Raw genomic sequence first — 71,951 nt, 5'->3', positions numbered from 1 at the left:
GCACTATAATATCCACTCAAGTAGTATACCTCCGGGTAACATGACCCGTGATACAGTAAACATGAATAATGAAATAGAGAATATTGACTTCTTTTTCGTTCAATTAGACTACACCTACTGAAAATATTGGCAAGTTTGAATTAATAAATCATATTTCTCTTCCCTTCCCTTTCCTACGTTCTTGACTCATTTTCATGAATAATTTTCAACTCCTTTTCTATTCAGTTGGTCTTGTTTCTTCAGTCATTTTTCGCTTATTAGGATCATTTAAAGACATATTCCCTATAAAAAAAGTCAATCCGTTTTTCATATTCCATCTTTTTCCGTAAAAGGCTCATATTCCCGGAATTAATAACCTTATATCGCGGAATTTATCGAATTATTTACATTTCCGTGAATGGATCCGTGAAAGGCTCATTTTACGGAGTTTTTACAGAAATAACGGATAAAATATTTTATAGGGATTATATATGTCCAGGATTCTTTCTACTGAAATATATCTTTCTCTTCATTTAAAATGCCCTTTCTAAAAAAACGATTGGCTCATCAGAAACAAAAAAGTTTTATTTATTTTTTTTTTAAAAAAAAACACAAAGAAATAACCTATTGTATAATGTTGCTTTTTGTTTCCATTTATTAAAACACTGTTCCTTTGAATAACTCCATTGGTGAACATCCACTTAGAGGCACCATTCCAGAGTTCTATTTTTACATCTTTTTATTACAACCTAAACAAAAAAAAATTTGATTACGAAAAATAGCTCAACTGTTAACACTACAAAAGGAGGTATATAATCAATAAAGGAAATGCAGGGGTTAATAGGATGACGTAGTTGGTGGAATTACATGGGTTAACTATCAAATCGTCTAGTGCATAACAATAGAATGTCCTTCCGTCTCGCTACGCTCCGAACAATAATAGACATCTGTCCGCTTCGTCATTCCAAGAGCATCGTTTTCCGAAGTTAAATTTCGTGATTTACCACTTTCACCCCATGACATTCGTTTGGGCCTGTAAAAATATTCTTCCGATAAATGATCATTTTTCTAGTTTTTATTCCAAAAAAAACTCGGACATGTGAACAATTTTCCAAAAAGAATTTTTATAGGGATTTGCCTTGAGCTCTTGCATACGTTCATCAGTTAATCCTAATGAAAAAAAGAAAATCATTATTACTCAATTGGATGATCATCGGCTCTCGGCTCGTTATACTTTATTAACTACGAATTCGGATCTCTATTTCTGATATTATTTTACCTTAACCTTTGGACTGAATACGGCAATAAAAGATCAATACTGAGTTTAAACAATTGTATAATAACCTTGGCGAACATTATAATCAAAATAATTCGTTTCTTGCGAAGGACGAAAGGACATTAACAAATCCTATTATTCAACATATTAATTTGTTTAAACTTTTTGAAGATGGCAATAAAAAAAAATAATAATGAAACCTTTTTAATAGATCATTGTTTGTGATATTAAGGGGATAAGGAAGTTTTCTAATATAATTAAATAAGCACGACGATTAATACTTATCAATCTTATTTATAAGAAAATTAAGTATAAACTATTATGTATATAACCTTGTTCAGCATTATCACTGTTGTGGAGATCGAATATAATTATAATTTTAAGAGATCACAACATTAGTAAAGTCGGCAATATTAATTTCCTATCACTATATTAAAACGGCAATAAAAAGCCGATAATTGTTAAAAGATACGTGAAAACCGGAATCTCTAAATAAGGTTAACTTTTTTATAACCTTAATGAGCATCGCCGTATTATTGTAATTCTGTAATTACTCGCTGATAAAAAATCATTCATATAATAACCTTTGGAAGCAGGAATTGTGGTTGTGGGTTACTAATAATTATAATTGAAAAATATCGATTTTATTTAGTATCCAATATACAATCGGAGATTTAACAGTTTAAAGCAATTTAAAACATCGTAAGAATTATCAATTACAAAATTAAATCAAATTTAGTTTGCAATTGGTGATTTTATTCGATGATAATATCTTTTGCTTTTTGGAAACTGTAAATGTTGAAAAAAATTCATTGTTATAATAACATTGATAACCTCCTTGTCTAAGTTCTAATAATGAACCGACTATTATAGTTAAAAAACAACAAGTTTTATTTAGTACCGATTGAAAGTCGAGATTTAAGCGATTCAAGCAATTTATGGCGTATTAAAAAATTATCAATTACTGAAATGAATTCAAGTTTGTAATTGATAATTTTGAATAACAACAGCATTGTTTCAGCTTTTTAAAAACTGCAACAATATTAAAGCTGAAAAAAAGTAATTAATAACCTTGATAATCTCCAGTTGTCCAAGATCTAGTAGTGGATCGGTGACTATTATATTAAAAAAAAAACAATTTTAATGAAATTTCAATCGCGATTCAGCAATTTTACGGTGTAAAATTATCAATATAAAGTGAAATTTGTTACTTTAATGTAATTGGTAATCTCACGCGATGATAATATTTCTCAATTTTTTGAAAATGTTTTTTATTTAGCATTCACTCATATTCAAACTTAAAATAATCGATTATACTCGACGTAAAACAACCTTGATTATGATGTGAGTAATCCGATACGGATTGAAAGGTAGGTTGAGCGTTTAATAATAAAAAATTAATGAGTATTATGAGGGAAAATTGCTTTAATTGTTTCATCCATTGCGCTATATAAAATTGAGTAAGAAACTTTGTTGAGCAATAACCAATCATTGATCAATGCAGATCTTTCATTAATCCAGATAAACACAACTTACTTGTTTGGCATCATATGATAAGAGGCGTTAAAAAATCATTTACGTATAAATCATTACGTATATTCTAATGAAAAAAAAATTAATTGATCTTTGATCTTGATAAATTTATTTATTTGATTCTGAATTGATTTTTGATGGGGCAGATTGTCCCACTTTTAATCCAAATTTGCGTTATATATAGTCATATATAGAAATTATGCGTCTTTATAAAACAATATAAGCATTAATAATTTTATATTGATTATGAAATCTGTTTACACTCTGTTTAGACAGAATGTAGCACAAAGATTCCTAGATAAAAAAAAACCGCGGAAATTCCCGTAATTTTAATGATTGAATATATTTTCGAGGTTGAAATTACTCCAATATTCCATTGCAAACACCATAGATCTACGTGGTTTATATTAATATCGTTATATATCATGGTTTATATTACTATCGTTTGATAGTTTCATTAAAAAATACGTGCAACATGTAAAAAAAATTAGAGTTTTGCTGATCTTTTTTTGTACCATACTTAAATCCAATCAACTTACCTGTTTTATCTAAGTGCTAATTAATCTCGCAAGTATCACTTATAATTTGAATCACATAATATTTAATAATCACGGATGAAAAGACATGTAGTGCTTCGCAAGAGTCGACTCGACTCGGATCATATTCCGCAAAATAATGTGATCACGGACAGAAGGTGTCCACATTTTTTGGTATGGCTTCGTCCGCATCAAGCAAATGTAGAAGTCCCGATAAACTCGACTTTTGCGGAGCACTACATACTTCCATTTTCATCCGCAAAAGAAACACGAAATAATAGTGTTTTCAGCTCAGTGCACAATCGTTAGGATAATAATAAGTAGCTGAAGTATCCAATTGGCAATTGACAAGTAAGTCAATATATAGTAGAAAAATTAATATTGAGGTAAATTCTTTAACACATTATTTTGTGATTTGAATTGCAGGTGATACTTACGAGATTAATTAACACTTAGTTAAATAAGGTAAGTTGACTGGATTTAAGTAAGGTACAAAATGATCGGCAAAACTCTAATTTTTTACACGTTGCACGTATTTTTTATATTTTTTATGATAATCGTTGATAATAATAGTACAGGGATTCTTAGATTGAAAGATGTAAACAAGTTTCATAATCATTATTGATTATTTAATACTTATATTGTTTTTAAAAGACGTTCAATTTCTATTTTTGTAATATATATGACTGAATTGGTTTTAGATTGTCCCACTTTTAATCCAAATTTTACCAATATCCAATTAATTTTTTTTTTCGTGAGAAATATCATAATGATTGTATAACGCCTTTTATCAAATGTGATGGCAACAAACAGTTGTGTTCATCTGTATTGGATTAACGAAAGATCTGCTATATAAATATTCGCTCAAAAAATTAAACATGCAATATTTAAACAACCAAATTCATTCTCGTATAGCGAATAATAAAAGGGAAACAAAAGTTTTCTTACTCAATTTTATATAGCGCAATGGATGAAACAATTGAAACAATTTTCTCTTCGAATAATTATACTAATGATTTTAATCAAGGTATTTTCATCTTCAAAATATTTAAGAAATATTAATAAAACCACGAATGCTAAATATCAGTCATTAATTTTTTAGAATTAAACGCCCACTTACAATTTCAATCTTTATTGGATTATTCTCATCATAATCAAGGTTGTTTTACATCGAGTATAATCGATTATTTTAAATTACTTAAATCAAACACACGTCTACATTTGAGTAAATGCTAAATAAAATCTTTTTTTTTTTATAATAATAGCAATACACTCACTTTCCCAACTTGAATTTGATCATCCAGATCATCCTACTCTAAATGAGTATTGTCACAGCCAAGGTAAAAAAAATTTTTCTCGACCCTAATATCATTTCAAAAATTGTACCCCATGAAATTACTAATTACAATAAATAAAGCGAACTTCATTTTGTATTGACAATTTTACGCCGTTGCTGTATTGCTTTAAATTATAAGTAAAAATCGTTATTTTTTTAATTATAATAGTAATAGACCCACTCCTCGAACTTGAGCAAGGAGACTATCAAGGTTATTATTTTTTTCCACCTTAATATTATTGCAGATTTCAAAAAAGCGAAACAATATTATCATTGTTTAAAATTATCAGTTACCATAATCAAACTTAAAATTATTTCTGTAATTGATAATTTTTTAATATCGATGTTATAAATTACTTAAATCACTTAAATCTCTGTTATCAATCGGTACTAAATAAAAATTTTTTTTTTTAATTAAATCTGATAATCACTGATCCACTACTAGAACTTGGACAAGAAGATTATTATCAAGGTTATTATAACAATGAATTTTTTTTTCAAAAGTAATATTGTTGCAGTTTTCAAAAAAGCAAAAAATACCATCATTGATTAAAATTGCCAATTACATATTAAATTTAATTTGATTTAGTAATTGATAATTCTTACGATGTTATAGATTGCTCAAACTGCTTAAATTTCCGATTGTCTATTGTATACTAATAAATCATCATTTTTCAATTATAATTAATGGTAAATCCACTACCACAATCTCAATTAGACGATGTCTCTAATGGTAATAATTTTTTACCAACGATTAAAAATCACCAGAATTACAATGATAATACTAATTCGCGATTAATTGCACTGTCGATATGTTCCTTCATATTTCTGGTATTAACCTTTTTCATCGATATTTGTCACAAAAAGTACGTTATACTTACGATGATGCTCATCAAGATAAAAAAGGTTAGCCTTATTTAGAGATTTCCGTTTCTCACGTATCTTTCGGCTTTTTTATTGCCGCTTTAATAAAGGAATATTGTTAATATTGCCGATTTTATTAACACTGTAATCTCTTAAAATAAAATATTAGATTCGAACGATATACTTTCAATGTCACAGACGACGGTCAATCAAAAAGGTTTTCATTATTACCTTTTTTTTACTTTTATTGCATTATCAAAAAGTTTATCCTACACAAATTAAGATATTTAATATTTATGCTGCCTGAAATCATATTAATCTCTTTTTTTGTAATAGGATTATCGGTCGATGTCCTTCCGCAAGAAGCGAGTTATTTAGATTATAATGTTGATAATCCCAATCAAGGTATTATAAACTTTATATTGACCGTTCATTTCCTTATTCAACCAAAATAAGTTAAAGGGTGAAATAACTAGTACAGAGAATAGGAGATCTGAATTCGTAGATAATTAAGCTGTCAACATAATATAACGAGAGTCGATAATCGTACAATTGAGCTATTAAAATTGAGTAATGATAATGATTTTCCTTTTTTCATTAGGATTAACCGAATCTTCTGAATATGTAGCACGAAAGCTATCTTGGAGCAGTTCAACACTTGTGTGCGAAAGCCCAAGACAAATGACCTTTTCGAGTGAAAGTCCAACACTTGTGTGCGAAAGCCCAATGCAAACGTCCTTTTCGAGTGATAGTCCAACATTTGTGTGCGAAAGCCCAAGACAAATGTCCTTTTCGAGTGAAAGTCCAACATTTGTGTGCGAAAGCCCAAGACAAATGTCCTTTTCGAGTGAAAGTCCAACATTTGTGTGCGAAAGCCCAAGACAAATGTCCTTTTCGAGTGAAAGTCCACTAAAAAAATCACGAAAATTATCTTCGGGAAAAAACACACGATGCTTTTGGAGTGACGAAGCGGTCGAATGTTTATTATTATATTTAGAAGATAATATTGATAAAATCGAAAAATTGGGTGACCCTCATAGTGGTGTAAAATTAGAACTCTGGAATGGTGCCTCTGAGTTGATGCTCGCCGAAAAACATAGTTATTCATGGGAACAATGTTGCATTAAGTGGAAGAACATTAAGCGACAGTACATGGTAAGTTATTTCTTTGTTTTCATTATTTTTAAAAAAAAGGAAATATAAAAATGAAACTTTTTGATTTCTGATGAGCCAATCGTTTATCTAGAACGGTATTTTAGATAAAGAGAAAGATCCATTTCAATATACGTTAGTAGGGAAAATCCTTGGACATACAGTATAAAATTTGTCTTTAAATGGTCTTAATAAGCGAAAAATGAAGAAACAAGATCAATAGAAAAGGAGTTGCGAAAATGAGTCAAGAACGTTAAAAGGAAAGATAATTTACTAATTCAAACTTGCCAATATTTTTAGTAGTTGTAGTATAGTTGAACGAAAAAAAAATCAAAATTTTTATTTATTTTCTATTTCATTATTACCTTATATCAGTATTTCACGGGCCATAGTACCTCAATCTCGTTTATACCCGGGGTATATTACATGGTTAGATACTATACTGTACATAGGGGTACTATGACCCGGTAATTGTAAAAAAAAATTTGTATTTAATTTTTTAATAAAAAAAAAAATTCTCATTATGTAGAAAGGATATATTTATATCAATTTTTTTTTCTTTTTGAAAGAACCTCGTATTCAATTGTATTGTTGCCAAAAAAAGATATAGAGATATAGATCTTACGGAACATGTACTCCGAAAATGGCAATAAAATAATCAATACAAAATAATTTTGCACACATTTTGCCGCTTTGCTACAATTAAAACAATTAACATTATGATGTAGCCAAATTAGGCAAATTTTTCTTTCATAATAAAGGAAATAATCAAATTTATCGACATTAAGCCAAGATTTTCTGATGAACTACTATAAATAAATCTCTGTACGATACAGTCGATACACTGTATTAATAATTCAATAAATTCATATTTTAGTAACCACGGCATTAGAGATAATAAGGGAACCAATATATACTTTGTATTAGAAACATTTATCAATTATTATTTAACTAAACATCGAATTCTATTTTTTTTTTTTCATCACCATTAAATAATATTAATTAAATTGATATTTGGGGTCGGAAATAGTTCTAAGATGATCATTTAAATTCTGTTGTGTTTGATATACTTGTAAAGATAAACACAGAAATAAAGCGCAGAGCGGAAATTGTAGTACGTTGTTACTGATTTACTAATTACAACTCATTCAATGAGGTCAATATTTAAATTTGAAAAGATTGTCATGAAATTATCCGACCTTGCTTAGATTTTGCCGATGTAGTAAATTCATGTACAGTACGGTGATGTACCGTTGGGACATAAAATTATGAAAATCGAAATTTTGAATTTCCAAATTTCCTGTTTTTCAAATTTAAATTACCAAATGAGAAATCTGCGATTCTCAAATATTTTTTAATAAAAATCGCCTTTTTAAAAAACATTTCTTACGATGTTGGGACTAAAAATGACAAATTTGAAAATGAAATTTTGGTAATTTTAGGTCTCAACGGTACATTATGTTCAGCCTGCGTAAATAGTAGATCATGGTAATTTTGTCAATAAGAAATAGTATTGAAGCTCTTAGTACGTCATTACTTCTCACAACATATGGCAAAAAAGACCGAAATATGTTGAAAAGCTTATAAATCTGGTCGCATATACTACAACAGCCAGGATTTTAGAAAAAAAATTATGTGGAAAACACATAGGTAACATAGCGTTTGTTGAATTCTCGGGTGCTGGCAAAATGCGTACATAAATGAGAAGTTATTACAAAGCGCAAACCATGAAAATACGAGAAGAATAAGAATGCATATCCATTCCAATAAAGTCTCTTCGGAATAAGAATTTTACATGAGTTTATAAAAATACAAAAAATACATATGGGGAATAAGTAAAAAAATATATTACGGGGGAAACGACACAAACTAAAGGTGCAGGAAACAAGGTTGTAAGCCAATAAAAAGAAAGATAGTGACGAATCCAACTCTTTAGCAGTGACTTTTACTTGAACGTTTAAAATGACCATATCAATACTATCAACGAAAAACTTATAAATTATATATATAATTGTGAGAAAGCTAGCGGCTAAAGAGTGACACTGACCTTTAACACTGTCCGACGAAAATTAAAGCAGAAGTGAACAATCTTTTTATATTCCAAGTACGAATGATCAAATTTAATAATAATAACATTATTGATCGCCCTTTAGAAATTCAAGGCATAACTACATGTATCAAATGGGATGGTGTTTATGGATTACTGCAAGGTTAAAAAAGCGAATATAATTGGAATAATAGAAAAAAAAACTAACAAAAAACAACGACAATACATAAGGAAGATTTAATTCTATAGTTTAGATTAGGGATGGCAATGGTTACGGTCATAACCGGTCATGACCGGTTAATAACCGTGACCGATATCGGTCGGTCAAAGGCTCTGACCGACCGTTTAACCGACCGGTTTTGACCGACCGTTTGACCGACCGTTTAACCGACCGTTTAACCGATCGTTAACCGACCATTTAACCAACCCTATTCATTAAACACTTTTTTTATGAGCTGAATCAATAAAAAAAAGTTGTATAATGCTTTTGTTAGCGGATTTAATCAAAAAAAAAACTTTTTAACGTTTTTTCTTAATTAAATTCACTAAAAAAAACGGTTAAACGGTCGGTTAAACGGTCGGTCAAACGGTCGGTTAAACGGTCAGAAAAACGGTCAGCAAAAACGGTCGGTCGGTCAAAGACCCATAACCGGTTATGACCGACCGATAACCGACCGTGACCGACCGTTGCCATCCCTAGTTTAGATCACACAGATCCATGTAACAATTGTAACATGGCCGAAAGTCTCATAAATTACCATAAACTCGTAGAATAACGAAAAACATAAGATAAGAGAAAACAAATTACTTAAAGAAATGAGAAAACCGTACGATGTTTCAAGCACAAGATCCAGTGTACACTCAATTACTCATGATACAAAAAGTGGTACACACGATCTACAAGAACACAATGAAATTTGGACATTTTACATATGACATTAACCAGCAACGTACCAAGTGAAAAATACAAGAACGCGTTTAAGTAACTATTATCATTATAAAATATTGCACTTGAAATTACTGAATATTTGTATTGAAAAAATTTCGTGATTTTATTTTCAGAAAATCATAGAGTAATTGCTGGAAAAGATAAAATTGACGACAGTTAGTTAGGAATTGAAATACAGTAAGCTTTAATAGACAGCAGATCCTTTAGGTCGATTAAGTGTATTATGTCAGCGGTTGCCTGCCCGCTGTTGATGATGCTGATGTTGATGATGCTGATGTTGATGACTTGATGCTGCTGATGCTGGTGCAACTGCTGTTGCTGATGGTGTGGCATCTGATAAGCTGCATACAACTCATTCAATTGTGACACGCTAAATAAAATGTTATGTTGGCAAAACAATTCACACAAAGCAAAAATTACGCAATTCTCCGAAGAAACTACTATTATTTAATTTTAAAGGAATTAAGTACGTTTCTTTACATGCAAAAAATACCGCTTGGTTAATTCCTATTTTATATTATTAACTTTGCTAAGTTGAATAGTTTACATCTAAATAATCAATTTTTTTGAATAAAAACAGACATACTATGATTACTATGTGCCTTTTTTTTTGAAATAATGGTACTAAATTTAATTATAATTCTCTTCTAAATAAATAATGATAACGGATAATATATTTAACATATAACCGATGCAAACTTTATGTTTTTATTTATATATACACTAGCAGTATAGCAGTCACCCGTTGCTTCGCACCGGGACCAATGAGTTTGTTTAAATAGAAAATTTTAGTATTATAATAATGTAATACTAAGTAAATTAAAGATGGTTACAGCAGTTTTTGTTTATAATTAGAATTTAATATGATAGGCAATAATTAGTTAACAATTAAAATAATATGTATTAAATCATATTTATAATATTAGAATGATATAAATTATATTGGGAATCGCCGGTCTTCGATCACGTGGCAGATTTAATATTTTGATTGGCCAGATTGGCCACATGAGCGTGTCATGTTTATTTGTTATCGAATCTCATTTTCATTATAGGTTCGAGGTTCGTTTTCTCGGTTTTAATTTTTATTTCTAATTTAAATTCTTACACTTTGTTTCTTACTAACTATATTTCATTATTTTTCAGTCTTTTAGTCTTTCTGGTTCTACAATTAAGGTTCGGTTGTTTTTCACTTTACATTTCGTTTCTTATTTTTTATTTTTTTATTTTGTTTCTGTTTCATATTTCATTTTTCACTAATTTTATTTCATTTTTTTTTAGATCTTTTAGTTTTTTTGGTTCTACAATTAATAAAGATATGTTTTTTATTTTTTATTTATTTTTTTTTACTTTGTTTCTATCTTATACTATTGTTTCTTACTAACTTCATTTTAATTTACTTTATGATTTATTTTTTACTTGGTTTCCTATCATTATCTTTTGCTACTCAACCTCCTATCATGATCCTTTTTTTATTTTTTGTCTCATCATTTTTAATCTCCTATTACTTCTCATTCTTCCATCCTTTTTGTCTCCCATTATTTTCTATTACATCTTTTCATTTTCCATTATTTCTTTTTCTATCCTGTTTACTTCCCATCATTTCTTTTTGTCTCTCATCACTCCTCTTCATCTTCCTATCACTCCTCTTCATCTCCCACCACGTCCTATTTTTCCTTTTTGTTTCCTATCACTCTTTTTTACTCCCTTTCATCTTCTATTACTTTCCATTACTCCATTGTTATTTCATTTTTTTATTAGCAGCTTTCTTCTTAATAATTGTAATTTACTTGCATCACTTCATTAAAACAAATACTTCTTTAAAATCATAAATGTGTGATTTAAATTTTAATATTTGCAAATAAAATTTCATATGATTATTTTGAATAAATATGTTTGCAAAAAAATATTCTTTTAAAATATCTTTTGCAATAAAATTTTAAGTTTAGCCGTTCAAAAATTAGTTTTGAAAAAATCAACCGTCAGCCAATGTGACCGATCTTACCCAGTATCACCAACACTTTTTCCACCCCACGTGATTTTGTAATATTCATCACCGGCATCACACCCCACCGCGTTTTCACTGTTTATATTTATCTGAGGGACTTAGGTTTTTTTGCCTTGCAAAATTATTTTTTTCACATCCCTTTAAATGTCACCGGTCACGTGTGGTGGAATTTTAATTATAAAATTTATTTTTATTTTTATTTTTCAAATATAGACACGACTGAGGTCTAACGCTAAATAAGAATAAACATAAACTAAAAGTCTAATAAATTCTAAACTAATGATAAAACCCAACTTCTCAGGAGAAGCCTGAAGGAGTCGTCTTGCCTTTTATTCTTTAGAACAAATCGGCATAACCTTATGTCATGAAAATACTATCTAAAGAAAAAGTAGAACTAAAAAAATTATAATTAAAATTACCAGGTAAAGAAGGGACCCGTACAAAATCCCGACACACAAAATCCCGACTACCAAAATCCCAAAATAAGAAAATCCTGACTAGTACAAAATCCCGACAGTTACAAAATCCCAAAATTTTTTTTTTACAAAATAACTTTCATATCAACTTGCAAAATTTTGTTATTTATTTTAGTAAAAATGCTAATGCTATATGTTTATATCACTTTTGTAAAATATTAATTATTTAATATGCTATATGTTTAACTTTATATCACTTTTGTAAAATATTAGTATTTAATTGAATTATTTAATTTTATAAAATATATTGCTATAAACTTTATTATATATAAATTTAATTGCAAATGTCAAAGCAATATAAAATGAAAATAATCAATACCCAAACCTAAAGAAAATTACAATGAAAGGTTGTGCGCGATTCCCCGGAGAAAATCCATCAATGAGCGGTTTTCTCGATCATTAATAATCGTCATTATTCTATTTTCTCTATCAACTAAGGCCCTTTTTGTTGGTGGTTTTTTTTCACCACGAATAATACATTCAATTTGAAATTCAACATTCTGTTGTTCTTTTTGTAACTCCTGAATTATCGTATAAACACCAACATGGCTTTACCAACTAAAATATTCCAACGCCTATGCCAGGCTTCTACTATATTTTGTGTTCGTGGAATTCCTGTTTCAATTGAATCATGTACTGACCACAACTCTGGAGGGAATAAAGGAGCTCCACGAATAGTATTGCCATTTCTAAGATGGCGACGTATCTTTCCATACACATAATTTTCTTCAAACCACTTAACAACTTCATCTGCTTCTGGAGGCATTTCAAGCTTTAATGTATTAATAAATGCTTCTGGAATTTCGTTAGATGGTAAAAATGCTAAAGCAAACAAATGACGCAGCATTAAACTAAAATGCTCATCATTACCATATCTAGTAGCAAGTCCACATGATTGTATTTTTCGCCAACCTGATTGTCCCAAGTGAAAAAAACATCCTTTATTGCGGATATTAGGAAACACATGGCGTAATGCATTTATTGATGCTTGTTTAAAATCAGTTATAACCACTGATGGTTGTAAGTCAATGCTATTTTCTGCTGCAAAATCAATCAATTCTTCAAACAAGCATCTATATATTTCTTATGACTTACTAGTTGTTAGTGAGTAAACAAGTGGGAGGATTCTTGAATTTTCTCTACCAACAGGTGCATGTATACTATATAACTGACAGAATATTACTGGAACTGTATCAAAAGTTCCATTCATCATTAAAAATGGAGCTTGAGATAAGTGTTGAATATTTGCTTTTGTTGTAAATAGTAAAATCCGATCTTCACCAAACATAAAATCTTTTACTAAGAAAGAATCTCCATTTAAAGTTCTGCTAAGAAAATCTGGAATATTAATTTCTCCAAGAGTCTGTGGTTGTGGAGGCATTTCTGATCTCCTAACACGTTTAATCCTTGCACGAAGAGCAATAGTAGATGGCATATAAGGATGATACTCTTGAGACATTCTGGCAGTGATATCTTGGATAATTCGTGCAGGTTTGTCTCTTATTTCACGAGATTTTTATTTGATTTGGGCAACAGTTTTTGCAACCTTTACATTACTACTAGCCTGAGGTGAGTGGTGATGTTCAGTAAAGTTTTTAAGGTAATGTAAACTATCAAGTAAGATTGTTGTGGCTCGACCTCTACAATTTTCTTTTCTTTTTTCACAACACCAATAATAAGTGTTGTTTCTCATTTTATCTTTTACCATTAAATAACCACGAACATTTATTTTATTATTTTCTTTTTGTGATGGTACAATTTCACATATTTCATCCATTTTTAATAAGTTTTTGTAACCAATATATGGAATAGAGAAATAAGTTTCCGTGACTAAGGATGAGTAAACATTTGTAATATCAAAGATGCGCAGAATATTTATTATCAATATATTTTTAGCTTATACATACAAAGAAACAACTTCTAATACTAATATAGCAATATAACTTATACAAAGAAACAACTTCTAATACTAATATAGCAATATTTATTCTTTGTACTTTAAATATGTGGCTGATTGTTTCACTTTAATAATTATCAAATGTATTAGTAGTCTTTTATGAACATAATATATACAGATTAAGAAAGTAACATGAGGCCAGATTATTAAATTTCAGGATTTTGTAAATTTCGGGATTTTGTAACTGTCGGAAATTTGTACTAGTCGGGATTTTCTTATTTCAGGATTTTGGTAGTCGGGATTATGTATGTCGGGATTTTGTGTGTCAGGATTTCGTACCAGACCCGTAAAGAAAAATGATCTATATCTAACATGAAACTACTAGGATGCCAGACAGAAGATAACCATCCACCAGAATGTAAAAAATTACACATGCACAAGATCAACCACATTGGTAATTGTGAAAGTTCGGAGGATGATTAGATGGTGCCGCTGAAGACCAAGGATAAGAATTGCGAATAATAACGCCATTTGGAGGTATAGAAGTCATCTGCCATCAAGCCTGAGGTGAATCTTGTGGGCTGGATAGGGTATTTATTGCAATACTAGGTCGAGTCAAAGAAGACGATAGTTGATGTTTTTTAACAGATCTATTTTGTTGATAATTACATTTACGTTTAGAAGTAATGCCATTGCGTTGTTCCCAAGTTCTTAACAAAGAACAGTATTTCGGCCATATTTGTTGATAAATTTGTTCGTGAAAAGATAAAAGGAAATCCCATATTATTTTACAGGTAACTTTATCATTAAAAATAAAGGATCGAATTAGATTATATAAATCTTGAGGGATTAATTGATGTATGAATAAATACACAGGGTGAGTATGAGAATTATTCTCCAAAATTGGAGAAAGAAGATTAAAGTGTTCAATCGCTGATTTTACAAGAAGCGAACTATGCAATGAATTGTCCATAATCAATTGTTGAAGAATATTTCTATGATCTAGTAAAGTTTTATTGATAACGGAAAACAGATTCATACATATCCCCAGATGTTCATTGGTATCTTGATGATTGTTACAAAAAGGACAAGGAATGTCAGTAGCAGAATATAACTCTGGATAATGTTTAGTTAGGACGTTGCCACAAGGTAAAATGTGGTTGAGGGATTTGATTTTAAAAGCGTCGTATAATGATTTTGTAGAGTTACAAACGTCCTGTGTAGAATTATGATGTAACTAATGTTGTGTGAGCGACCAATGTATTGATGATATAGGAAATCTATCGAATATGGATGATAATGACGGGTTGCCCAGGAATTTGTCGAATGTGTAAAGGTCGGTAATATTGTGACCAAATTTTCTAATATCATGATCAACAGAAGCTAAAGAAGCCTATGGAGGAGTCATTAAAGAACCTGAAAGGTTGGTTGGATTGATTTCAATGGGTAAAAGAGTATGTGCTATATTGGCAAGATTATCTGCTATGTCATTCCAATGATCGTTGGAATGAGCTTTATTTTTGTGTAAGTGTATGGTAAGAGACTTTTTCATGATTAATGTATCAATTAAGCGCCATGCTATATGATTATTACATTTCAATGTTTGGCAGATCGAAGTTAATTTGTTAGTAATTTTGTGAAAAGTATGGATCACGTTAAGCGAATCTGTGTAAACATCCATTACATTATGATTAGGTACTGCAATAATTGCTGTCAAAAGGGCGTAAATTTCTGCCTTTGTTGAAGATGGATTGAAAGATAAAGCTCCTTTAAATGAAGGTGGTGGTGGTCCAAAATCTCAGCTCGAATTGGATATCTCAATCCAAGCAAATCCCATTTAAGTAGGAGAAGAAGAACTTTTATCTAATTTAGTAAACGAACCATCAGTATAAAAAATAAAATGTGATTGTGAAGTAAAATTTTTTGCTATTTCTAATAATTGAATAATTGAATCTCGCTGTCCTATAAAAATATTATTTATAAATAATAATGAAGAAATGTTTAAATTTAAATTTGGTGAATTTATAAAAAATTCCAAATTCATATTTAAATACGAATCTAATGTTGATAAAATAGGAACATGAGTAGGAAAGTTATTAGGTGTAATCAATTTATGTTTACTAATAGAAAGAGCTAATAAACGAAGCGTGTGTAAAAGTGTAATTGGAAAAACTAAAGTATTATCCATTATTAAATGGTTATGTTGAGGTTTATATTTTTTGGAATGAATTTTAAAAAGTATAAGTTGTGACGTAAGTGAAACTAAAATACATTTAGGGCATAAATCGCCACTAAATGGAACACCATGGCCACAGTTTCCCCTATGAAAACACAATTTCCGTAAAATGTATGTAAAAAAATGTTATTTAACCATATATTATTCGAAATATCATTATTTGTTTATTATTTAAACATAATTTTATTTAATGCAATATTGAATATTCGTAAGTTGTATTGTAAATATAAACAAGCACTAATTTAATGAACAAATAACGTTCAAATAACATGTTTAAACATAATGTGAAATGCAATTGTTACATAATAAGGTCAATTTATGTATAGTAAATTCCTATTGTAAAAGTTATGACTTTTATTTCCTTTTATATTGTCATTTTTTGGCAGGTTTGCTTGAATTATTACCTTCATCAATTGGACGTTTTTCAACATTTGTCTTTTTACGAGAAGATCTACGAAGTGTTGGCTGCGGTGTTGATTTTCTAATGTTAACAGAATAAATATTAATAAAATCAATTATTTATTACACATTTAAAAGATACATACGAATTTGAAGATTTATTTGGCAATTTGTTCTGTTTTTCAATTTGCTGTTTTTCAATTTGCTGTTTTTCAATAGATTCTTTATTTCTATTGTTTCGTCGTGGATTTGATTTGACATTCCTAATATTTAAAGGAAATATCTCCATTATTCCAGTTAATTATTAATCAAATAAATTTATTTTATACATATACAGAAGAGTCATCCAATTTATTAAATTTAGTTGAATCACGTAGTACTAACTCATCATCATTTTGCTTTTCATGATCTTCACATTCTGAATTTCTTGCTTCGTCATCACTATTAAAATCTTCTTCAGACTGTTCAGACTGCTGATAGGTATCTTGTATTTTAGGCTCTTCAGTATTATTGCCAAGTGTTTTTGCGTATATAACATTATTTTTTGCACGTCTTTTATTAACTGGTTTATTTTTCACAGCTCGCCTTTTGTTCATATTCTGACGGCGGATATTATCACCTATAAAAAAACAATTCATTATTTAGTAAATTATATTTATTACAAATGTAAAAATATTAATTATGTAATATAATACATACGATTAAAATTTATTTTACGACGCATAAGATATATTAAGGCCCAATCACCAATGCAATTTGGAAAATGAGGATTATCTTTCTTAAACTTGCGAATAATACCAGCTTTAGTTTTTTTATCAAGGTTTTTATATTGTACTTCAGCAGAAGTATGCCGATCAACAAGGTTATAGAAAGCAGTCTAAATTAGAAAAAAACACATTAAAAAACAATTAATTAATATTTGATAATTAATATTATACTTTATTAAATTCACCTTATAACTTTGATATACATTCTTTTCCAAGTTCAATTTTGAATGCAAATTTGTAAAGTTGACAGGTTTTGGAATTGGTAGATCATCTTTAATTTTACAACCTTCGTGTGAAGCATCTTTAGTCATACAATCTTCATGTGAAACGTCTTCTTTAGTCTTACAATCTTTATGTAAAATATCTTTTTCATATACTTCTGCTTCTGTATCACTATCTGATTCTTGTTCAGAGCTTGATTGTTCTAAGCTGGATTCTGCATGCTTTTTGGACGTCAATTTAGGCACCACCCTATCCATTTTTTGAATAAATTTATTGGAACTGGACTTTATAATATTTGAAGTTTCTTTATTTCTTGAACTTGAAACTGATGATTTATTTTTTAATTCAACTTTCAATGTCTTATTTTCATTTTCTAAGGCAGTAATACGAGTTAAAATTTTTGATAACATATCTTCTTTTTGATTATCATTATTATTATCTGAACTTTCAAGGTTAGAATTGTAGTCACTTTTATTATCAAACTCTTTTGAACTCTCTTTAGTAAATTTTTTTTTTGGATATTTTTGAATGATATGTTTGGACATATTTATAATTAAGAAGATAATTAATTAGTAGTTTTTTAATTAGTTTGAAAAAATTACTTAAACTTTACGTATTTATATCTTTAAAAAGTTAATGTAAAGTTAATCAGGTATATATATAGATAAGTGTATTACATCATAATATTGTAATATTTATCATTTAAGTCAATTATATACATTTAAGTATAAATATGTAAGACAATTAAGCTATTTAACAAATTGTTTGTTTTTTCGATTGGATTGAATTTATATTAAACATGTTAAATCAAACATCTAAAAAAGTTCTTTGTACATGTTTAAAATGTCGTCAAAATGACACTGAAGGAGTTGGATGTTTAATTTCAAAATCTACAAGAACTAGACATCGCAAACAAGAAAAAAAAACAGCAGAAATAAACTCAACTTTAAGTTCAACAACCTCAAGTTTAAGTATTTCAGATATACATTCTAGTTCTGAAAGTGAATCTTCTATGCTTATGGATCAAGATGAAAATATTGATTTTTTGCATTCTAACGCTTCTGAAGCTAATATTATATCTACAAGTGTCGATAGGTATATTTTTTAATAAATTTTAGTACTTCAATTTTTAATTTTTAATAAAATACAATTTTAAAGGCCGGAAGAAAATGGATTAAATGAATCATCAAGTTTATTGGATAATATGGAAAATTTATCTTCTGGACGAGATGATTGTTTTTTTAATATTGATGAGTCTGATGTAGAGCAAGAATTATCTCCAAATGTAACCGATGAACTTTCTGAATTAAGTGAATCTTCTGCAGATAATTCAGGTACAAAAAATATATAAGGATTAAATAATTTGAAATATTTACTCAAATCTAATTCATTTATTTAATATAGATTTTGAAGGAGAGATACAATTAACTGAAGAATTAACTTGTGCTTTAAGATTATTTCGAGTTAAATCTCAGTGTAACTTAACGGATAATGCATTTCATCAAACCATGGTAGCAGTTAATGGTAATGATATTAGTTTATTTCAAGTTAAAAAAACACTAGAATCAATTGTTCCAATAAAACCTACATGGGTAGATACTTGTATCAACTCTTGTTGCGCTTATACAGGAAAGTATAAAGACAATGATTTTTGTGAATATTGTCAAACATCAAGATTTCAGACTAGAAAACATGTTTCACGACAACAAATGGCCTTTTTTTCCATTAAAGACCGTCTTAGAATTCAATATCAAGATCCAAAACGTTCCAAAGAGTTGAGATATCGTGCAAATTATACAAGTCGTCAAGGATTTGGTTTAGATGGAATAATTGGAGATATATTTGATGGCGCTAGATACCAAAAACTTTTATCTAATGGATATTTTGAAGATGATAGAGATGTTGCATTAATGGGTTCTGTTGATGGCTACCAAATCTTTCAACAAAAAACAGATGATTGCTGGGTTGTCCTTATAATTAATGCCAATATATGTCCTGAAGAACGTGTTAAAAAAGAAAATCTCTTAATAGCAGCAATTATTCCAGGCCCAAAAGAACCCAAAGACTTTAATTCATTTATGTATCCTATAATTAAAGAATTAAAAGAACTGGAAGGTAATTTTTCCTTGATTTAAATTTTTTGATTTTATAATATTTAGTAATATTTTATATTTTATTACTTTTAGATGGGATAGATTGCTATGACAGATTAAAAAATGAAACATTTTTATTACATGCCCATATTTTATCATGGTCAGGTGATACTCCAGGATTGACCAAACTCATGCAATTAACTGGCCATAATTCATATAAGGGGTGCCAGTTTTGTGATATTCGTGGTATTTACTTAAATCATGTGTATTTTCCTACTAAACCACCTATGGAAAAAGAAAATGAATATGAAAGATATGATCCTGAAAATTTACCTTTGCGAACTCATAGGCAGTTTAAAGATCAAATTTTTCAATTAAACCAAGCAAATTCAAAAAGAGAAAGAAAAGAATTAGAAACTGAATTTGGTATATATAACTCTTAATTAAATTTTATTGTTTTAGTAATTTTAATAATTATTTATTTATAAGGAATAAAAGGGCGTAGTATACTCTTTAACCTTAAAGCAATTCATTTTCCAAATTCTTTTCCGATTAATCTAATGCATTTTATATATGAGAATATTGCCTATTACATGTTCAAATTATGGACCGGAACTTTTTTTAATGATAATAGTGATCAAAATATTGGTGATTATATTCTTAGCCAATCTGAATGGAAGATTATCGGTGAAGAAATGCATCAAGCACGAAAAGAGTTTCCAACTTGTTTTGGACGACCACCACGCAATATAGTATTATACCATAAAGGTTATAAAGCTAAAGAATGGGCTGCCTGGATTACCATGTATTCATTGCCTCTTTTGAAAGGTAGAATGCCACAGAAACATTACAAAGGATGGGCAAAATTTGTTAATGCGTTTATGTCAAAAATTATCATTAACATCTCAAGATATAAATGATATTAGATTTTTATTTCAGTCTTTTTATGATTATTATGAAAAGTAAGTAGTTTATTATCAATTTAATTTCAAATTGTATAGTATAGTCTTGATATTTAATTTATTTTTTATTTTAGAGAATATTATCAAAGTTTGGAAGAGCGGCTAAGTACAATGAAATTATGCTTTCACAACCTTTTACATATTGCCGATAGTATAGAAAACACAGGTCCATGTTGGGCTACATGGCAATTTCCGATTGAAAGAGTCTGTGGAATGTTACTTCCTTTAGCTCGTTCACGGTTACACCCTTACAAGAATATAATTAACAATATACATGTATAGGAAATGTTCAATCATTTACAATTTTATCAAAATATGCATACAGCAATATTTCCTTTACAAGAAGTCAAGCACAATTCAAATAATCTTGCATATTCTCAACCTGATTCTGAAGAAGTATTGCGATCTCCATCAAAAAGGCATAATCTTAGGCAGTCAGAATTAAAAAAAATTAAAGAGCATTTTTCCACGACTCACAATGTTAGAGGCCGAAAGTTAATGGTAATTTCAAATTTTATATGTGAAAATTTGTTTAAAGGACTTTTTTTTAATCAAATAATTTATTTTTTTTTAATTCATAGTCCTTTTCTTCATTTGGCATGAAATATGGACGCCTACAGACGAAAAAGGGCCACCAGATTGGATCCAAATGGGCAAGACAAAATCAAGATTGGGCTCGCAATAATTACTCAGTTTTGGTACATGTATTATTATATTAATTTATGTTATGAAATTGCTATCATTAATCTTATCTGCTATGATAAATTTATAGGTAATTATGGAAGTGGATAGATGGTCTTCATTTCCTCGGAAAATACCAGAATTTGTATTGAAAAAATTTTATGGACAGGTTGAATATTATCTTGCTTACGAATTTGACAAAGTAACTTATATGTTAGCATATATTCATTGGACTGCAGATGTTAGAGAAGATAGTGCAAGTCTTATTTCATTTCAAAAATTTGGAACGCATGAATTCATTGATGCATTTGCTATAGACCATTGTGTAGGGTTTTTTCAGATTAAAACTACTTATTATGTAATAGATAAGGATGTAGATTATACAGATGAATAACTGATTGAATGGGTTAGTGAGAATAGTACATTTAATAAACAAATAATTTACATTTAAATTTCAAACATAAAACGGATGGGCTCATTTTTCCGTATATTTAACGTTTAAAATACATATATAAAATAGTTAAATTACTAGACATCTATATGACCGTTATTTATCAATTATTTACTATTACATTTTACGGACAATTAATTTTTATAGGGTTCCCGAGTAAGGATGTAAAGTAGATGTTAATTTTTTGGGTTAAATTTGTTCTAGTGTTGGTCTCAAGGGCCGGTATATAATGTGTTTTATAAGTAAGGCTAGTGCCATATATATCATTTTGTTGTTCTATCATTTTTCCATAAAATTCTTGTTGGTGAGTAAAATTCCAAGAGATTATCCATTCATTTTTGGGACGGTGAGTTGCTTTCTTTTTAAAGATGGATGGAGCAGTAAAATCATATTTGACTACTGGCAATAAATCAAGGTTTTTAGTAAATGGCGTGAGTTTTTTGCCATAATAATGTTACTATTTTCCAGATCTAGAAACCATCATGGTGTAGGGCCTTTAAAATTAGCTTTTGGGTTTTGTTTTTTGACCTCTTTCCAGGTACTTAGATGATAACCATCGATGGACGTAAGTTGATCCATGAACATGATACGCTTTTTTCATAAACTTTGTAAATCTGTAGAGAATAAATCCTGTAATTGTGAATATGATTTGTAATATGAGACGATAGGATTACTACCACCCATAATTGAAGTATTACAATGTGGTAAAAAATTAATATAAAATTTATTAAATAAGCGTAATTGACGCATTAAAAGTGATTGATAAGTCGAAGAAATAGGGTTAGATAGGTCTTTGGATATTGAAAAATTAGGAATCCAAAAATTGTATTGTGTATTCAGAATTTTTTGTAAACCGATAGTGGAAAATAAAGGAGTGTTAAAAAGAACGTTTACTATTGAAACGTGTGAATAAAATTGGTTATAAAAAAAACTATTAATAGAAGAAAATAATTTGTTATGAATAATATTATTCTGTGTGAACACTGGTAATTTTAAATGTTGTTTGAATAATTTTTTAATCAGTGCTAATAGGGATTCACATTGTGATCATATGAAAATAGTAAATTGGTTAATATATTCCAATTTCAGAAGTAACACCTTGTTAATAATATAAATAAGATGGTCGTGCGTGATTTTCTTAAAATGCATCGTATAAGCAAAATTATTAATAATTTTTTTGATTTTTTCAGCGTTGGTGTATGTGAGTTGAACGCGTTGATATATATTCCAAGAATATGGTTGGAAGAGAAACGGGAGGCTATTTTAATAGGAATGGACTTGGTAGAAGTGATTAGTAGTTGAATTTTTTTATTACAGAATTTGTGGTTATTAGTTATTATAGTATATTTATCGTGATTGATGGTAATATTTGCCATTTCATAAAAAGAATTGGCAATTTGGAGGTTAGATTCTAATTGTGATTTTGAGGAAGCGAACCAACTAGTATCGTCAAGGTAACTCACCACTGACGATAAGTAGTTAATTTTGAAGTCTATATCCGGTTGGTAAATGTTATTAATTTTGTTGATAGAAGTAATATGTAAATTTTCAGTCATAATCAAAAAGTGTGTGAACATGGGATCATAATAAATGATCCATAGAATAGGACTGATTACTTCTCCTTGATCTATGCTTTGTAGGACATCATAATCGGTAGATAAGCCTGATGGTAAAATAACATTGTTTTTTCTGTTACTAAAAAGGGAAATTAAAAGGAAGGTGATTGTTGATGGAAAATGTAATCTTTCCAGCACTAATTTCAATAGCGAAAGGTTGACTCTGTCATACGCCTTGCTGAGATCATGTAATCCAATCCAAAGCTGTTTTTTATCTTTGTAGGCTGATTCTATAATGTGTTGGATAACTTGTAAGGGCTGTAATGTTGATTGACCAATTAGGCCAGCATGATTATTTTTGTTAATTAAATTATAGCTTGTTAATAAGATGTTGATTCTTTGTGTTAAAATTTTTACAAATAATTTTCGGAATGTTTCTAATAAAACTATTAAGCGTATACTGTATTTTCTATTTTGCAATCCCAATCTTTCGGTTTGGGAATGGGAAATAGTAATGCTCGTGACCATTCTTGTGGATATATCTAAACCTAAAGAATTAAATTAAAGAATTTTTTAATATAATCTTTGAAGACTTGATAGGTGTGTTTAATGTCTTCGTAGGTAATTCCTGAAATCCCTGTGGCTTTATTATTGGGGAGTGATGATATGATACAGAAAATCTCACTGTATCAAAATCTTCGCATAATGTGGTCATATGACTAGTATCAGGATTATTTATAGGTTTGTACAGTCACGTCAGAAAGTATTGCCCGATTACTTACAGATGGAGGTTATAATTATTTAGCCACCATGGTTATCCCAGCATCCAGTGATCAGAGTTTGACAAATTAAGGCTTGTTGGATTCACCTCACCAAGACGAGTCCAATGTTAGTTGAATTATATCTTTAGGTCCAATAGATGCCGAGATATACCTCCAAACATACTTTACCTGAAAATTTTTCGAAACTCTGAATTTCATAAAATCGGGAATAGCTCACTATCCAGTGATCCAATTTTGATAATCAAAGGCTCATTGGATTAGTCTCTTCGAGACGCATCGAATGGTGGCCAGCCCATGTGTATAGTATCGATATATCACGAGATAATGGCAAAAACGTCCAAAATATATTTTAATGTATATCTTAGCATATATTGATCCTAGAGATATGAACCGACCACCATTCAATTCATCTTGACGAGACGAATCCAATGAGCCCTTATTTGCCAAATTTGGATTACTGGATGCCAAGATAATCACGAGTGGCAAGATAATTATAGATTTCATCTTTAAGCCAAAAATCAGCTAAAATTAAATAAAATTGCAACTAGTGATTTACCAACAAATTTACTTGGTTTAAAACAAAGTAGAGAACAATTAGAAACGAACCAATATATTACCCAGAAGTGTTGACCTCCTCCCAAAAGCTGTAGGCGAACTTAAAGCTGTACTGAAGAAAAAATGAAAATTTAAATAGTTCTGTTTTTGGGAAGGCTGCCACCCTGGGATTGTGAAAATTTGATGTAGTATGAGAAGCAAACTAGATATAAATTTTTTACTAATGTATATACTGGTGAAAAAATACAAATATTTTTGTTTTTGTCTTCATTTTCAAATCGGGCATTACTTTCCGACGCGACTGTACATCGACCTCCAATCAAACGGGAGATCCTGTATACATTTGTAGTTTGGAATGTTATTAATTTCTTTAAGAGTTTTTCCTAGTCTTTGGAAATGTAAATTAGTTTGTTCAGCTATAATGTTCAGGTTGTTAGTAAATTGAAATTCATTAGTATTTTGATTAAAATAATGTAAACGATCTAAATGAATTTTTTGGGTTTACGATCAAGGATACTATTGATCATTCTTTTTTGATCATAGATCAAATTATTATTTCATTCCTTAATGTATCTGTTAATATTGTTAATTTTCCAAGCATCATCTTCTTGTTTGTGTATTACAGTAATAATTCATAATAGACTTTGAATATTTGTTTTAGTTTCTATTAAATTATCTCTTGTTAGCATGGCCGGTATCTGAATAGTTAGTTTGGAATTAAATGAACGTCGATGGTTAAAATTTGTTGATGATATAAATTCCATGATTGCCAATAATCTTTCTATTTATTGTTGTCATCTTGTATTTTTTCCATTTTATTATTGGAAAATTTTTGTAAAATATTACGAATTGTTAAAAATTTGTTTTTGTATTGTCTCAAACTGAGGGGATGGTCCTGTTTAATATAGGACTTGTGTTTTGAATGAGGAATACATTTTTCTTTGATTTGATTAATTAGATCTTTAATGTTAGTCCAATAGTTTTCAATTTGTTGTGAGGGTGTCTCATCATTTTAATGCCAGTTAGGGGATTGTTGATGAAACAAATTACCATTTGTTAATTTGTAATATGACTATGATTCGTCATTCATAGAATAATATTTGTAATGAATGTGAGGTGTATTATTAGGTAAAAAAGTCTTAGATTTTTCTAAGCTCTTTCTCGAGCTATTAGTTTTATTTCTAAATAGCATCCAATTGCTTTGTGATCAGTCGTGAAAAGGTTTTCTGACACATTATGGGTGTAAGTGTAGAAAGTATGCTGTAGAATATTAATTGATGTGAATATATAATCGATACATGATTGTATGTCTGGACCATCGTGACAAGTAGAGGTATGTGTATGTGATGGTTGGTTGTAAAAAAATTTCAAAGTGTTTTTCAAATCAAAATTCTTAAGAATATTTTTGATTTCACATCTCCAAGCGGGGTAATGATTGGATTGTTTCATTTTATCTAAATTAATATTTAAATTTCCAATGATTATACATTGGAAATGGTTAAGTGTAGCGTTAATTAAAATTTTTTCTATTTCTTTATAACACATGATGATGAGGTTTTTGTCATCTGAGGCATTTGCTAGTAAGTAACAGCAAATGAATTTAATGTAATGGTTGCCTTTAAAGCAAAGATCAATGGTTAAGATTCGTCCCAGAAATGTGGTAGTTTTTATAACATGTTTTTGTAATTGTTCCAATATGATCATGGAAATTCCACTGCCTTTGGTGTGTCCTTTATTGTCTGTATAAATGTGGACTTTATGGTTGAAATTGTTGTGGTCGAGTGAAGGTAAAGAGTGTGTTGAATGTTTGGCTTTATACGAGTTTGGATGGGTATTTTGATGTAAACCTGTTTCAGAAATGATAAGTATATCATAATTTTGTATAATATAAAAATGGAGTATATCTTCCAATTTATTGTTGAATCCTTCTTGGATGTTGATAGTACCAAATTTGTAGTAATCTATAAATTGTGATCATATTTGTGGATTTAGTGTTATAGGTATAGCGTGAGTTTGTGATGTAGACGCTATTCCAATTTTGTCAGGATCTTCAAAAATGTTATTATGTATATAATTTAACATTTGTTCATCTTTGTCATTACAGGATTTATGAACACGATCATGTATTCCTGATGATGATAAATCGTCAGATGAATAATAAGTATTAGTATTATTGTTAATATCTTTGTTATAATTATATTTTTTTTGAGTGTTTTGTGTTTTTATGTGATTTTTTTGGGGTTTAGTTTTTTGGTTATGTATTGAATATGAATATTGTAACATGCTATCTAAAGGTTGGTTTTCAATGCCAACCTAAGGTTGCCTGCCGAAACTAAAAAGGAAATTCTGAAAGGTTTCAGCCAATCAAATCAAATGCTGAAAATGCTGAAATTAGGCCAAAATTTGGTCTTAATTTTGGCCAAAATTAAAATTCGGCCGAAATTATGACATTGTTTCACGTGACATTACACAAATTTCCAAAAAAGGAAATTTTGTTTCCAGTAAAATCGGAGAAATGTGTCTAGTGTTTGGAATCGAATATATTCAAATATACTCGAGTATTCATTTAAATTTATAAAGTGTATTCGAATAATATTCAAATAAGTTAAGTTTCCTTTTATAGTAATGATTTACATAATTTTTAGCCTGAATTATGATTTTAACTCAGTTAAATTTAAGGATTTAATGCCCAATTAGAATTTTAACTATATTATATCTGGCTAAATGAATACTCGAATAACCATTATGCTTATTCGAATACTCAAATATACTCGAGTTATTCGAATAACTATTACATAATTCCAAACACTAAATGTGTTGCACAAATGTTACACAAATTTCCATAAAAGGATATTTATGTGTTGATCATTATTCTGGCCAGAATTATAGTATTAATGTTAGCCAATAATTTCGGCCAAATTTCAGCCTTTCGGTAAAAGTTTTGGCATTGTATAATTTCAGCAAATTTACTTTTAATTGCCTAAACTTTCGGTTTTAAAAAAGTTTCGGCCTTGGCCTAAACTACTTGATTTCTGCAAGCAATCTTACGCCAACTGGAGGGTTTAAATTGTTGTAATCCATAAAATTTATATATTTTAAAAAAAGAAAATGTGTATAAAATTGTGAAAACATTAAAATCAAAAAGGGGTTAATCGTTAACAGTTATCCAATATAAAGTGCTTAGTGAATCACAAATCTATTAATGTGATGCATTAAAGCTGGGGAGGAGATTGAGAGAGTTGTATGATTTGACTGTAAATTGGTTATCTGACGGTGATTGGTCGTTGTTAGGTTAGATAATTTCTTCGAATATGGCGCCATCTGATAAACCTGCGTCGTCGTGAAGGTCAGTTCTTCATTAGTTGCGGGGAAATATTCACTATCTTCCGCTGAACCTTTGGCTTGTTTATTGGATCTTAAGTTATATTTGGCCTTAGTAGCTTCGTATAAAGTTTTATTGTAAGGTATGTTTCTTTTGGATGTTTTTGTAGGCGATTGCTAGATGAAATTTTATTTTCATTGAGTAAAGTGATATTGGTTGTAAGTTGTTGGAGGATTGTATCGTATTTATCTAGTCTCAACTTCACGTCTGTAAAAGATTACTCTAGAGTATTATAATTTTGATGAATGGTAAGTAATTTGGAATCTGTGTTAGTTATTTCATCTTCCATAGTTTTGATTTTGTTGGTAAGAGACTTATAATTATACTTTGTAATAATATTAAATGCATTATGCATTTTTTAAATCTCTTTAAGCAACATGCGTTTATATATTTATTTAGGTTATTTATCATACCATATGGGCTGATTTAGAGGTCTGCATTTGCCTATATTCTAAAACCCGGCCCAGCCCAGAAATAATATATGAATATATATGCCGGTCCAGACCCAGCCCGGGCCTTAAATATATATTTTATGCCAACCCAGCCCAGCCTGGATTCATAATATCAAAACCCGGCCCAACCCGGAATTCTTATAATTATTTAGTATATAAATGTAGATTATTTTTGTATAGTGATTTTGGCAAATTTTTATGTAGATCATTTTCGTGTAGTAATTTTCGGCAAATCAAAGAAATTTAATAATAATAATCATTTATATAAACAGTTGAAACAAAATTCACTAATTATTTGAAAATGTTGATATTTAATATAATAAAAATTGGGAATATTAAAAATATGTAATAAAAATTTTGAAGTTTTATAATTATAACGTGAAAATATAATGTAGATCACAATTATAAATTTGTGTCATGGCAATTTGATAATTTTAACCAACGCGAAACTTAGCGATATGAAATAATGTATTTATTTATAAATAAAAATTTTATATAGTAATTTACTATTAGTAAATACATTTAATAAATATAAAATAAAAAATTATTGTAGTGCACTATGTAATACTAAAATACTATCTACTGTTTCAGGTTTTAAACTTGTACGACGTTCATTAATTGTTTGACCTGCTTTACTAAATTCTCTTTCACTGGATGCACTTGAAGCTGGAATTGAGAGGTAATAAGCACAAAGAATTGCAAGTTTTGGGAACTCAAGTCTGTGTTCCTTCCACCACTTTAATACATCCAGATTTTTATCCTTTGGCACTTTAGATTTTACATATTGATCAACTTCATCTTCATTATTATTATCACTACTTGAGTCATAATATTGGCTGAAGTCTACATTAGTTTCTTTTGATTTTCTACATTTTTTAATTGGCTTTTCTTGAACAGTAGTTGTTGAATCATCTGATTCATTATCTTTATTTGTTATGCTAGCACATTGACTTCTAATTTTATTTTTGACTAATTTAACATCAGATTCTTCTAATATTTTGAGCTGTTTCATTCTAGGGTCAAAAAATACAGCAATTTTATAAATATCTTCAATTTTAATTTTACTTTTCATCTTTTGCTCAACAACATATTTGATATGAGTTAAAATTTCATCATCTAATAGGTCAGTTTTACAATGATTCAATAAAGCTTTATACCATGGAATAATCATACACAATGTTGGATACTTAAATCCTTCCAAAAATTCACTTGCTTCACAAAATTTTCTTAAAAATGTAATTAAATTTTGTAATATATTGAGATCAATATTTTCTATTCTGCTTTCTTCTTCTTTTTCTATCAGAATATTTCTGATTGCTTCAAACTGATCATTTATTGATTCTAACATTAGTACTAATTTACTGTTCCACCTAGTTTCTGACTCTTGCTTGAGTGATTTTTCTAATTTTGAATTTAAAGACGACTGCTTGAAATATGTAACTAAAGATTTGCATTCTTTAAGTGTATTTATTAAAGAGGGATATTTTTCAAAGTTTTTATCTTGAAAAGAGTTTGACAAAACTGTATTAATTCTATAAAATAATTAAAAATTAAAATATATTTTCTTAAATTTTAAATAATTTAACAAAAAAAATGACTTACTTATGAGCAAAACAGGGTATGTGATTTAAAGCTCTAAATGCTGCAACAAAATTAGCACCAGAATCAGTAACAAATGTGAATTTCTTCATTGTAACATCTGGTATAAGGTTGTAACTATTTAAAATACCTAACACTACTTTTTTAATTTGTTCTGCTGTATGACTAACATCTGGAAACTTTGAGACTGCCAATGTTTGTTCACATATTTGCCAATTCTCATCAATGTAATGGACAGTAAGAGAAATGTAACTAATTTTCCTATAATCATCAGTCCACATGTCTGTAGTAAATGCTCCACCAAATAGTTCAAAAACATATTTTAACTTTAAAGCAAAGTCATTTTTAACTATTTCTGCTTTTTTTACTACATTTCTTGAAAGGGTTGTTGGGTGAGGAAATAAATTATCAACTGGTAAATTACCATATGTAGCACCAATATTAATCATCTCCTGTGCAAATTCTCTAAAACCCTGGCCTACAATTATTTCAAATGGTCTTATATCTTTACATACTAAATTAATTAGCTTCTTTGAAGTTACTTCTTTGGCAGCAGTAGGAATTTCTTTTTTCCCCAAAATGTTGTAATCTTTGGTTGTTTTTCATCAGAAGGACACTTATGACGCTTTAAACTTGAGGTACCTGTTTTATAATCATATTTAAATAATTGTGAGCAATTTTTACACATAGCAAAACCAACAGGTTGTTCTTCTTTATCAATTATTTCTTCAAAATTCAACCAGACGTCACTTTTTCCACTTTTTTCCTGGCATAACAACTCTCCACTCTTTATTTTCAATGTAACTTGTTCAATATTTAAATTTAAATTTGCCATAATGATAGAATTTTTTCAAGATGTTATAGCACATGTGCGTAATCTAAATTTAAAAAAATTCTTTAAAATGATCTACAATACGCACAATAGTTTAATGAATTTCATTCAATAAACACATATTTCACCATCTTTACTTTATTTATTAAATCAATAAAACTTTGAATTAGTTAATGAATTTAATCATTATAATAATGAAAAGTAATCTGATTGGTACTTTTTCTAATTTTTAAAACATATATGCATTATGGCGCAATATGCAGTTTATAAAAAGAAATGATTTTCGTTAATGATGAGCCTAATTAATCATTATAATAGAAGATCGGATTGGTACACAAAAAAAAAATAATAATTTATTCTTAAATAATATAATTAATAAAAATCTATTTATTATTTTTTTTTTTAATAATAATTTAATAAATAAAAAATTTATTTATCTTTTTTTTTAGCAAATCAACTATTTCTAACCATTATTTTTGCTGATCGTGGTTCATACTATGATACGCGTTTTTATTTTATTAAAATAAATAGGGATTGGAACCGGTTAATGTTAACCGGTTAATTAACCGGTTAAGACGGTTAACCGGTTAAAGGATTTTGAAAATCGGTTAACCGGTTAAACTATATTTACCATAATTCTAGTCAGATTTATATAATGCAGCCCAGAGACATGTAAATTGCGGCCACGTGTTCCTAAACTTGAAGTTTTAATGCTGAATTTTTTTCTATTTATTTATAATAATTTTAGTGATACATAGTCTTCCTATAACTAAATATGCAAGTAAAATCAAAAATTGGTACAATTTGCAGTAAAAAAAGTTTTTAAAATATTTTTGATATTAACCAGTTATTAACCAGTTAAGACCCTTGGTTAACCGGTTTTTAACCAGTTAAGGAGGACCCCAGATATCTAATATAAAGGTCATAATGGACTTTTGGTCAAAAACACCCCTTTTTACTGAAACTCAAAAAATCGTTTTTTGTAAATATCTCAGCATCCAGTAATTCAATTTTAATGAACTTTTTTTATTTTGTAGCCCTCATTTAGCTCTACAATTTAAAAAAAAGTTCATCAAAATTGGACCACTGGATGCCGAGATATTTACAAAAAACGATTTTTTGAGCCCTGAAAAATGGGCCAATCTGCCGAAAGTGGTACTTATGACCTGTTTTGGAGATATCCGGGGTCCTGGTTAAGGTTTTTTTGGACGGTTCCAATCCCTAAAAATAAACACAACAAAAATTTAAAGAAACAAACCATTCACAATTATAATTCAATAATAATAAAAACAAAATAAAATACTTATTTATTTATTTATTTATTCTATTTTTTTTAAAAAAATAATGAAATTGTAACACAACATTAAAATTTTTAAAAAACAATACAAGCGAAAAGTTATATCAGAAAAATTTATAAACTATAATATACTGCAATACACTAATAGGAAATAAATTACTATCTAAAATTAAATCAAAAAATGTGTAAAAATAAAATAAAACCATTACATTTAATATTAAATTTATATTTAAATTTTGGCCAGAATTAACAAAATTTTGGCCAGAATTAATAAAAATCCGGGTTGAGAATCTAAACCCAGACCCAGCCCGGAAAATTTATGAAAATCAAATGCCGGCCCGAACCCGGCCCGGGTGAATTTTGAAGGAGAATTTGCTGGCTCAAACCCAGATCCGGGTTTGGGCTGGGTCCGGGTTTCCGGGTTGCGGGTCCCGTTTGCAGACCTCTAGGCTGATTTGTCTACCTTTAATTAAAATATTGATTTTGTTACATTTTTATTATACAAAATACTATATAATATACAGTAAATTGGAGGTGAGTATTAAAAAACTTTTATTTAATGTTATTATACTTTAAATTGGTAAATATTTCTTTTAAATTAATATAATTCTTAGCACTTACTATATATATTAAAAATTTGTATCTCAACTTTAAACGTAAATATCTCCAGATCTAATGATCCAATCGGCAAGCTCTTTTTTCGCTCATATAGACCAGTTCAAGGGCTTTCTGAAGAGCCTAAATTTATAAAATAAGGATCAGTGGATCCCAAGATATTTGCATTTAAGCATGTTAAAAAGTTCGTACCTCAACTTTAAACGTAAATATCTCTGGATCTAATGATTCAATCGGCGAGCTCTTTTTTCGCCTATAAAGTCCAGAACAAGGGCTTTCCAACGAGCCTAAAATTATAGAAAACGGATCAGTGAATCTTGTTTGCGTCTAAAGATGGTAATACAAATTCCGACATAAAATAATTATTTTTATTGTTTGAAAATATCTATTATGATACCGTCTTTTATATGATATTTTTATTATACTTTTATAAATATTTATAGCTACTAAAACTATATAAATTTTTATTTTACTTTATATTTTATTAAAATATACTTACTTTTTAATAATATATGTTAAAAATTCCATATATATGAGAAATGGGTTTTTTATTAGTAAAATGGGTTTTTTCACAACTCTTTTACATTTAATAATTTAAGTTTCGCAAATGTAAATTTTTGTTCAACTTATTATTTAGTCAAGTGATCATCAATCACTATAAATTGGTTACACAAACAAATTTTCATATTAAATCGCGCAAAAATTTTACTTTTTTTTGATTTTTCGATGCGTATAGATAGAGAAGCAGCTAATCTCAAAAGTTATGGTTGTATATGTTAGCTCTATGTAAGTGTAGTTTTTTTATCAAAATTGAACCACTGGTTGATTTGTTTTTAATTTTATATGTATTTGTTACTTTTATATTAGAAAGCTAGAATTATACTTTTTTTTTTTTAGAGATTTCAATAAAAAGTTATAAAATATTTTTGCTTAAAACATTTAAAAATAGTGCTTTCTTCTTTTATTATGTATTATTTTCAAGTGTGTAATAATTTTTCATATAGTTTTAAGGTATTTCAAATAGCCGATCCTATTTTTTGAAAAATACAGAAAATAAACTAATGAAAAAAAATACGTAACGATAAACTTGAGCATTTCGTCATTTCCGAAAAATAGTTTTTATTTTGGGATGGGTTGATTATCGGCAGATCTTTCACTTTAAACATGGGGTATCATTACATTTTACTAGTAACACATAGTAATTTACATATGGTGACAGTTCTAGCAATCACTAATCAGCCTGTGTAACCTATGAGTTATCCCCCCGTATATTTATCTAACCCCCTAGGTATTACAAAACAATTTTGAGTAATGAAAATTGTGAAAATCAATTCAATAACTCTTTTTAATGCAGAGAAGACAAATCAGCCCATATATGAGCTTACTTTCCCAAAAATTTTTAAAAAACATAACAATTCTGCAGTAAAATTTTATTTTGCTTAGTTTTTTTTTAAAAAAAAATGGAAGATAAACAAAATATACAAATAGCTGAAAATAAGTTTCCACTTAGGGGCGTACCAGAAATCAGCTGATTTCGTCCAATTAGTAAGCTTGACCCCCACCCCACCTGATCACTTAATCAATCATTTTGATTGGCCGAAAAAAATATATATTAAAATTTTGATTTTCATTGGTTAAAAAAAAATGTATTAATCAAACTTCGTTGTAAATTGTAAATTCGTGATTTTATAATCAATCTCTTTAAGAAAATAAATCATGCAAAGTTTTTTAAAAGCACCAAATTTTAATAAAAATTTTTTTATTAACAACTTCAAAATAAATATCAAGAGTTTTGCAACACGTATGCATATTACAAACAAGCAACACTTTGTGACTTCCAGTTAAACTGCCAAAAACTATCAGTAGAATGTATAGTTATTTGGAAAGAAATCAAAAAAAATGATACTGCTTTTATTGATAATAAAATTTGTGAATATTACGAGACTATACTTTCTACTGTTCGTTCTCATCAAAGAATTTTATGTCACGTAATATGACAACTGGTTTTCATCATACTCCCGCTGCTTCCACTTCAGAACACATTTCCACCCCAAAATAAACTTATATTGATATTACAAAAATATCAAAAAATGCAACATCACAATATAATGCAGCTAAAAAAATTAATTCAGCTATGAAAAAACTATTTGAAATTGAATAAATGATGGAAATTACTACAGATGACTCAATGAAACTTATACTATTATCTAAAATAGCTGAAGAACAAAGATTATATCAGAACAAAAGATACAGATAAATAAATTAAAACATCATGCTGATGCATAAGCAAAACTAGTAGCAAAAAAGTTTAAGTTGCTAGAAGAAGAAGTTGTTGAAAAGTATGATACTCCGGCCCTATAAAAAATATATATACGGTTAGTATACTGTATTTTCGTATTTTGCGAACAGTATATTTATAGTATTATTACCGTATAATTACAGTATTTTCACATACTGTATATATTCGGTATTCTGCATACCGTATCATATATACGGTTTGCATACAGTATATTTTTCCAGTTTCACCCGTATGTTTTATACTTGTAAACAGTAGAAAAACTGTATGTTTTATACTAATAAACAGTATATTGTTTTATATTTTATATTGCGAACAGTATACTTTTCCAGGATAAACCGTATATTTTATACTGATAAACAGTACTTTTTTCCAATTTAAACTGCATATTTTGTACTGATAAATAGTATATATTATTCAATTAAATTGTATATTTTATATTTGCAAACATAATTTAAAATGCATTTATAATCAATAAAATTTTTATTAAATAATATTAAATATACAAATATTTTTTATAAATAATATAAATAAAAAACTAGTATAAAATAATATACTATTTGTAAAAAAAATAATATTAGCAAAATATAAACAAAAAAAAAGAAATTTAATTAGTAATATTATCATTATTTTAAATATAAAAAAGGAATAATAAAAGATTAGTAAAAAAAAGAAATTTAATTAGTAATATTATCATTATTTTAAATATAAAAAAGAAATAATAAAAAGTTAGTAATATTATTAATATATTAGTTAGATATAAAAAAGTAATAAAACGATAGTAGTAATAATGTTAGTAATATATTAAAAAAATTAAATAAAATACATAAAAGTAAAAAAAAATTATAATTAATATATGTTAACATATAATATTAATATAAAAATAAAAACATAAAATGGTGTACATATAGTTGTTTAATTAATATTGTTAAAATTCACCATTACAATTCCTGAGAGATATTAGTGAAAGTAATTGTTAATTGATATACGTGCATATCACTTTTTGTATAATTAGTAGTTTGGTACAAATATATATTATATATTGTCAAAATAAGTTTTTTATTTAATTTTTATTATTATATGTTAAAATAATTTTGGTATTCATTTTTATTGTCTTTTTTTTTCTAAAAAAAAAGACGAGAAAAGAATATTTTTGAAAAAATAAACAAAAAATAAACAATAACGTGTTATTAATGCATGTGATCAGCGATCAGCTGAATTTTAATTGGTTAAATATAGAAATGCGAAAATTAAAAAGCAGAAGTATTTTTTTTAAAATTTAAATCATACAGATTGTTTTTAAAGTTTAATTAGTAATTTAAAAGTTCTTTTTTTTTAATAAGAAAATTTGTAAAAATTTTTCTTAATACTGCTTAATTTTTAAATTAAAGCCTTAATACTAAATTAGCTAAATTAGAATTAAGAAAAATTTGTGAAAATTTTCTTTGATACTGCTTAATTTTTAAATTAAAGCCTTAATATTAAATTAGTTAAATTAGAATTAAGCAGTATTAAGAAAAATTCGCAAGAATTTTCCTTGATACTGCTTAATTTTTAAATTAAAGCCTTAATACAACTAAATTAGTTAAATTAGAATTAACATATGGGCTGATTTATGGAATTAAGTTTTCATATTCAAAAAACTAACTTTATTAAGAAAATGCAAATACAAGTTACATGAAAATGATAGATTCACACCGCTGATATAAATAAAATTGATTTGATTATATTATTTTTTGATTTTTTTAATAATATCATTAAAATTAAAAAATTTAAATATAATTGTCATGACAAAATATTGAATAACTTAACGTGTATGTGTGCTAGATGAATGAATTTATATTCATTAGAAAGAGGTAATCAAGAGCTATCTATAAACCAAATATCACATGAATTGGATCACAAGTTGCCGAATAATTACGTTCAATATATTTATTTTTAACCTTTGACTTTGATCGTTAATATCTTCACATCTAGTAATTCGATTTGAATAATCATTTTTCGTTCAGGTAGAGTAGATTCTGGGCTTTCATATGAATATAAATATATGTGTTTAGCATACATGTACGCCGAGATATTAACGATTTTGTTAATTGAATAAAACTCTGAGTATCTGACACAAAAATTCTTAAAATTATAATTCTTACCAAAAGATGATCTTTACAGGTATTATTGGGCTCTTTTTACTTTACTTAACAAGTTTTTATTTGCCATTTCTGTTTTAAATTGAATAAATTAATAAAATCAATTTTAAAAAGTAATTAACAAGTAGAATAAAATTAGTATAGTAAAAAACAAAAAAAACATCTCAAAAACTCTAAATCATAACTCACATTTTTATTTTGTATATATTTTTACTAAAAAAAAAGAAGGAACTAAGGTTAAAATAAATGAAAAAAGATTTTTCTTATTAATAAAAATTATTAATATTTGTTTTCTTACTTACTGATTAAAAAAAACCTGCTATATATGCCTATAAACTTTTCTAAGTCACCTAACAAAAATCTGATTGAAAAGTGATTGAAAAGTGATTGAAAAAGAAAGTAGTTGCCATTGTTATTTTTGAATAAACGTTAAAAAATTTTTTTTTATTTTTTGATAGATTTAGATCATCTGATTATGTAACACATACAATTTAAGCTTGTGAAACATAATTCTTGTTAAAATGTGCAAATTTTTATGTTTGGCTAATTTCACGAATTGGAAGATATAAGCAGTATTAAGAAAAATTCGCAAGAATTTTCCTTGATACTGCTTAATTTTTAAATTAAAGCCTTAATACTACTAAATTAGTTAAATTAGAATTAAGCAGTATTAAGAAAAATTCGCAAGAATTTTCCTTGATAATGCTTAATTTTTAAATTAAAGCCTTAATACTAAATTAGTTAAATTAGAATTAAGCAGTATTAAGAAAAATTCGCAAGAATTTTCTTTGATACTGCTTAATTTTTAAATTAAAACCTTAATACTAAATTAGTTAAATTAGAATTAAGTAGTATTAAGAAAAATTCATGAGAATTTTCCTTGATACTGCTTAATTTTTAAATTATAATTTATAAAAATGATTTATAATTGAGTTTTTGAATTTAGTATTATCAATCGGACTTTGAACTTAAAAATTAAACAGTATTAACAAAAATTCTTGCGAATTTTTAAATAAGTGATTTTACATCAGTGAGTTTTTGGGTAGTACATATTAGCGGATACTAGTATTGTTTGATGATTTAAAGTGTAGAAAAACTTATCCTATCACACATCAAATAAATAAAATTTGGCAAAAAAATCAGATAGCCAATTTTTGGCTATATTTGTCTGATTTGTAGCATTTTGTAGCCGATTTTTAGCATGAATTGACAAAAATTGGATATGCCAATTTTTAAATTGCATATTCAAATCAGACTGCTGATTTTAGCTATATTTGTCCGATTTGTGACTTTTTACAGCTGTATTACCAATTCTTAACCACATTTTTCAGTTTTTTCACTATACAAAAAAATTGTATATACATTATGAAATATATATTTTTATAAAAAATTATATTGTAATATTGAATTAAATTTTAAAAAATATTTTATTAAGCAATATTAAATAAAAAACTAATCTTAAATAATTAAATTTTAAACAAAATACATTAAGAATATAAATTTACTTGTAATTCAATGTAATACGCACAATTATAAAAAATTAATAACTCCACAAATATTAACTGTGCCTTCATTAAAATAAATATTCAAGTAGATTCTAAGCTGCTGAACTATTTTTAATTAATAAAAGAAGTCAATTTACTTTGGCTAAAGTGCTCAAAATACGCTCTGAAGTAACAAAATAGAAAAAATAAAATTCGTAAATAAATATCATTGTGAAAATCGTGAATAACTCATCAAGTAATAACTGTACCTTCATAAAAATTAATATCCAAGTAAATTGCGACCTGCTGAACAACTTTCAATTAATAAAAGAAGTTGATTTAATTTGACTAAAGTGCTCAAAATATGCTCTGATGTGACAAAACGGAAAAAAATAAAATTCGTAAATGAGTACCATTGTGAAAATCGTGAATAACTCATCAAGTATTAACTGTTCCTTCGTGAAAATTAATATCCAAGTAGATTGTGACCTGCTGAACAACTTTTAATTAATAAAAGAAGTCGATTTGCTTTGACTAAAGTGCTCAAAATACGCTCTGATGTGACAAAACGGAAAAAAATAAAATTCGTAAATGAGTACCATTGTGAAAATCGTGAATAATTCATCAAGTATTAACTGTACCTTCGTGAAAATTAATATTCAAGTAGATTTTGACATGCTAAACAACATTCAATTAATAAATGAAGTCGATTTACTTTGACTAAAGTGCTCAAAAGACGCTCTGAAGTGACAAAACGGAAAAAAATAAAATTCGTAAATGAGTACCATTGTGAAAATCGTGAATAACTCATCAAGTATTAACTGTTCCTTCGTGAAAATTAATATTCAAGTAGATTTTGACATGCTAAACAACTTTCAATTAATAAAAGAAGTCGATTTACTTTGACTAAAGTGCTCAAAATACGCTCTGAAGTGACAAAACAGAAAAAAATAAAATTCGTAAATGAGTACCATTGTGAAAATCGTGAATAACTCATCAAGTATTAACTGTACCTTCGTGAAAATTAATATTCAAGTAGATTTTGACATGCTAAACAACATTCAATTAATATAAGAAGTTGGTTTACTTTGGATAAAGTGCTCATAATACGCTCTGAAGTGACAAAATGAAAAAAATAAAATTCATGAATGAGTACTGTTGTGAAAATTGTGAATAACTCATCAAGTATTAACTGTACCTTCGTGAAAATTAATATCCAAGTAGATTTTAACTTGCCGAACAACTTACAATTAATATAAGAAGTTGATTTACTTTGGCTAAAGATCTCAAAATACGCTTCGAAGGTAAAAAAATTTGTAACTTAATACTACTGTATTATATAAAAAATGTAAATAATTCCAAAAATATAAACTATACTTTTATATTCTTAACAGTTTTAAACTTACTAAACTACTTTTAATTAAAAGAATAAGATTTACTTCAGCCAAAATGCTCAAACCATACTTTGAAATATATGTATAATATTTGTTTATATTTTAAATTATGAGTTACTTAATTTAAATGTATTTATATTTAAGAAAAAAAATATTTTAATTCTATTTTATAAAGTATTTAAAAAGTATTTTAGTAAAGTTTTTGAGGCAAAAAAATAATTATAACTGAAATAAAAAAAAAATCTAAGTTAATAAATAAATATTAAACCGTAATACATAATCACATGTTATATATTAAAATCAGAAATTTTATATTAAAATCGAAAAATCCTATTACAAATAACCAAAATCGGCAATTTCATGTTAAAAATCAGAAATATTATATTAAAATTAGAAATATTTATTAAAATCGGAAATATTATATTAAAATTGCCAAAAAATCAGACAGCCATATTAAAAAGGGCAAAAATCTGATTTTTATTTATTTGACCTGTGTATATCTGTAGAAAATATGTTATAAACGTATGAATTTTAATATACTGTAGAATAATACATATACCGTATCCTTTATTTACAATATTTTTGTGAACTGTATACAAAATACTGATATACAGTAGAAATGATATACGTTATAGACGTATGAATTTAATATACCGTATCACACAGTATGTTTACCGTATACTTTATTGTATTTTTTACTAAACACATTTTGCGAACAGTATACATTATACTGATATGCCGTATGTAAAAATGCGAACTGTATCAAAAATACGTATATACAGTATAAAAACCGTATACATATTTTTTATAGGGGCGGGAAGACCATCTGCAGCTATGAAAGACCCAGATTTATGGGATAAAATTCATGATAGTATTGAATTTGGAGTTGCTCATGCAAAACGTAGAAAAGTAATCATTAAAGTAAGAACGGTAAAGCATCTACGTGAAACTTTAGAAGAAAAATACAACACATACTTATCTCATCAATGTTTATCAACTTATCTCCAATCCCGTCATCAAAATACTTTTGCTACACGTCGTCATTATCATCCAGCACAAGTTGGTCTTGCTTCCGTAGCGAGAACAGAAATGAAATCTCACATTAATTAACATTATTGTCTAGCTTCTGTTAAAGCTGCAAAAATGTTTGCTGAAGTCTTTGCAGATGAAGCAATTATTGTTTCTCAAGATGACAAGGCGAAAGTTGGATTAGGAACACCTGCAGTTGGTCGTACATTTAAAACAATTCAAACTATTAATGAACTAGTAACTGTTGAAGATCATGACTTTCCAGTTGGTTCAAAAATGAAGCTTATACCTTCTGTTTATCTAATCATTGATCCAACTAATTCAAGTAATACACTCCGAACTGAACAGCTTTCTATATTCATTAGGCCAGAATATTTTATTGGAATATCGTCATAAACCCACATGGCAGATTTAAAAAGTATTGTATCCAATGAAAAGTTTTCTTCTATAATAAAAAAAGATAATCAAGTTAGACCTATTTGGGTTCTTCTTGTTGATGGCGGACCTGATGAAAATCCAAAGCATATGAAAAATATTATTCAATATGCTTATTTTTTTCGTGATCTCAACTTGGATTACTTAACTATTCGTACTCATGCTCCAGGTCAAAGTGCGTATAATCCAGTAGAACGAAGTATGGCTTCTTTGTCTGGAAAACTTGCAGGTATTACTTTACCTGTAGACGAGTTCAGATCACATCTAAATAGTCAAGAAAACGTAGTGGATGAAGAATTAGTATGACAAAACTTTGAATTTTCAGGTAAAAAACTGTGTGATATATAGAAAAGAAATGATATATATAGAAAGCCCTGGAATATATTGACCAGGAGATAAGTCCATTTGATGAATCTGATTCTTCAATATCGTAAAAGTGGATAGAAAATCACACACAAATTTGCCGCTATTCACTAGATATAAAAAAATGTAAAAATCGTGAGTGTTGTAGTGAATACAGAGCTTCGAATGCAACAATACTCTTGAATGAAAATGATAGATTTCTCCCTCCAGTTACAAAAGAAAAAGATGGTCATTTTATTAATCCAATTCACGCCCTTCAATATCATGATAGACTTAAGATCTTACCATACGATCGTTCTTGCCCTTCAATTTCACAAGAGTTACACTAGCGGCTATGTTGTAATATATGTGGCAAATACTTTCCAACTCTTAAATTTATAAGTGAGCATAAGTGTAGTATGCACTCTAGATACCACCCTCAAAATTATAAGCCATTAAAAAAAAATTATAAAAGAATTAACAAAACAGAATTGGAATGTGTAACTATTCTGTTAATTCAAAATTTCAATGTTGCAGAAGACATAATTATTCAAAGACAAGAAATTACAAGAGATTTTCGCGAAATACATTCTGATGAAGAGTGGTAGAATATTAACTTCGTTATCTTGTCTTTGAAAATTTCTTTATAATAATTAATAAATAAAAAAAAATGTTTCGTTACTTTTTTTGTAGTGGTTTTTGAACTCTATTTAAGTGATACATAATACGTTACATAAAACTTTGTGATACAAAATTAGTATTACTAAAACTAATATGCCGATGATTTTCTACGATTTTCCATGGAGTTGAGAAACTTTCTGTCAAACGAAAGCCAACATAATATAAAACCGTCAGCTAATTCAAAGCAAGTAACTTTTTGGGAAAAGTAGAATTAGATTTTTCTTGGATAAAGGCATTTGATAAGTTTACTATTACAAAGGTACTTCTCTTCTTTTTTTAAGGCTTTTTTGTGGTAAGTTTTGAAGATTTTTTTTTATTTTTTATTTTTTATTTCTTTAGGAATTGTATTTAACTATACCTTTTTCTTTTCTTTTTAAATAGGAACGGGTATGTTTTCTACGCTTTCATTAGAATTTTTTACGTTTTTCTCTTTTAAAAACAGTATTTAATCATTCCTTTTTGTTTTTTTTTAATAGGATCAATTGGTATGAGTTTTTTTACACTTTCTTTAAGGTAGAATTCAGGTTTTCCTTATTTTTTCTCATTTGAACGGTTACTAACCGTTTTCTATTCTTTTTTTTAATAGGAACGGGTTAATACATCTAATAAACTTGGGTTTCTTTAACTAATAATAATAAGACTTTTTTAAAATTTTTCTTTGAAAGTAATTAAATAAAAATTTTAAAGAAATGTGAATTTTTAACAAATAAAATCAATAACTGCTACACAAATTTACTTCGATATTGTCAGGTGATATATGTATTGTATAAAAACACGTTTATTAGTAAAAAAAAATCAACCAATAAAATTATAAATAATTTTCACGTGACCATATCAACCTGATTTTGAGACTGACTCCCCCACCCCATATCAAATCAGCTGATTTCTGGCACACCCCTTATTGAAGGCACAGAACAACAAATTTTTTTACAAACCACATATATAAATTACTTAAATTTTAGTGAAGGTCTTGCCGCTCAGTTTTTTACCGGAAGAGATATAGAAGTTCAACGTAATGTACTACAGAATAATTTCAGTTTTAACAGACAAAGACATAAATAGTTGGGAACTAAGGGCCTCTCGTTATCAAATGACTCCAGAAAGTTTTGCTTTTTTTTACACACTGCTATATATTTTGCCGTAAAGGGTTATGTCGCAGCAGAGTGTTCAACGGCTGATAGAAGAAATATGTTGGCAACATCAATAGCAGAACATGTGACTTCTATGGATTTGAAATAACAAAAAATAGAAGAGATCCAAAAAGCAAAAAAGCATTATTCAGAGCGATCTCCTGAAAAGGAAAAATCTAAGACAGAAATAAAACACAGGTCTAAAAAGATAAGAAAAAAAAGAAAAAAGCCCAACGCCATGATTCTGATTCAGATTTTACTTACCAATATGGGAGTGATTCTGATGATCTATTAGATCAAACAATTAATGAACTGATGGAGAAAGCCGCTGATGAGATGATCTCAATTGACCAACCAATTGTAGATCCAATGAAGATGATCAAATCTGGAATTAATCTTGATAACAGCCCAAATGTTGATCAATCATCAAAAATGGAAATCGTCATGGATATACCAGTTATAAAACAGATTGAAAATACGACCTTGCTGCAGGCAATTCTTCAATTACAGAACATCATAGCGGATTTGACAAAATCTTCGAATAAAAAGAAAAAGTTGAATAAACATTTAGTTTAACAAGCTATTACAGGTCATATACCAACCAATGAGGATACATTGCGAGTCAGAGACATTTTAGTATATGATATTTCGGTATCCTGGACGCCAGAGGAAATTCTAAAACAATTAACTCTATGGGGAAAAACTATTAGTATGCAAACAAAACGACAAAGAAAATATCAGACAGTTCGTTTGTCAATAGAATTGAGTACCTTTCGTCTAGCCCAATTCGAAGTTAATGAAAACCCTATGTGGACTACAGATTTAGGGGATACCTGTACGGTGGTTTCCAGCTAAGTGGACTCTCAAAGAAAGAAAACAACGCGAGAAGTTCTAAGCTATGATTAGAAACATTCCAAATTCTATGACGTTAGCAGCTTTATGGAAAGATAGCTGCCCACATTCATTCCTTTCTGCCGTAAAAGGTTTGAAAAGTTTTAAAATTATACAAACAGCTAAGGGAATCGTAAGTTTATTGGTTATTTTGAAAAGTGGGTTGATATGCAAACAGCATTAGATAATCAATATACTTGGAAACAAGTGCACCTGTCTTGGAATCGACACGTACCTCCAAAGCAACTAACAAGGTCATAAGGTAATAATACCAACAAGAACTAAAGAACTTCAAGAAGTCAACAGATCCAGAAAAAATAGCAGAATTCTTTGAAGAATTCCAAGAAGAAACTACAAGAGACAAAGTCTGATAAAAAATCCAAAAAGGATAAAAAAGACAAGTCCCGTAAAGCATCGAGATCAAAGATCTTAGCAGAAATTATAGATGTTTTGCGTAAATTAATTTAGTTTAGATTAATTTAGATTTCACAAATTTATTATTTCATTTTACTTGGTGCGATAAATAAAAAACTAATTTTATCCTAGTCAGGTTTTTAGGGCGAAAGAAATAGGTCATTTTCCCAAATTGAGGATTATAACACTATAGTCACAGGTCGAAAAGTGAAAAATCAGGCACCAATCGGTGCCTGATTGGCATTTTCGCCAAATACCGTCACCAATCAGGCAGTTTGCTAACTTTTAATCCAGTGATTAGAAAAAGATGAAATATAGCTTATTGGAATCATCTCAACAAGACGAATCTAATGGTAGTAAAATCGCATCTCTAGAATTAATAGTTAATAAAAAATTAAGTAAAATATAAAAATAAAACATTTTTATTTTTATATTTTACTTAATTTCTCATCAAGTAATGTTTTATTTTTATATTTTACTTAATTTTTTATTAACTATTAATTCTAGAGATGCGATTTTACTACCATTAGATTCGTCTTGTTGAGACAATTCCAATGAGCTATATTTCATCTTTTTCTAATCACTGAATCAAATGTTAGCAAACTGCCTGATTGGTGACGGTATTTGGCGAAAATGCCAATCAGGCACCAATCGGTCACCAATCAGGTACCTGATTGGTAACCGATTGGTGACTGATTGATGCCTGATTTTTCACTTTTCGACCTGTGAGTGTAGGTATTAATTAGAACTTATATAGAAACTAGTTGGATAGTATTCGTTTTAGTTCACCATATTGCCTGCCTTCCTATGTATAAGTCATTAGACTTCCCATATGTATTGATCTTTAACATTTATCGCTAATAAAAAAAACAAAAAAAAAACAAAAAAAAGACAAATCAGCCCATATGCTTGTTTATTATATCTATTAGGAGAGTTATAAAATGCATTTTTATATTTATTTAGTTGTATTTGCTTTATTATATCTATCAGGAGATATAGGAGAGCGCATTTTATATTTATTTAGGTATTATTTATTATATTTATTATTTTTTTTTTTGTAAAGTAGTGCAATTTGTGAGTTTATTAATTATATAAAATACAGAAAGTTCTGTTACATGTATAATTAATTAGTTTAAAACTCCAAACCGGTCCCCCATCCATAAGATTACTCCCATGTCCTACCATCACCCTATGAAATTCATCTATATCCTCCCATAATAGCTATCAGATTATATAGGATCATCATAATCACATGGTTTTAGTAAATGCTTTCACTACCCTCTAAACAAAAGGAAGTATTATATTTATATTTATACAATTTGATATTATTATATACCTTCCAAATTACCCTATTTCCTTCTTTAACAATTGATTTATATATTGTCTTGTTTTTTCTAAAGCAACTGACCACTGTTTCATTATGCTTAAAAATTTTTCTTCCTTTTAGGTCATATACATCACCTTCTATTTGCTGGTTGGAATTCTCTCATATACAACACAGGTAAAACGCTGACCAATTAAGTACCTACCCGATTGGTAACTTTTTTTTTGATCGGTCATCTGATTTATTCAATAGTTAGAAATTGGTGTACACTTCAATCGGGTATCAATCAGGTTAATACCCGATTAATAATTATCGTTCAGTTTAAATTTACCGATTGATTTCTATTGTTTCAATTAGACTATTGATAAACTATTTTTCTTTAACTAAAATTAAACTATTTTATACTATTGAAATTTACACTAACATTTTTTTCGAACATTTACTTTTGAAACTTAAAAAAAAGTTTAAACTATTTCATACTATCTTTAACATTTTTTTTCAAACATTTACTTTTGAAACTTTTAAAAAAATTTTTTTTTTAGGAAATTGGTTCCGATTTGGATACCGGAATCCCACAAAAGTTTCAAACATTTTACTTTCGAAACTTTATTAAACTGAAAAAACCATTTATTTGAAGATATTAATAAATGATTTTTAACATTTTTTTTTAACATTTTATTGTAGGGAATCGGTTATAACGAATCCCATAGGTGAGTTTCGAAAAATAATTTTTTGAAACTCACTTTTTTTTTAATATTCAATTGTAGGGAATCGGTTATAACGAATCCCATAGGTGAGTTTCGAAAAATAATTTTTTGAAACTCACTTTTTTTTAATATTTAATTATAAGGAATCGGTTACAACGAATCCCATAGGTGAGTTTCGAAAAATAATTTTTCGAAACTCACTTTTTTTTAATATTCAATTATAGGGAATCGGTTATAATGAATCCCATAGGTGAGTTTTGAAAAATAATTTTTCGAAACTCATTTTTTTTTATTATTCAATTGTAGGGAATCGGTTATAACGAATCCCATAGGTTAGTTTCGAAAAATTCTTTTTCGAAACTATTAAAAAATGTTTTTAACGTTTTTTTTCTAATACACTATTATAGGGAATCGGTTACAACGAATCCCATAGGTGAGTTTTGAAAAAATTTTTCGAAACTCTTTTTTTTTAATATACAATTATAGCATATCCGCCGATCTGCAGAATTAACAAAATTTGTCTAAATTAAGGAATTTGACAATAATTTAATAAAAATTAGGTAATTAAGTTTCACAAAAATAATCACACTTGTGCTACATGATCATATGACAGATATTAAGAAATTACTTCAACAAAAAGTTGCGTTAAAAAAATTTTTTTCTTTCGTAAACTCCCTATTAAACTCCCCATCAACTCCCCCATCAACTTTTCAACCAGTTTTTACATCAAGTAAGTTGAGAAATTTTGCAAGTATATTAGTAATTATTTTACATTAGACACAACTTGGAACTGTTTTTTTTATTTTTTTTTTTATAGTTTATAAAAAAAATTTATTTAGAAAGCAAAATTATTCAAAAAATCTTTCAATAAATAAATAACTCTAAATATTAATAATGATGATTTAGTGAAATTAAATTATGTATTGATTAGCTGTTTAATTACTGTGTAATCTATTTGATATTTATTATTAATTATTTTTCAGTTAATTTTTTTTTGTTAAATCATTAAATATTCTGGATTTTTGTAAAGTTTTCTATAAACTAACTTTATAATATTTTTTTCCCTTTTTTTCTAGAAACTCCTTTTACTGGCTTCGGGTTAAAGAGGTAAATATTTTGGGAGAGTTCTTAAAGTTTTTTTTATATATTTTTGACATTTTTTCTTACGTAGAAACAGATTTTGATCAATTTTAATCAGTACTGCGCCACATAATTGATGATTGGCAAAATCGGCGGATATGCTGCACATTATAAAATATCGTCTTGTACCAGATCTCTCCTAGTTTTTCCCGGCCTAGCATTTTTTTGCTATATAGACGACATTAACGTTATTTTATTTCTTAAATTATCATTTCTTTTTGTTCTCTTTTACTGTTTTGAATGAAAATAATATTTTTTTTTAAAAGGGTTACTTCCTTCCTCATAAAAATTAAAAAGACGACTTGAAAACAAATGTGGGACCTTTTGAATTTTTTTTTCTATTTGAATTACATTAAGATTGTCTTATGTCTTTTTTATTAATGACAACATATTGGTAAATAATGTGGTGGGTCTTTTGGCATTTTAACCAATATGATTATTTTTGCCTATAGGGATAAGCTTGTCTTACCCATAATCTTTCCACAATTTTTAATAGTAGAAACATAAAAACCCTTTTCCATATTGTACAACCATTCTCCAAAAATGCCTTAACCTCAAAGATATTGACAAATAGACAATTTAAAGAAAACTGGCTTTCCTTTAAAATAATTATTTGGGATTATTGCACGTTTTTTATTATTATTATAAGAAAGTACAAGATGCTAAAAATTTGCAAAGGTAAAATATTACAATCAGAACCAGATAACCTTTGTTTCTTAACAGACAATCACATGTTGAAACTAATCCTTTAGCATTATCTACCATCCAAAAGGCTAATTCTACAGTAAAACCAAAGAAGTCATTTAGCAAATACAAATAAGGAGAGATGGTAATTGAATGGAAACGTGATAAAGATGCGATGGGTAATATATTTGGTGCTGGGCACAAACAAGTATACGTTGTCTAGTTTTCAAATTAATGAAAAAAAAATACATAGATCTTTAGAATAAAAATCAATTACATCAATAAAGAGAATAGAAAAATAAGAAAGAAAAAAAAATTGCAAGTATGTGGGTGACCTGTTAGGATCATTTGGAGTATCACTACACTTTAATGCGTGAATTGCCTCTTGAAATTCGCGTATCCAAGCTCGACAATTTCTCACCGAGATTTCCCGCGTCTAAAGAAAAAGAGAAATGAACAATTAGTATAAATAATCGTTAAAACTAAATAAAAGAAAGTTGAAAAAAAAAATATTTTTTTTTTTACTTGACGGCTTCCATATCCAGAAACTTGAAAAACCACCTAAAAAACAATGAACAGATAGTAACGTTTGTCAAATTAAAATCAAAAATTTTTTTCTGTATTCTATATGTAACTGCCATGCTTTAATGTAATGCCTTGTAATGTCCGGCCTAAAAGTAAGATGAACAGTTAGTAATGGTCGTTAATGTAAAAAAAAATGAGAAAGAATTTTCTACTTGCCGAAAAGAAAATTTCCACGAGTTCAGGCTGTCTAAATCGAAATCTACTTCTTAGAAATTAGCCGTCTAAAAAGCAAAAGAGTTAATTGAAATAAAACAAATTAAAACAAAAAAAAATAAATAATAGTGAATATTACCGGTGAAGATAGAAAAAAAAGGCTCTCTGGGCATGGTATAGAAATTGTTTTCTTCCCCGTACTTCTAAAGTTCAAAGATAATTTTTTATGTATTTCCGAGACTAAGACCTGTTTGAATTCTGCTACAATATTAAATGGTAACTAGTCAAGTTCTTGATTTTGATTATATTTTCATACAATTATCTTATGTCTCGTCAAACCTTTTGAATTTTTGAACCCTTTTCTACAAGTAGAACAGAAAAAATTATTTGGTAATTGAGTGCAAGAAAGCGTTGCTGATGGCATGGTTGCTATTTATGTAGTTTATAAGTTTTTTATGTTTTTAAAAACAAGTGAAAACTGAATATGCAATAGAAATAGTCTGTAATTAAACTTTATGTCCAGCGATAATTATTTTTTACTTGAACGGTATAATGGGTTTTTGACATGAATAATGGGTTTTACCTTTTGCTTTGTTGGTGGTTTTGAGAGGATTATTTACATCATGATCAGGTGGTTTTGTGGTACAAATACTGCAGATCCGCAGATATGAAAAAAAAGGAATCAAAAAAAAAATATGTACCGAAAAAAATTCTGAAAAAAAAGGACAATAATTCAGTCCAAAAAGACCGAAAAAAAACATTCAAAAAAAAAATCAATAATTCAGTCTAGAAAAAAAAGACCAAAAAAAAATAATATAAAAAAATGGGTCTTAAAAGACTGTAAGTCTGTAACAATAGGATTATTAATAAAAAAAAAATAATAATAATTTTCAGTTTGGAAAAAAAAACCAAACCGAAAAAGAAAGAGGAAAAAAAATGAAAAATTTTTAAAAAAGAAAAAAATTAAAATTAAAAAAGAAAAAATTTTGGGTTTTAACAGTTAACTATAAACAGGTTAATCCAAATCAAATAAATTAATTATAATCAGGTCATCCAAGTGGTCGGGTCTCTAAAAATAGCAGATTTAAGCTTATCATAAATGGTAAGCATGCTATTTAATATTACCTTTTATGTTTAACCTGCTAGTAATTTTGTCCTACTGATTTTTTTTTTATCAATCTCTTTTTTTAACAAAATTTTTTTTTGATAAAAAATAAATCATTAACTTGACTTCTCAGCGATCAATTTTTTGGTTTTTTTAAACCGAATTTTTTTATTTTTTTAATTTTTAAAATATACTTTTTTCAGTTTTATTAAACCAAATTTTTTAATAATAATATTTTTTTCAGTTTTTAATTATTTTTTATTTTTTTTTCGGTTTTTTAAATTTCAATTTTTTAAAAAAAGGTTTTTGGATTTTTTTTTATTTGTTAGAAATCAGGAACATGGAATCTTATTTAAGACTCGTCTTGAAAGTTAAGTTTCAAAAAGTTTTAAATTTGCTTTTAGAAACTTTATTAAACATTTATTTTTTATATTTTGTAGGAAACGGACTCTTAAAGCTTTGAAAATGATCTAATTATGTAGGATTGATTATGACGTGGTAAATTAAAGAATCAAAGGTTATTTGGTGGCATCTTTCATTCAGATTGAGTCAAATTTTAATCCAGCTTATTTAATCTATTGATATGATCCAAATCCAAAGTCTTTTTTTTTAAGAAAATGTCGTTCCTAGTTATCAAGAATTCTGTTCATATCTGTTTGGAAAGAGTCAGGTTTGTCCCAGTATTATATGGTAGGAGTATTGTTAATTTTACCACAGGAAGAAACTGGGAAGCGGGAGGAAAGAATATTTGAGGGGTGATGGAAGGGAAGGACTGGAGGCAGTCTGATTCAGAGATGTTATCTATAAAGTCTTCATCACATCCTCATTCAATTTCGGCATGAGTGAGGTCGCGAGATGAAGCATCAGGATCTAATTTTTTCTCAATTTGTTTAAGCCTGACTTCATGATTATCTAAACGCGAAACCAAAATAGCAATGAGTTCGGCAATCTGAATATCTTCGATTAAAAGAACAAGACCACTTGTTGGGAAGGGAACTTCAGATTGGTTGGAATTAGTAATTTCATTTTCTTGAATAGGATGTTGACCAGTAACAGATATATAGGAAGTGTTGGGATGTCTATAGGAGTTGAGATCACTGTGATTTTGAACGAGAACGTGAACATAATCCTGTTGACTAACAGATATTACCAGAAGAATTCCTGTTGAAACGGTTATTGCAGGCCTAAATCATCAATAAAGTTTCGCAACTTTGTCATCCAGTTTGTTAATAGGACGTCTTAGGGTAGCGCCACATATATGGAATAAGGGAGTGACTTCATCGGGTTGGTACTCAATGTTTTTTTTGATTTATTTGATTTAATTTACTTGGATTTTTTAATAATTTACTTTCTTTTCTTCTAGACTACAGCTTTATAGGTTGTTTTCTTTAATCAGTGGAATGCGCAAGCCGTCAAGAAAAAAGGAAAAATGGATTTAATAGCCAAGGACGCATCAATTAACTTATTTATAAATTGCTATATCACTATATTAACTATATTACTATAGATTTTAGAGTCAAAAATCTTACTACGTTAAAATGTAAGAGATATAATTCATTTTCAGTGGATTTAAAATGTATTACCACTTAAAGCTGATTCCCAAGTTTGTAAAACCTTTTTTACTTAAATTATTAATACTGTATTTCAAATTTTGCATTATAACCAAATTTCTATAATAACATAGATACATAGTGTTTGTTAATTAATCAATAAACTGAGTTTTTGACAGTTGTATAGCGAACGTTTTCATCACTTTGTTAGACGTTCTATTTCAAATTGACTAATTCACTTTCATTTGGTAGTAAGAAGTAACTTTGGTAAGTTTCTTTCTTTTTTTACTTCTTTCCATCATTTTGTTAGAAATTTATTGCTAATTCTTCCAAGTTTCATTTCAGTTGTACAATACAAAGAAATATGGATATCACTAGAATTTACTTTGGTTGTAATAAGATAACACGTGAAATATATAGTCACACAAGACCATGCAGTCTGGTTGGTAGCACATGTGCAAACATTTATTGGTAGTGAGTTTCGCATCAAAAACATTTTTTCCTTTAGAATAATAACTTTAGACCTCAAGATGCAAAATCTTTCACCTCCAACCACACCTCCAACTACAACTTCAACTACAACTCCAACCATAACTCAAACCACAAATACAAATGAGTATAAGTGTAGTGAATGTCAGAAAATATTCAAAAATAAAGCAGGCCTAACACGCCATAATACCATTATTCGTAAATATAATACTCTTCGAGAGGGGTTACCAGTAGTGCCAACGGATCTTACAAAATTATTCAAGAATGATTTGATTTACTTTATTCATCATTGATTGCCAAGTGGTTTCAAAAATGCTGGAAAGAAATTGGTTTCTATACCATGTAGTGAAAGTCAATTTCATGCAATCTTCGCTAATCATATACATTTTTATTCTAAAAAATCTGGTGTTTATAAATGTTGGTTTCGTGGAAAAGAGGGAGAGGAGAAGTTAAATCAGATATTTGGAAGTACAGATTGGGAAATAAAATATTATAATCAAAATCAGAGAACTTTCATTGTTTTGACGGACAATAATGTATCACATCAAAAAACTGAAACTAATCCCTTAGCATTAGCTACTGCAAAAAAGGCCAATTCTATAATAAAACCCAAAAAGTCACTTAATAAATACAAATACGGAGAGATGTTAGTTGAATGGAAGTGCAGGCATGATAAGGATGCGATGGGTAATATATGTAGTGCTGGGTTCATTTATATCCATTTTTATACAAAACAAGTGTATATTGTTTAGTTTCAATTAATAAAGAATAAAATAGATCTTTTAATTGTTTTGAAATGATAAAATAATTATGTTATCATTAGAGTATTATGTGGGTATTTACAATATTTTATAAAATTTATTAATGATAATAAAGAAATATGATAAAGAAACAAATAGAAATATTGAAACTTAAAATGTAAGAGCTTAGCCAACTGACCATAATACCCGATTCATGAAATAATATTTTTAAGGTGAAATTTAAAAAAATATTATTCTTAAATCTAAGAAAGTTTTTAAACGTTTTATAAATTTTTAAAAAATCACCTTTTTCTAAAGAGGTTATAACCAGTATTTCGTTAAAATTGCCCATTATCTAATTAAAAAGGAGATTTTTTTAAAATAAAAACAAAATTTCTCCAATCTTTATTTTCACATTAAAAGAATTTACTATACCTATAAATAGAGTATTGAAAGAGCTTGTTTTTAAATCCTGAACATTTCTTTTCTTAATTATACTTTTATTTAAAAAAATGTAAGTAATAATAAGAAATAATAAAGAGCAAAGTAAAAAATTATTGTTCAGTATTGTTCAGTATCAAAAAAAAATTGTTTTTAATATTTACCCATTGTTATCCAAATAATTCAAGTTAATTAATAATTGTATGTGTTATAATTTATTTTATATTAGGCAATTAATTTTTAAAGAATAATAAGGTTGACCGTTGACGACGTTGACGACTGAATTTCATCATTAAAAAAAAAATAGTAAAAAAAAATATATAAATAGAATTTATCATGTATACTTTCCAAATTTAGATACATTGTATACGTGACGTTTAATTGTCACATGATCACATAACAGAAAAAACGCGTTTTTTATATTTTATCTTTAAGTGAAATCATATTTGTCACCTCTTATTATTTGTCACTACACAATACGTTTAACTTGATAAATAAAAAAAAAATGAATGGAAAAGAATTTTCCAATTATCCTAATGATTTAAATATTACATGGAAAGATAATAAGCGTACTTTTCATTATAAAATAATGAAAGCAGGTACATATCCTAAAGAACATATATTATGTAAAACCAAAAAACCACATTCATATTTAATTCCACATAATTATGTAATTCAAACAACTTGAAATTGAAATGCATGTACAGTTCAATGTTCAATAAATTATGTTAATGATAAACCTATATATATAATAGCATTTGGAAATAATTTTTCTAATCAAGTTGTCTCAAGTAAATCTTCTTCAGACGTCACAACATTATTTCACAAAGTAAGTATATATTGTAATATTACATATTACCATTTTTCGATCTAGTAAATAAAACTTTTATATAATTTTAAAGCAAGTCAATCCAGAAAGTAATATACGAACTTCAGGAGTAATTTTTTTTGGATTACATTGGAATCTGTACATCAGTATTGTATTAAGCTACCTAAAAAATGTACTTTAAAAATAGTGAATGAAGCTTCTCATTCAATTCTTACTAAAAGAGCTAAATCTATGACCAAGCAAGTATTTAATGACTTTACAAATATTTCCAAACAATATTATAATCCTGAAGATAAACCTCTTTTGAAAGAAGTTTAATTTTCTGTAAATGATTTTAAATTTAAAATAAGAATTGGAGATGAAGATGTGGCAGTAAAAAAATATAAAAGTGAAGCAATGATGATGGCAATTGATAATGGCCAGATTTCGCGTGATGCGTATAGAGATTTAACAACAATTGAAGAGGAACTACCACGTGAATGGATTATTGCTGAGAAATGAAAAGAAATTAATAATAAAATGAACAATAAAATCAAAATTAATATAGTTGAAATGCCACAATATATAGATTCAGATTCTAACGAAACTCCTGATATCTTTAATCCAGAAGTAATTGATGAAGTAACTACTTCAATTAGTAAAGGTGCTCAAAGAAGTATAAAAGATATATTGAAATTTATAGTACCAAATTTAGTAAAAAGAAATATTCTTAATCCCCAACAGCCAATTGTTAATATAAGAATCTCAGGAGATGGTAGAAATGTTGGAAAGAAAGTTAAACATGACATGATTACTTTTGCGATTTTAGATGATATTGATAATATACATAATCCAAACTATCATCATACTGTTGTATTATATCCTGGATCAGAAAATTATGAATCGTTAGATATGTTAATGATCCCATTCCGAAATGAGTTACATGAATTAACAGAAATAGGATTAATTATTGGAGGAATTAATTGGATATTTAATCTTTATTTTAGCTCTGATTGGAAGTTTCTCACAATTTGCTTAGGGTTTAACTCCGCAAATAGCTTATTTTTTTGCCCATGGTGCCTTATCTCAAAAAAAGAAATGTCAAATGTTAATAAAGAGTGGTCAATATCAAAACAAATGGATTGTATAAATATATATAATGGTCATCATTCAGTACCATTATTTAATATGATACCATTAGATCATTGGATTCCTGATGAACTACATATAATGTTACGTATAACAGATAGACTTTGGAATCTGGTATTACATGAAATTCAAGAAACTGGTTATTTTAATGATGTTGCTAGAGAGATTATTGTTAAAGAAATGAATAGAATTAAAGTAAATTTTCATTTCTGGCAAGAAAAAGGATGCCAAACTTGGAGTTTTACTTCGCTCATGGGACAAGACAAATTAAAAGTATTACAATTTTTTGATCTTAGCACAATTTTACCACCAACACGTGCAAGAGCAATTAGAATGTTATGGGATGGATTTTATGATTTATATATGGATATACGTAATCCAGCTACTAATCCCAAAACATTTAAAAGAAATGCAAAGATGTGGTTAAAAATTTTTCTTACACCATCTACTGGAGTACCAAATAGTGATGATTTTGTTCAGGGTTTATATAGACCAAACGATATTACACCATACATACACGTTCTTGTTTTTCATATTCATGAGTTTATGGAGAAGCATAAAAAATGGGGATTAAAATCTTTCTCATGTGCGGCAGTTGAAAACAAAAATCATCAACAAGTATCTCAATTTTTTCGGAAAACTCTAAGAGATGAAGGTAATGGTGCAAATCGAAAATCAGCAATTGTTCAAATCCTTGAATTTGAAAATAGAAAGCTTCACTACAATATTAATGATTCTCAAGTTACTCCAAAAATGATAAAACTTCAAGTTTAAAACATTTATATGTATATAATTAAATTTTATTAAAGGTGAAACAGCTACTACGGTAATTTTAAACATACAATAAATACATTAATTATAGCTAGCGGTTGGATTACATAAACTGTATGATCACGAGACCCTGATCAGATCCAAATTATCCCTTTGACAAACTGATTCTTTTTTCCTAAAAAAAAAGGAAAGAATCATTAGTTCGTTTCTTTAAAATAACGTTAAAAAATCCTCCTCTCTCCAATTTACTTTCCGATATTCCAGAAAGTCCACATTCCTAAAAAAAAATATTCTATTTAAAAAAAGCCAAGTCTCCTATATATTATCTTCAGAAGACCATTCCAAAATATCTAGAATCTTACTGAACTTGCTGACTTAGAGTTCTTTTCCGTTCTTTAAAAGTCCATTAAACCCCTATAAAAAAACAAGAACGGTTAGAACGGTTAATAAATTGTTCTATAATATTAAAAAAAACTAAGATTCGTAATACTTACGAATCTTGGTTCTTTTTCATTCTTTGAAAGCCCACCCGAAACTTAGTATTTGCTGATGACCTTTCAACAGTCGTAACTAAAATCATTTATATTAAATAATGGCGTTAAGTATTTCTCAGCAGCAGTTGTAGCAGTATCGTCAACGCCAGCATCAACGTGATCAAAAATTTATTTTTTATCATATCGGAAGTCTAAAAGATAAATTAAAAAAATAATTAAAATTAAAAAATAATAAAAAAATTCTTCTATATTCCATTACCTTCAAGCGCCCATTTAAAAATCTCTAAGATCCTACCAAACTTGATGACTTGATAAAAAAAAGAAAGATAAATTAAAAAAAATTTTTTTAATTAAAATTAAATAAAAAAACTAACTTTTTATATATTTCTAAAGCAGCTGAACTTGTCACTCTGAAAACAATCTGCAAAACCATAGTCTAGAAAAAAAAAAGTAAGTTAATAAAACTAGACTAAATCAAATAAATAAAATAAAATAATTTACTTAAATCACCCGTAGAACTTGCCCAAAGCAGCCCGCCAAAGTTTTTTTCTAAAAAAACGATCATATCAATAGATTAAATAAAACTGGATTGGGATTTGACTCAATCCAAAAGATGCCGCCAAAATATCCTAATTTAATCAATCCTACATAATTCAATATACATAATATATAATTCTTGTAGAACACCATCTTTAAAATAAATAGACCTTATCAGTTATACACGAACAATCAAATTAATTCCTTTCCCATTAATTACCCAACTTTAAGTATTGCTTTTTTAATATCAGCTTTTTCAATGTTATTGTAAGAAGCAATTTTTCAAGTAATAAAGACAGCTACGGAAGCATTTAATGTAAAAATATTACTGCACTTGCTTGCAAAAATTCTTTAGTTTGCCAAGCTTGAAGGGAAAAGTTTTTTTTTATTATCGTGACTTTTTTTTTGTTAATTATGCATCATTTGATCATGTAACACATGCAATCTGCGTTTGTAAAACTTGAATTTACGTTTTTAAATTTTTTTTTTTTTAATTTTAGGGTTAAATTCTGGGAATCGGCGGATATGGGGAATCGGTTATAACGAATCCCATAGGTGAGTTCTGAAAAATAATTTTTTGAAACTCATTTTTTTTTATTATTCAATTGTAGGGAATCAGTTATAACGAATCCCATAGGTGAGTTTCGAAAAATTCTTTTTCGAAACTATTAAAAAACGTTTTTAACATTTTTTTTCTAATATACTATTATATGAATCGGTTACAATGAATCCCATAGGTGAGTTTCAAAAAATTTTTTTGAAACTCTTTTTTTTAATATACAATTATAGGGAATCGGTTATAATGAATCCCATAGATTAGTTTCGAAAAATAATTTTTTGAAACTATTAAAAAACGTTTTTAACGTTTTTTTTTATTATTCAAATATAGGGAATCGGTTACAACGAATCCCATAGGTTAGTTTTGAAAAATAATTTTTCAAAACTATTAAAAACTGTTTTAACATTTTTTTAAAACGTTTTTTTTAATATTCAATTATAGAGACGAATCCCATAGGTAAGTTTCGAAAAATAATTTTTTGAAACAATTAAAAAAATGTTAACGTTTTTTTTTAATTCTTTTATAGGAAATCGGTATAACGAATCCCATAGGTAAGTTTCAAAAAATATATTTTCAAAACTATTAAAAAAATGGTTTTAACATTTTTTTTTAAATGTTCTATTATAGGGAATTGGTATAACGAATCCCATAGAATCCCATAAGTAATAAGTTTCGGAAATTTTTTTTCAAAACTATTAAAAAAACGGTAATAAACGTTTTTTTATTATTCTATTATAGGAAATCGGCTCTGATAGATGTATATACCAGAATCCCATAAGTAAGTTTTAACTTTTGAAACTTTTTTTAAAAACTTTCTTTAATGTTTTTTTATTTCTTTTGTAGGGAATTTGCTCCAACCTGAATACCGGATTCCAGATAAAATTTCAGTATTAGTAGTATTTCTGATTTTGTATTTTTAATAATTAATAAATTTAAATTATTAAATGTAATTATTGTAAAATATCAAATAAATTTAAATAAAAATGTATGCAATCAGCAGATTTCTTATTGTTATAAATTTATCAAAAAGTTATCAATCGGTATACTGATATGTCAAATAGTAAATATCCAGTAAATATTCTATTGGTAACTATTAATACCCGATTATACTCTATTGAATATCCAGGACCCCGAAAAATACATAAAAAGGTCACATTTGAGTTTGCTTAAAAAGAACCAAAATTTTCATGAAAATCTTGCCTTTTTTAGATAGTGCCGGCCTAAATTTTATTGTCCGTTTTGATACTGGCCAGCATTATCATAATTCCGGCCCTGAAAAGTTGCTTATTTTAGGCCAAAATCTTGCCGATCATTTATGACCTCCATATGTATTTTTCGGGGTTCTGAATATCCCGATTGGTACCCAAGTATCCTCCTTTTGCGCCATCTTTTGGCAGCAATCGGGTTTACCGATTGATGAAAATTTTTTAAAAAATAGGGACCAATCAGGTGGAATTCAGTCCCCGATTTGACATCGTTCGACTAGTGTTTGAATAACAAAACGAAATAACGCAAAACAATCAATATATCGACTTTTTTGGGGGTAGAAGTTTGTCCGGTATTAGGAGTAGTTGAAGCTTGTCCACGATCCACTTCGACGATTTCTTCATCAGGTGTTTTATTTTTTGCTGTGGATTTTTCGTATTGATTCGTTTCTGTATTAATTAATTTTTTTGGTATAGTAAGTATAAATGATACACCTTTGAATAACGGAACAGAATAACGCAAAACAATCAATATATCGACTTTTTTTGGGGGTAGAAGTTTGTCTGGTATTAGGAGTAGTTGAAGTTTGTCCAGTATTAGAAGTAATTGAAGTTTGTCTAGTACTAGGAGTAGTTGAAGTTTGTCCGGTATTAGGAGTAATTGAAGTTCAGTCCCAGTTCACTTTCTTAGATGCTTTGTGAAGTTTTCTTTTATTTGACGATTTTTTCTTGTTTCGGCTCATTTCTATATATCAATAAATTTTTTTACGGTTAAAATAGGAAATTGCAAATCAAAAGTAATTATATATCATATGGTCAAAAGTTACAAATTACCAGTTATTATAAAAATGAAATAAAATTATCTTAAATTTCAATGAGATGAGAAGAAAAGAGAAAGAGAACGTACGAGTTAATGATCAGATGAGTTTTTATAGAATTTATAAGTTTATTATTAAGCTTTTGACAAACTTTCACAGCTGATTTGATAAATAAAAGTTTATTTATCGTGTCTTCTGAACCGAAATTATCATCGATTTTAATTTTTCAACAAAAATGATTTATCAAGTACAATATACACAAGTCGAAAAGTGAAAAATCAGGCATCAATCAGTCACCAATCGGTCACCAATAAGGTACCTGATTGGTGACTGATTGGTGACTGATTGACATTTTCACCAAATACCGTCACCAATCAGGCAGTTTTCTAACTTTGATCCAGTGATCAGAAAAGAATGAAATATAGCTCATTGGAATCGTCTCAACAAGAAGAATCTAATGGTAGTAAAATCGCATCTCTAGAATCAATAGTTAATAAAAAATCAAATAAAATATAAATGATACATTTTTATTTTTATATTTTACTTAATTTCTCATCATGTATTAATCCTAGAAATGCGATTTTACTACCATTAGATTCGTCATATTGAGACGATTCCAATAAGCTATATTTCATCCTTTTCTGATCACTGGTTCAAAAGTTAGCAAACTGCCTGATTGGTGATGGTATTTAGCGAAAATGCCAATCAGACACCAATCGGTCACCAATCAGTTACCAATCAGCTACCTGATTGGTGACTGATTGGTGCCTGATTTTTCACTTTTTGACCTGTAATACTTTTGCAAATTTTAGCCGATTTAATTTATCGAATTGATATCAAAATATTCGATTTAGTACGATCGCAGTTAAATCAATTAATTAATTAAAAATAATTTATCAAGTACAATATACTTTTGCAAATTTTAACCGATTTAATTTATCAAATTGATATCAAAATATTCGATTTAGTACGACCGCAGTTAAATTAATTAATTAATTGAATTGATGTTAAATTTTTACAAATTGTAGTAAAGTTTTAAACGATTATTTGATTTATTGAAGCAATTAACTTCAAAACTCGTCAATTAAAAATGATAAGAAGGAGATCGGTTTCAAGCATTCTTGGCAATCAAAAAAAAAATGAACGTAGACGTTCGTTCCAAAAACCTCGCAAAAAGAAGAAAGTTCCTTGTTATTGCAATAATTGTAATGGAAAATTGGTATTGGAACAAACAAAGCTTCTACATGAGACAGGAGGTGAAACGAATGATTCGAATGAAGATGAATCAAGTGAGGATGAAGCTCTTTCGATAATTCAAGAAACTAGTGAACAAGACATTACCGAAAATATTGAATTATTTCAAGTAAATGTTGACGTTCATCAGACTTTGACATCAGGGTCGGATTTCGGGAAATACACCAAAAGTCAAAGGTTACAAATACCTAGAGACATAGATGTTAATTATTCTTTTTTACCTCAGAGACGCGTAAGATATACAAGCCATCCTATGCCTCAATCAACAAGTTTGAATATCGAATCAGACGTATATAATACTAGCGAACAAAACACTGGGTAGCGAATCAAATAATGAATCTTACAACAAAATTTTTGAAGATTATTCACCTCCTCCGTATCAAGCCAACATGGATGCCAAAGAAAATCTGATCGATGATAATTTTTCATGGATTTTATTGTGAATAATGAACTACCGTATAACATACAATATCCCAGAAATGGCAACCAAATCTTTAATAAAGTTCATGAAAATAGTTCTAAACGAAATCGGTGGTGAAAATTTTAGACCTTTTCCAGATTCTCTTTACCTAGCGAAAAAAGTACTTGGCCTAAAAGACCGATTTCAGAGATTTGTTCCATGTACAAAATGCCACAAACTCTATAATAAACAGGATGTAGAAAACTTTCGTCAAAACGAGAGTTTATCGGTTATGAAATGCCACTATATTGAGTTTCCAAACTCGTCTCGCTGAGGTAAATGCACTTGCGATACACCTTTATCATGACAAATCGATGTTTCAAGAGTTCAAGCCAAATCAATATACCCATTTGCTGGATTTCGACAACAACTTTCTGATAAGTTTTGTCGACCTGAATTCAAGAAATCCCTCTGACATTGGGCAAATTGATCAAATTCGGATAATATTTTATCTGATATTTATGATGGACGAATATGGAAAGAATTCAAAGATGATGATTCATTAAATTTTTTCCGAAATGATGTTGCCAACTCACATCTTGGCTTCATGTTGAATGTTGACTGGTTTCAGCCATTTGATGAAACTAATCATAGTACCAAAGCTATTTATGCAGTTATCTGTAATTTGCCACATAACATACGATTTAAGCGAGAAAACTTGCTGCTCCTTGGAATGTTACTGGGTCCGAATGAAGTGAGTCTACATAAAATTAATCATTACCTTGCACCAATCGTTAATGAGCTAACATCACTCTGGGAAGGGATTATTCTAAATCGAACATACGAGCATCAGTTAGGAAAAAAAATTCGTGCAGCGTTGTTAATGGTATCGTGTGATATACCACTGCGAGAAAAATTTGTGGGCACGTTTCTGCATTGGTTTCTTGCCACTGATGCCAGAAAAAGGCAAATTATGAAAATCATCAGCATAATTTTGCTGGAATGGAAGATATGGAGAATTGGTTTGTTGCCAGGGATTCGAACGAACATCTCCAAAATGCACTTGGCTGGTGACGGTATAATTCAGATGCATCAAGAAAGAGATTCGTTATACAGACTGGAGTAAGATGGTCAGAACTACTTCGCTTACCTTATTTTGACCCAATTCGTTTTACTATCATTGATCCAATGCATTGTCTATTTTTAGGCATTGCAAAATAGATTGTGAAGCGAATTTGAGTTAATCAGGGAATCTTAACTTCAAGTATGCTCAATGAAGTTTAAAAACAAATGAATCGATTTCAAGTTCTGGTCGATTTGGATTGAATTCCTGGCAAAATCGACTGCAGGGAAGGCTTTTCTAACTTCACAGCTGACCAGTGGTGAAATTTTTTCACAATTTATGTCACAGTATCGCTTTAGGAACATCTCTCAGCTAAAGATAGAAAAATTCTGACACATTTTGTCAGAATTTGTTCAATATTGGTAAGTCAGATTATAAAATCCGACATGTTGCAGGAAGGCCATAGACGACTTGTTAAAATAATAAAGCTCATTGAGGTATAATATGGCAGGAATAAAATTACGCTGAATCTACATCTCTCGCTTCATTTGTCTGAATGTTGTCATGATTTCAGCCTATTGTATGCATTCTGGTGTTTTTCATTCGAACGCATGAATGGAATACTCGGTAAGATACACTAGCCTTTATTATTATTATTATTATTATTATTATTATTATTATTATTGGTTTATATTTTCTTTTAAATACAACCCTTAGGATCATTACCGAATAGTAACAGAAAAATTGAACCAGAACTAATGCGTCGATTAATGAATGATAGCTGAATCAAAGATATCATTACTTCTAGCGCTCAGATGAAAGGTCTTGAATTACTCGAAAATCATCCTACCGTTGGATCACTATCAGAAAATGACCAATTCGCTTCAGATGAAATGGAAAGGTTTTGGCTAAATTCAAAAAATATCCAGGAATCTACTGTTACTGGATGCGAAGCGTTCCTGGTGACCTACTTCCAAAAATGTAGTATTATTACAATCGATGCTCGATTTAATGATCGATTATTATATTGCTACATATAGTGTTTCGATCCGTTGCCGGGTTCAACCGGATAAACCCGGATAATTTTTTTTTTTAGGTATCCGGATAATTACGGTTTTTACCCGGATAAATATCCGGATAAAAAATGGTCGGATTGACCCGGAATCCGGATAAAAAATAAAAAAAAATTTTAAAAAAATTTAAATCATAACATTTCATATATTTTCAGATGAGTTAAAATATTATATATGATTTAATTTGATTACTTTAAATATTTTTTTTTATTGTTTTAATTATTTGTTAACCACAAGGAAAAATTTTAAGTTATGTCACAAGATTTGTCACATAATTTGAATTTAATATATTAAATTCGCGGCATTTATTATTGATTTGTTTTCAGATATAATGTGTTCTGTGGGTGGTGTTATTCCATGCTTAACAACAGATCCATCATATTTATAACTTTTTGTACATTTTCTCCATTATCTGATATAAACTGACAATATGCACGTATTTCTCCATTTTCACTTTGTTTTCTAACAAAATATTCCCATACCCAACTCACTTTTGTTTGTGGTTTAGTCATTGTAGTAGTTAGTTTAAAGGGATTTGGATTATTTGATATTTGACTTGTTAATTCAAGTACAGTTAACTTATTTTACTAGCACTTATCATCCTTTATTTTCCAAGTGTCCTAGATAATTTTTTAGGTCATCCTCTTTTTAGTATTAGAGCAATTTCTGTAACTTCATCACTGGACTCTTCATTTTCACTTAGAGTAATATAATCTTGAACGTTACTGTTTCCATAATTTTATGAATTATTTTCCACTATTCAAAAATATGTTTCAAGTGAAATTACAAAAAAATCCAAGAAAATGATTACAGTATTTATTTATTTTGGTTAGGGCTTAGGACTACATTAACTAACTGTACTTAAATTTATAAATAAAAAAATAAATGCTATAAATAAATTTTTATATCAATCCCACGAAATTTAATTGTCATAAATTTAATAAATGCCATGAATTTAGTAGTTAATTAAATGCCATATATTTAATTAAATAAATGCCACGAATTTAATTAATTAAATGCCACATTAAATTAAATGAATGCCGCGAATTTTATTTATTAAAAATGATCTACAATAAAAAAAATTTAAATAATTTTATCCGGATTTCGGTTTCTACCCGGATATATCCGGATTTTTATCCGAGTCGGATAATCCGGATAGAAACCGGATATTTTTTTTAATTTATCCGGATGACGGTTTCTGCCCGGATCGAAACACTAGCTACATATGAAATGTATAATTTCCAAAAACTATCTGATGCTATAGAGCAAGATGTGATAACTATTCGTGTAAAAATGGATAAATTTGGAAGATGTCGTATTGGATCTGAGGTGTTTGGCTCCGCATTGTCATTTCGACACATAAAAAGTTCATATGTATTAGCTAAATTCATAACGACTGATGGAGAAGTCGATCGTTATCCTGAACAAGTCCAGTATTATTTCAAGCATGAAATTGACTTGCCAAATAGACCTACTGAGCATTATTTGGCTTTTATTAGGTGGTACCGACCAGCAGACACAGCAAATATTCGGTATCATTTTAGTATTGATGATACTGAAGAAACGGAAACATGCAATGTTGAATTATGGAAAACAGATTTTTTTCCTGAAAGTAGGAATTGTATTATTCCAGTACACAACATTCTTTGCCGATTTGTACCCGCTAAATATAAAATTTCTTCTAACCGCAACGCAACTGAATATTTAGCGATAAATCCATTAAATCGCAAGTTTCACATTCGGTAATTTACTAAAAGCTACAGAATTTTTCTTTATAATAATTGTTTAATGAATTTTATGGAATTGGTTATATATTTAATAATAAATAATACGAATAAATTGATTTACAATAAAATTTGATGAATCTTTAACTTCAGTGTTTTCTTATTTTACTTATATGTCATTATTATTTATTGATATTAATTAAAATTAATTAAAAAATCGGTTAAAAATCATCAAAAAAGTTTTAAGTTGATCGTTGTTATTAATAAAAATTGATAAAAAAGAAGTATTGGTCGATTTATGGTTTTTTTTATGTTACAGCTCAACCAAAAATTGACCAAAAATCGACCAGTTGATTTATGCCGAAATTTTTCCAAATTTTGTAATTAGCCGAATGTGTGAAAAATCATGTGACAATGATGACAAACTTTTGACGAAAGGTATTAATGCCGAAAGAAATGATTTTGACCAGTGCCAGTCACATGAATTTATTTGTTGTTTACCAGTTATCATTATATGTAATACATACGCACTCTCTTTCTTTTCCTTTTTCACTTTCTTTTCCCTTTCTTTTTTTTATTTTTTAAATATTTTAAAAGCTTTAAAAAACTAGATAATATTTAATATTGACTTAGATATGAAGTATTATTTATAAAGTTGTGAATATTTTTCACATTTAACACTTTATTTTTGATAACAGATGTGTTTTTATCTAAAATTTATACCATATAATTTTACAAATAATCTGACTTTTATCAAATAAGCAAAGCTGTTTAACAGGTATAAAACTACTTAGATATTAATTTTCACCAAGCTAGCTTTGATATTTATGAAGTTATACTTATTTTTTGTGATATTTTTGTGCAGATACTTCATGGTGTAATTTAAGTAAAGCTCCACATGAGCCAGCTTGAGCCAAGCCACAGTCTGGCTCAGCTCAGCTTTAAAAAAAAAATTCTGGCCTGAGCCAGAATAAGCTGAGCCATAAAAATTTCAGCTCAAGCTAAAGTGAGCCGAGCTGAGCCATGAAAATCATGGCTTGAGCCAAGTCAGGCTTGAGCTTTATCTTCAGAAAAACATTTTGCAATGTTTTTTTATTAAAGCATTGAAATAAACGTTGTAAAATGTTTTTTTCTAATATAATATTATGAAAAAAACGTTTTCGCAACGTTTTTTATTAAAGAATTAAAAAAAATGTTGCAAAACATTTTTTTCTAATATAATATAGTGAAAAAAACATTTTTGCAACATTTTTTTATTAAAGAATTGAAAAAAATGTTGCAAAACATTTTTTCTAATATGATATAGTGAAAAAAATGTTTTCGCAATGTTTTTTTATTAAAGAATTGAAAAAAAATGTTGCAAAATGTTTTTTTCTAATGTAATATAGTGAAAAAAATATTTTCACAACATTTTTTTATTAAAGAATTGAAAAAAACGTTGCAAACCATTTTTTTCTAATGTAATATTATATAAAAAACGTTTTTGTAACATTTTTTGTATAATAATTTAAGCCAGCTCAAGCTTTTTGAGCTGAGTTTATTACTGGCTTGAGCTTTTTGAGCCAAGCCTATTACTGGCTCAAGCTCTTTTCAAGCTGGCTCGTGAGCCACTAAGCCAATTTAATCGTGGCTCAGCTCAGCTCAGATTGAAAAACTCAAGCCAGCTCGTAAACCAGCTTAGCTCATACAGAGCTTTAAATTTAAGCAATTTGGCTAAATAAAACTGGCCTTTATTAAATAAGTAAAGTTATTTAATGGGTATGGAACTACTTAGATATGAATTTTCACCAAGCTAGCTTGGATATTTGTAACATAGCAGGCTTTCCAATTTTTAAATAATCATATAATGACCAGCATATGTATTTATTTTTTGTTATGGTGCCATAATAAATAACTAAAATTCAAATTTTCTAGTAATTTTTAAATGACGTAATACTGACATAATTGATTGTGTATAGATATGTATTTTTATTGGTTGGATATTATATATATCGCAACAAATAGGCATATGATAACTGTACTAATTTATTTTAATTGTGTCACAAAAAATTTAATAGCGAAGGACGATAAAAAAAATTGATTTTTCAGATTTTGTATAAATATATTACAAAAGAATCTGGCTATTGGAGATGGAATCCAGAAGTTATAAACACTTGAACTTTATTATAAAACAAAAATAAGCATATTACATTTATATTATTTGGCTTTACAAAGAATTTTTGACAAAAAATAGTTGGAATCAAATAAAGATATATTTTGACACTCCAGGTTCTTCTTAAGTGTAAGTTTTAAAAGTTTTAAATAAGTTTTGTATCAAAAAAATTTTTTAATTAATAGAACTTATTACCAATTAAAGGATTAAATAGGATTTTTAGAAAATTTTTTTCTTTTATTAATAAACTAATTATTTCTTTTTTTAGGAGTTAACTTATAAATTTCATCAGTATATTCTATTGAAAAGCTTAAACAACATCCTTTAAATGAAGTGAAAGGAGTTTTATGACTACAATGATCAGTAAGTAATATAATTTAAATTTTGTGTCAGGTTTTGATTGTAATGACATTATCATTAATTTATTAACATACATATATGCTAAATAAATAATTTTATATTCATTTGAAATGTGTAAATGGGCTCTAATTTTAGAATCAAAAATCATGTAAATTGAATCATTAGATGAGGAGATATTTACGTTCAAATGTAATAGTTTATTTCAAATTGATTGTAAATGTGTTGAGCGTATTTATTAAAGAACCAATGATTCAATTAATGCAATTTTTAGCTTTTTGGATAGATCACATCCTCTCTTTTTAAATAAATATAAATTCATTTTTCTAGCATACATATATATTGGGTTATTTATGATTTTGCAATAGGAATTATAATTTAATTATTAATTTATATGGAAGGTACATATTAAAATTCTTGAATTTATTTCAGATTCTAATAAAATTTTCTTTACAAATATATTTTATTAATATTTATTAGTTTGCAAGATTTAAAGTATGATTATTATGTTAGTTTTTAAATCCACCAGTCATTTATATGTAAAATGCATTAAATTAAAAGTTACTACTTGTAAAAATCGGTCAATAATAACTCAATTTGATTAAAAATTTGTACGATTAAAATTTGCAATGTCTTGTAACGGCATTTTATATCATGTGATAAAATCGGAAAATGATTGGCAAATTAATGTGATAAATTAATAAGAAAGCCTGCTATGCTAACATTCGTGAAGTTATACTTATTTTTTGCAATGGAATTTACTGTGCGCGTATGTATTTTTTTATTTTATAACATAATTTCAGTACTTTAGTTAAACTAAACTGGCTTTTGTTAAATTAACATGAATGTTTCTGAATGAATAAAAGTATTTCTTGGTTTCTATAAAAATTTTTTGTATTTCATTTTTATTAAATTTAATAAAGAATATTCCTAACTATCACCGGGGGTGATGATCACCGGTGACTGAAATTATGATGATCGACCAGCATTAAAAATATAAAGTGCCGGTAAAAATTGATAATTCTGGCCAACGGTGATGATCACCCCCGGTGATTTGAAGTAAAAAACTTTAATAAAATACATATTAAACATTTTATTTTAATTTGAAATGTAATGTAATATTAAAAATATTAAAGATATTAAAGATATTGAAATTTTTCTTTTTTTTTTTTTGTTAAATATGAAATTAAAATATATTTTTTGAAGTTTTGCATTTTTTTTGTGTGAACGAAAAATATTTCTAAGACAAATGTTGCACAAAAAAAACATCCAATAAATTTTGTGGCTGATAATTTCAATTTTAAACCAATCATAATTAAGGAAAAGGGGTTTAAGAAAAGTGCCTAACGAAATTTCACATGATTAATATTAATAGTAAAAAAAAACACATACAATTGTCAATTTTATTTTTTCTTCACTCTTATTCTTTTATCTTGGTTTGATAGTGTGATGGTCCACCAGAAAGCTTGGCTCTCCCTCATTCCTTTTCCCTTATTTTACACCGTGGCAACACCCTAGCCTTTTTTTGTAAAATATGTATTAAATAAAAATATAAAATATAAACTATGATATAGGATTTTTGAAAGTTTTTTATTTTTTATTAAATTAATTTTATACTAATTGTCTTCTACTTTTTGATATTTATTTTAATGTGTTTATTCAATTAAACCTTAAATAACAAATAATTACCTTTAAATAAGGTAACAAGTATTCTTAATATTTCAGCATTCATGCATGCTTATCAAATAATTTTATATTCATTTGAAAGATGGGAACATACTCCATCTTAGTATTAATTAAAGATCATCTAGATTGAATCACTAGATGTAGAGATATCAACGATCAAAGTTAAAAATTAAAAATAAATATACCGAATGCATTTACTTAGCAACCATTGATTCAATTCATGTGCTTTTAGATTCATTGGATATTGTTTTCTCTTTTAAATAAATATAAATTCATCCATTTAGCTATATACATCAAGTTATTTAAAATTTTATCACAATAATTTTATTCCAATTTTTTATTGATATATTAAAAAAATCATATGACGATCAATTTTATTCACATCATCTGATATTGATCTATTATTTTTGTGCACCTGATGATTTGTGCTTATGTGGTGAAGTTGGTTTTTTTGATGCAAATGCCAAATTCCAGAAATTGACGCATATGTGTAGCAACTGTAACATGTAGGTATAGTTCAGAAAACTTGGTGGAACACTGGATGTCATCTGATGTCTTTGAATATGTTGGTAGTTTTCAATAAAACAAAGTGCTTTTGTCAGATGTTAAGTTGTTTACTATGTACTATAATACATTTATCCTATGGCGGATTGAATTTTATAGTAAAATCATGTGTAACATTGATAAAACTCGGTTTCTAAATTTAGAACCTTCCCTATGCTGACGATCATCAAAAAATAAATAATTGGATGACGTTCACGTGAACGGACAGAGAAATTATGGGATCGATTTTTTTTTCTCGATTGAAGAATGATGATGGTGCAACTAGAATTTTTTTACTTGATTCAATATAATAAGATTGTAACATAATAAACAATACGTTGACATTACGTTGTTATACTATTAATAAAAGTTTTAATTAACACTATTTTACACTATAATATATGCGTTTTTTATGTTGTTTTGGGCGTTTTCCAAGCGGTTTTCAACCAAATATATGCGTTTTCAGCTGCTAGTCGTCGGTTTGCATCGTTTCTAAGTGGGCGTTTATTGACAAACAGTTCGCCGTTTTACATTTTTGGTGATGAGTAAAACATGGCATATGTTGACACATTATAACTTCATGATGTTGATGATAGCTATCTTTAATTATATACTCCAACTCATTAGACGGACTGAAACTACTGCTGATGCAGTTCGATATCTTAGATAGGTGTTAAGTCTACGGTTATTGATGTCAATATATTTATTATATTTTATAATATCAGTATAGTTTACAATGTTGTCGAATCTTTTATTGGATAATTATTAGGGCTATCTGCAATAATTTGTTCAACGTGTTTTCGTAATAAATTAATTTAGCTTGAACAGAGCCTATGAGTGGTTAACCGATTGAGTTATACAATGACTGTTATTGGAATAAAACATTAGGTTTGTATTCCTACGATTCCACAAAAGAATGAAACCCCTTAAATGTGTTTCTGATTTGGGAAAATATGAGCTGTAGTACTATTTGAAGCCGTGAACGTTAATAGCCGAATCACGTGATCCAATAGATCGATCGTTAATGTGGGCGTTATGCATTGAGTCGTTGAGACCTTGTAATTTTTCAGAAGGTTAATTACCATTGTTTTAAATACTGTGAATTGTTGTATAGAAGTTTTATTGTTCCGTTGTTTTTAGAGTTCTCACTATCACTTATATTAAATGTATTATTATTGTAAGTATCTTTGGCTAACTGGGTGTCAGTGTATGAAGTAGCCTGCCCTATAAAAAGGAATGTTTAGAATATATACGTAAAATATACAATAT

The 71,951-nt window shown here is 28.1% G+C and overlaps 8 protein-coding genes across 8 annotated transcripts; 5 read left to right on the top strand and 3 right to left on the bottom strand.

Moving 5' to 3' along the window:
* Positions 1 to 5,472: 5,472 nt before the first annotated feature.
* OCT59_017055 (uncharacterized protein) lies at positions 5,473 to 6,845 on the top strand (the record flags this gene model as incomplete). Its single annotated transcript, XM_066146108.1, has 5 exons — positions 5,473 to 5,566; positions 5,694 to 5,741; positions 5,861 to 5,929; positions 6,126 to 6,679; positions 6,771 to 6,845. 5 exons carry the CDS (start codon positions 5,473 to 5,475, stop codon positions 6,843 to 6,845), a joined length of 840 nt encoding a protein of 279 aa, XP_066003833.1.
* Positions 6,846 to 13,669: 6,824 nt separating this feature from the next.
* Positions 13,670 to 13,930, bottom strand: OCT59_017054 (uncharacterized protein; the record flags this gene model as incomplete). Its single annotated transcript, XM_066146107.1, has 1 exon — positions 13,670 to 13,930. The coding sequence occupies one exon, from the start codon at positions 13,928 to 13,930 to the stop codon at positions 13,670 to 13,672; it is 261 nt and encodes an 86-aa protein (XP_066003832.1).
* A 2,728-nt stretch (positions 13,931 to 16,658) lies between these two features.
* OCT59_017053 (uncharacterized protein) lies at positions 16,659 to 18,219 on the bottom strand (the record flags this gene model as incomplete). The annotated part of the gene is made up of 5 exons (XM_066146106.1): positions 16,659 to 16,767; positions 16,832 to 16,948; positions 17,070 to 17,304; positions 17,385 to 17,562; positions 17,638 to 18,219. 5 exons carry the CDS (start codon positions 18,217 to 18,219, stop codon positions 16,659 to 16,661), a joined length of 1,221 nt encoding a protein of 406 aa, XP_066003831.1.
* An 8,509-nt stretch (positions 18,220 to 26,728) lies between these two features.
* OCT59_017052 (uncharacterized protein) lies at positions 26,729 to 27,037 on the bottom strand (the record flags this gene model as incomplete). Its single annotated transcript, XM_066146105.1, has 1 exon — positions 26,729 to 27,037. The coding sequence occupies one exon, from the start codon at positions 27,035 to 27,037 to the stop codon at positions 26,729 to 26,731; it is 309 nt and encodes a 102-aa protein (XP_066003830.1).
* A 17,144-nt stretch (positions 27,038 to 44,181) lies between these two features.
* On the top strand, positions 44,182 to 44,442 carry OCT59_017051 (uncharacterized protein; the record flags this gene model as incomplete). The annotated part of the gene is made up of 1 exon (XM_066146104.1): positions 44,182 to 44,442. The coding sequence occupies one exon, from the start codon at positions 44,182 to 44,184 to the stop codon at positions 44,440 to 44,442; it is 261 nt and encodes an 86-aa protein (XP_066003829.1).
* A 10,152-nt stretch (positions 44,443 to 54,594) lies between these two features.
* OCT59_017050 (uncharacterized protein) lies at positions 54,595 to 55,419 on the top strand (the record flags this gene model as incomplete). The annotated part of the gene is made up of 4 exons (XM_066146103.1): positions 54,595 to 54,688; positions 54,845 to 54,918; positions 54,992 to 55,056; positions 55,269 to 55,419. The coding sequence occupies 4 exons, from the start codon at positions 54,595 to 54,597 to the stop codon at positions 55,417 to 55,419; spliced, it is 384 nt and encodes a 127-aa protein (XP_066003828.1).
* A 51-nt stretch (positions 55,420 to 55,470) lies between these two features.
* OCT59_017049 (uncharacterized protein) lies at positions 55,471 to 56,820 on the top strand (the record flags this gene model as incomplete). The annotated part of the gene is made up of 1 exon (XM_025310670.2): positions 55,471 to 56,820. The coding sequence occupies one exon, from the start codon at positions 55,471 to 55,473 to the stop codon at positions 56,818 to 56,820; it is 1,350 nt and encodes a 449-aa protein (XP_025180055.2).
* A 4,700-nt stretch (positions 56,821 to 61,520) lies between these two features.
* OCT59_017048 (uncharacterized protein) lies at positions 61,521 to 62,006 on the top strand (the record flags this gene model as incomplete). Its single annotated transcript, XM_025325670.2, has 1 exon — positions 61,521 to 62,006. The coding sequence occupies one exon, from the start codon at positions 61,521 to 61,523 to the stop codon at positions 62,004 to 62,006; it is 486 nt and encodes a 161-aa protein (XP_025180054.2).
* Positions 62,007 to 71,951: the final 9,945 nt, after the last annotated feature.

The sequence above is a fragment of the Rhizophagus irregularis genome, chromosome 25 (genome assembly GCF_026210795.1).
Source record: "Rhizophagus irregularis chromosome 25, complete sequence".
NCBI lineage: Eukaryota > Fungi > Glomeromycota > Glomeromycetes > Glomerales > Glomeraceae > Rhizophagus > Rhizophagus irregularis.
This window is presented reverse-complemented; position numbering and strand designations above follow the sequence as displayed.